Source organism: Alligator mississippiensis, chromosome 5, assembly GCF_030867095.1.
Source record: "Alligator mississippiensis isolate rAllMis1 chromosome 5, rAllMis1, whole genome shotgun sequence".
Classification (NCBI taxonomy): domain Eukaryota; kingdom Metazoa; phylum Chordata; order Crocodylia; family Alligatoridae; genus Alligator; species Alligator mississippiensis.
Genome location: NC_081828.1, coordinates 58,989,058 through 59,061,146, shown reverse-complemented (window position 1 = coordinate 59,061,146; position 72,089 = coordinate 58,989,058).

Here is a 72,089-nt window from a genome sequence, read left to right as displayed (position 1 = left end):
ATGCGACATTGGTCAGGCTGCAGTTGGAGTACTGCATCCGGTACTGGTCGCGCACTTCAAAAGGAATGTGGCCAGCCTGGAGAGGGTTCAGAGGAGGGCCACCCACTTGGTGAGGGGGCAGAAGGACAGGCCCTACGGGGAGAGACTGAAGGACCTGAACCTGTTCAGCCTCAGCAAGAGGTGGCTGCCTACAAGTTCATCAGGGGGGGATCAACAGCAAATAGGCAGAGCTCTTTTCTCCCCAGCACCACCTGGGGTGACGAGAAACAATGGTCATAAGCTGATAGAAAATAGGTTTAGGTTGGAGATCAGAAGGCAATATTTTACACTTAGGGTGGCCAAAATCTGGAAACAACTTCCCAGGGAGGTGGTCCTCGCCCCTACCTTGGGCAAATTCAAGAGGAGGTTGGATGATCACCTGTCTGGGGTCCTGTGAACCCAGCACTCATTCCTGCCTATGGTAGGGTGTCAGGCTAGATGATCTGTTCAGGTCCCTCCTGACCCTAGCTACTATGAAACTCTCTGGCTACACAAATACAGGACAATAAAGAAGTCCTTTTTCAGATATGTGGGAAGTTGAGAAAAAAAAATGAGGACATCATTCTTGCTAAGCCAAATGGGGTAGCTGACAAACAACACCCAGGAAAAAGCCAACCTGCTTAATGATTACTTTGCATTGGTCTTTCACCAGCCTGACAAGATGAGGGATGACAAGGGTGAGAGTGAATATACACCCACCATTGGTGTAGATCTTATGGGGGAACACCTTGATAGGCTGGACACCCACAAATCAGCTGGTCTGGACAGACTGCACCCAAAAGTGAACAAAACTCTGGCTTGTATCTACCGATGCATCTCAAGCAAGACCCAGGAAGTCATCTGCCTGCTGTACTTGGCCTTGGTGAGGTTGCAGCTGGAGTACTGCATTCAATTCTGGGCTCCACAGTTCATAAAGGATGTGCAGAAGCTTGAGAGACTCCACAGGAGAGTCATGCACTTGATCAGAGGGCAAGAGAGCAGGCCTTATGAAAAGAGGCTGAGAGCCATGGGACTCTTTAGCCTGGACAACTGTAGGCTCAGGGTGACTTGGTGGCAGGGCAGTCTATAAGTACATAAGGGGTGTGCATCAGGATCTGGGGGAATGCTTGTTCACCAGAGCACCCAAAGGGAAGACAAGAATCAACAGTCACAAACTTCTGCAAGACAGTTTAAGCTAGACATAAGGAAAAACTTCTTCGGTGTCTGAGCCACTGAGGCCTGGAATAGACTCCCCCCAGAGGTGGTGCAAGCACCTACCCTGGACACTTTCAAGAAACATTTGGATGGCTATCTTCCTGGGATCCTTTGATGCTAGCTGACTTCCTGCCCCTTGGGCAGGGGGCTGAACCCAATGATCTTACGAGGTCTCTTCCAGCTCTAATGTCTATGAAAAATATGAAATCTATTAAATCTTCACTTCTGCCACAGTTAGTGCTCTCTGACTCTAAATTGAAGCAAAGAATTTTAGCTACCTCTACTCTCATCACCTCTTTCTTTGCACCATGGGGAAGTTATGTTTTAAATGTGCAGTACTGTAAAATTGCACTGCTGCTGAAAAAAAAAAAATCAAGGTTAGTTTTCTTTACTTTTTTGGTCTTATTTAACAGTGGAAGGAGAACACATTCTATATATTCTTAAATGACAATCAAAGCTGGTTATGACATATCACAAGGGGAAGTAATTTATTTTTCTTTATATTTCTCATCCACTAAACAAAAAACAGATGAGACTTTAAAAGCTCAACTCTCTCTCTCCCCCCCCCCCCCCCTTTACTTTGACCACAAACAGAATTCATTTCTCAGAAATGTCAACTGGTAGAAATCTTCCTGGCAGAGGGAACATTCAGGCTTTCAGCCTGTAACTGCCCACTCTCCCTTGCTCTGTGCTTAACCAGACTCAGAGCATCCTAGCAGAAGTGGAGTCTTAAAGAATCAGTCCCTGGTTTGGGGAAGCATGGAGCAACGGTAGCTGTTCCTCTCCATCCCCTGGATTAGTCCAGGAGGGGAGGGGAGTGGAACAGCGAGGCAAGGCTTCTGTTTACTCTTCAGACTGGGAATCCCAGTCTAAGGAGTGTGCAGAGAACAAGGAGCAGTTGCTCCTCCATTTGACTTCCAGTGTGGAAGGGGAATAGAGTAGCAGGGTAAGGCCGCCACCTATTTCTCTAACCAGATGGTGCCTGGTCTAGAGAAATGCAAAGCTGCTTTGCTCCTCTGCCAGACCAGACTGGGGGAGCAGGAGGCCTTACAGAGTGTATAAATATTCACTCTTGTGAGAAGCAAGGGAGATCTTCAAGACTGACACCTGAAAGATCTTTCTCGCAGAAGGGTCATTTTTCTCCTGGGAGAAATTGATTTAATGCTTGTACACTAATAGTTTCAGCTAGGTGAGCAGCAATTCTCCCAGTTAGAAACGTAACTTCTGTGCATGGCTTTTGTCATGCATAGCTGTATTTCTCACAGCTTTTGTTTATCCTTGGCTTATGTCAGCTGGCTTCCCCTTTACATCTTCTCTTATTTTCACAACATGGTTCTGATTTGAATTTATATCTTCTGAGTCTCACATTTACAAGCACATTTGTTAGGGCTACGTAATGTACCATCAGCTAAAAATGGCCTCGCCTTGTCTCTTATGTACCTGTAGTTATGTCTCCATAATTTCCTGTTGTACTTCAACTCTCCATATATTCAGAACTGCAGCACAGACAACTTTTGACAGTAATTCTTATTTTTGCTTCTAATTTTCTGATGTAGAACTCACTCATAATTATGATTATAGGTTGCACTTCTGCTGCACATTCCATCCATGATCTCAAATGCATTATATACATTAATTAACCCTCACTACACCCCTTTAAGTAATTAAGAGGTGGCAAAGGAAAATGTTGATCCCATATGTATTTCAGCTTCAAAGTGAGATTTCCTTTATGAGATGCTAAGAGATTGATAAGGACAAGAGCTAGAATCTCCTTCTTCATGGAAACTGATTTGCATGGAAATCACATACTCCAGATTTAAGAAATTAGCTGTTTTTTTAGCAAATCATTCACTATCAGCAGAAAGCTCAGAAATGAAGGTTTTGATATTGAAAAATGTAATGATGAAATACATTTTCTAAATTATAGAATCTGCTTAGTCATTTTTGGTTTGAGTCTGAGAACAGATATGATTTGCCAAGCCTGGGAGGGTTCCGGCTCTGTAACAGACCAACAGATGGAAAATAAAGTAAAAATTATTTTATAAAGGACAATTGTAGATCTGTCCAAGGCAGTCATGTCCTAATTTGAGTAGCAAACTTTATTCCTATCCCTTATTGAGGCAATCCTGATAAAGGAGCCCAAAACATGGAGGACCATTACAGGCACTAGATAAGTATTGCTGCTGTCCTTACCTGATGGTAGTTCCTGCCACTACTGCTTATCTGTATACCACTCCAACTAATACCTGATAGGGCTATATTTCAGTAATCAACAGAACCTAGTCCTGCCTGCCAAAACTTACTGAAAATATAACAATTGATTTATGTGCTCAATCAATTCATCTCAGCTTTTAATAATGAACACAAAAAAAATGAAAATTACAATGAAATGTTTGTGATCAACCTGATTACCAAGAACCATTCAAAAAAATTTGTCATATCATTGCAAATAAAAAAATTAAAAATAATCATAACCCATTCACTGACAACTAACACACAAAAGAAGTAATAAAATGTGTTGAAATCAACAAAGCTAATACATTATTAAATACAGTTTAATACAATTAAAGCTATATTAATAATAAATAATATAAACTATTACATTCCACAGTCTTATTAATTTAAATAATTTTAATGATGTAGGACAGTAGTGTCACAGCCCTGTTCTTCCTTGCCTTTCTGCTCAGTTCTGCTCAGATTGTAATTTAACCCATGGGAAGAGACAACCCTCAATATCACTTCTATCAGCAAGTACAGAAGCAGAGACCTAGCAGGTGGAAAAAGCACCTAATGCACCTTTCTTCTCTAGGGTAGCTATCTAGGTTCCTCAGGAGGATTTAACTGCCTCATGAAAAAGTGTGAAGTAACATTCCTCTGACAAAGTAAGGGAGGAATAACAGTCCAAACCAAACATTACATTTTAGACTTCTCTAGAGGTAGTGCATGCTTACACTACTACTTATGTGCAAAGTTGCAATCTAGTCCTCAAGTCATCCTGATGAAATCTGCAACTTTATTTGTGAATTTAAAATCTAAGTTATTCATGACAGTCTTCCAGCCATTAATGTAAATTAGGGAATAACTATTTAAATTTAAAATAGGCAAGTGCTAGCCTTCTGAATATTAGTTTTAATATATTTTATATGAAAGAATCACAGTACAGGCATTCATTATTGAGGACTTATAAAATATAAAGAAGTACAAAATAATTGTAGGCAAACTTAGGACATTTTTTTTCTAACACAGCCTCTCTCACTGCATTGTGAGAGGAGGGTTGGATCTGGTTCTGATGCACTTTAGCTTTACTTTTTCTTTTCCATCAGGTCATATCTTTTTGTCCCTACAAAACTGAGGCATAAAAGAAGAGCACCAGGATTCCAACTAACTGTCATGCATTAGACAATACTAATTGATGCAAAAAGGAGCTAGCCCAGACTATTGAGTCATGCATTTATTTTTGACATGAGATCAAATTGTAATATCTTTATTGAGTGTAGTTCTATTCTCCATACCATACGTAGACAAAGCATGTTAAGAATGCATTATTATATAGTGCCACTACAGGTCTTGGTCAACTATAAATGGCATATTCAGACATTTCACAGTGTCCTTAAAGGTTTAGATACACTAGTTTGTGCTAGTTTCTTTCATGTGGATATTCATTCAGTGGAGTTATTGTACCAATTTCTTTGTGCAGGGAGGAAGATCAAGCATTTAGACTCAATCCTGGGTAAAGGATCTTGCATAATGGTGCTGCTTAAAATCAAATCTAGAACAGAACTGTAACTAAGATTCTCATTTCCATCCCTGCTTTTCTCTTGCTCTAGGGTAGCAGTGGGGGGAATACACTTCACCTTTCATGTCTGGTCAAATAAGCTTCTACCCATTCCTCATCTACCAAATTGTGCCTATTTGTTTGCAACAGTATCCAGAAACTCAAAAAGATATTCCACACCAGGTCTCCACTTAAGATCTGGTTAGGGTGAGCAATGTGTTGGTGAAGACCTTGCTCAACCATTCAGATGAGTAAAACAAGAATATAAGTTACCACAGCGTGAATATAAAGACTGATAACTTGTGGAGTTTTATTTTTGTTTTAATTTTCCTGCAAATGGTCATAATTTTCCCCCTAAATTAAAGCCAAAGCTTGCAAGAACAGCAGCAAACCAAGCCCAAAGCCACCTATAAACTAAATAGTTTTATTCAGCAGTTCTTAAACATTTATTCATTTTCTGACAGACTTTTAAAACACCATCAGTATAAAGGTTAAAAGCTCAGCTATAACAACCAAATAATAATGGTTAGGATGATCTTTACAAGCAGGCAATAAAAAGGTAGGAAAAAAAAAACCCATTCATGTAGATAATCCACTGTTAAATGGAGTCAGCTCTTATGTTTTAATTGCACATTTCCTTGTCTGTTTAATTTCATATGAGTAAATACAGCTTTTTACAGTCAGAAAATCACTCAGTTATTAATTTATTCTTAGTAGTTTAAGAACAGTTAATGATGATTTGCCAGTTTTATGATGCTGGTGTTTAATGGACAACTATTTGAAAATCAATGCATGATAGTATTGCTAAAGCCCTTTATGCTTCTAGCTCTAGTCTTAGTAAAGAATACCGTGCAGAAATAGTCTCAACTCAACAAAATCTGAAAACATTCAGGAAACAAACAACTATATTAGTTATCATTACAGTCTTGACAAAAGCTTTTTCAGGAAATTAGTTTTACAACAGTATTTGTGCTATTCTCTATGCTACATATAATAAAGGTCATATATGATATTTAGAACTGAGAGAATAATTCTATCTACTTAAAAAGACAAAATGCAAGTATTTAACAATGCTCACAGTAGGAGTCCATTTTAACCATTGATAGAAGAGGCAGTAAGGAAAACATATGAATCTTGTAAAGCTAGTACACCAGTTTTATCTATGTAGACTCAAAATGTTTTTCTACTCTATTGGTGCATCTACATGAGACACTTTATTGTGCATTAGACTAATCTAATGTGCAGGAAAATGCCACCATCTACAAGTATACACAACTTACTGTGCAGTAAATTAGGCTAATGCACCATTTGCTAGTACCAAAAAATACAGGTAATAGATTAATGGTGCATTTGCTAACTGTGAAGTAGTGTATGTGTAGACACTGACTGGGAGCAATTTACTCCCAGTTAACACAGGAGCAAGGGGTCTGCTGCTGCCTGGCCAAGCCCCAGTGTGGGGCAGGAGAAGGGAGGGAAGCTGTGCCAGCTTCAGGGACAGCTGTCTTGCCACCACATGGGGATTGCAACCTGTCCCCAACCAGGACAGGCAGCCAGGACTGCTGTGTCCCAGCCATGTAGAAATTGGGTTGGGACCCAATCTCTACATGGCTGGTAGAGCTGTCCTGGAAGCTGGGACTGCTGTCCTGACCTGATCCCCACATGGCCAATAGAGCTGTCCTGGCTGCCTCAGCCAAGTGGGGACAGCTCTCAATCTCCATGTTGCTAGTAGACAGTGTCCCTGCCAGCAGGGACAGCTCTCTTGCCCATGTAGGGATTGGGACCAGCCCCCATACACCCTTTCAGGCCTGGGGCTGGCACCTGGGGGAGGCTGGGGCTCCCTCTGTCTACTGAAGTGGGGCAGAGCAGAGCAGGAACAGCTCTGGGATGCTCCTATCAAGTACCATTTGCCCCCGATTTGGACATGTATATAGATGTGCAGCCAAAATCACTTTAATGAGCCTGACTATTAATTGTGGTTGTGCACACCTTCAAGTTACATCATAGGTTCATAGATGTAGGGTCAGAAGGGACCTGAGCAGATCATCAAGTCTGACCCCCTACCCTGGAAAGGAATGAATGCTGGGCTCATATGACTCCTGGTAAGTTTAAGCTCATAGGACCTCAGCTAGGTAATTGGCAAGCCTCCTTTTAAAGTCCCCTAAAGTAGGAGCCAGCACCACTTTTCTTGGAAGCTGGTTCCAGATCCTGGCTGCCCTGACTGTGAAGTAGTGCCTCCTGATGTCTAGCCTGAACCTACTCTCAATCAACTTGTGGCCGTCATTCCTTGTTACTCCAGGAGGTGCTTGGGAAACAGGGTCTCATCCATTCCTCTCTGATCCCCCCTGGAAAGTTTATAGACAGCCACTAGATCCCCTTTCAGCCTTCTCTTGTGAAGGCTGAACAGGTTTAGGTCCTGTAGCCCCTCCTCATAGGGTCTGCCCTACTGCCCCTGATCATGCAAGTGGACCTCCTCTGGACCCTCTCGATGCTGGCCACATCCCTTCTGAAGTGCGGCGCCCAGAACTGGATGCAGTACTCCAACTGTGGCCTGACCAGTGTCGCATAGAGGTGGAGGATAATCTCCTTGGACCTGCTCCTGATACATCTGTGGATACATGACAAGGTGCAGTTAGCCTTACTGACCGCGTCCTCACATTGGCAGCCCATGCTCATTTTAGAATCAATAATGACTCCAAGATCTCTTTCTGCCACTGTGCTTTTGAGAAGGGAGCTCCCCAGCTTATAGGTATGGTGCTGGTTCTTTCTGCCCAAGTGCAGTACCCTGCACTTGTCAGTATTGAATCCCATCCTATTCACATTTGCCCACCCCTGTAACCTGTTCAGGTCCAGTTGTATCCTGTTCCTCCCTTCTAGTGTGCCCACCTCGCCCCAATTCTTGGTGTTGTCAGTGAATTTGAACAGGGTACTTTTCACCCCCTCATCCAAGTCACTAATAAAGAAATTGAACAGCGCAGGCCCAAGGACCAAGCTCTGGGGGACTCCACTGCCCACATCCCTCTAGGTTGAATATGACCCATCCACCACCACTCTCTGGGTGTGGCTCCCTATCCAATTTGTGACTCATCTGACAGTGTAGGCATCAATGCCACATTTGCCTAGATTTTTCATGACAACATCAGACAACATAATAATGAAAACAAAGTAATATATTGAGAAAAAAACACTGCTGGAAACTCAGAGCAGAATAAAAGGGTCTTAATTTCCATTAAAAAAAAAAGAAACCATGAATGAAAACAAAATGGAGATATTTCATGAAGTATCTCACAGAACTTTTCCTTGTAGTCAGCTTCTCTTCAACTACAAGAGTTAGGGCGCATAAGTTTTTGCACAAATCTGCTCATTCAAAATCATGGTATATAAGATTTTATTTGCTCCCCTTTTGAGACTTTTTAGATAGAATTTATTGAATTAATGATGCTCAGTATGTTAAAAAAAAATCTCCAAACATAAATTCATCAGTTCAGTTGACATGTGGCATAAGGAGGCTGATAGTAAATGATAATAAATAATAGGGAGCTTGACAGGTTCCCTTAGATGTTTAGTCAGCATTGTATTTAACCTTAATATTGGTGGCTGAATGATTTTGGAAGGCATAAGTTTTCACAGGCAGAGAACCTAATTTAGTTCAGATGCTTTAACAGAATTCTATAAAAAGAAGAGGAGAAAGACCTAATCAGAAACATATGCTTTAGGGTTTGTAGGATCAAAGCCTAAAAAAAGAAATTGTCTGCCATGTAGCACTTGCAGCCTATTCCTGGAAGAGAAGCGACAAATGATACCAACCTGTGAGGGAAAGATAAATAGGACACAGTAGCCAACATGACTGCAAACCCTGTGGACTATGGACCGTTGTTTTGTGGCTGACATAATGGGCTCCTGGGTAAAGCTGGAATGCTCCTATATAAAAGTGCAATGTAAATAAACAAACAGGAGTCATAATATTTGGGGGAATACTAAGACACCTGTCTTCAAAGTATATATTTTATGGTTTGATACCTTCCTGTATGAATAATACACTTTGCCTTCCCGTATTTTTAATCAAGAATTTGCTTTAACACACATTTCCCAGCTGAATGACAAAAATCCAAATAATCCATTGTCAAAATGTGTCAAGACTCATTTGGCATTTGTCTAGTTCAATCAACCATCATTGTTACTTCGCTTTATGAATAAAAAGTGACACCTCTGGACACTGGGTTTTTAAAAATCAACAGAAAAATGCCAATGATACTTAAAAACAAAACAGATGCTTTCACCTCTGTCTTTTCTTTATTATGGCACCAATTTGGAAATGTATTCTTCAACTCCTTGAAAGGTTAGAAATATGCAAATATAAATGTTTTAACAAATACTATTTTTTGTTGACAGAGCAATTTATACAAAGTTAATGAAATCCAACATAAGATTCCAATAGTACAGAATGGCAGCATCTGTGTGGCACTTACATAAAGCTTAAAATGCTTGATCCAAAACTCAGTGAAATCAACGGGAGTTTTTATTTTTTGCCAGAAACCTCAACAGTATCAAATTCAACCCCAGAGTGTATGAAAATTGAAGGTTTTCTTTAATGAAAAAACTGAGAGACTGTTTATGTCTTTGTAGAAGCAAAACAAAATACCTAGCACATAAAACATTATATTTTCAAAAAATATATATTTTTTTATTAAAAGATCATTAGTCCCAGAACTATATTCTCCAGTAACAAATAAAATAGCGTTCTCATATGTTATAGTGATCACCATAGTAGAAAAACAATAAAAAACAAAAAGGCTGGCAACTCAAGATATATCATGTCAGAATTCTTTACACTGATCTTATTTAAGATAACACCAGACTGCTGATATATCCTAAAGCCACCTTTTGTTAGAGATGAACCTTCATCATTTGTAATCTGAAAACTTTCTATTTTATATTGTTTATAGTTTCAGGCACACTCATCCAAACCATTCATGATAAATATGGTTGAGCCTCTTTAGCAATATTTATTAAACTAAAACTAAAATCTATAGTTACCCTCATCTGCATAAAGTCTAGTGTGTGAAAACAAGTAATCCCTTTTTATGCTGGAAAATATATCATGTGGTCAATAGCTGAAAAGAAGCCAGTCTCCTTCACATCATTATTGGTCTGATCTTTTTATTCCTTGCACTCCCAGAACAGGGGTGATTTTTGGTTCCCAATGAATGTAAAATTGTGCCCTAATTACATGTTTTTGTTTTATTAGCGTATTTGTTTTAATTTGCATTCAGCTATGTTGCATCCTTATTTAGCCTTCCTCTATTGATTTAAAATTTTATTTCCTTAATAAAAGTTGGATGATATACATGTACAGTACACAACCAAAAAGGAAGTTTTATGATTGTTAAACAGTTATTTTAAAACATGGTAATACTTCAGAACAAATAGCCTAGCATTAGTGCTAACAGACCTAATGTATTCTTGATTTAAACTTGACATTCAGGTCACCAGAGACAAGGGGTGAATGCTGAAAACTTCATTAGACAGACAAAACTCTTTGGGTAGAGCTGATATCTTTTATTAGACCAATTAAATAGTTGAAAAAAAATATTTGCAACCTTTCGGGCTCCCACAACCTTCATCAGGTGAAGGAGAAATCAAAGAAAAAAATTGTTGCAACTATATAGTTGGTCTAATAAAAGATGTCACCTCTACCAAAAAGAGTTTTGTCTGTCTATGCCCTTAGATCACCACGGCTACAACCAACATCTCTGAAAACTTCATTAAGATTTCTGTAATTTCCTATGGTGAAATATATTTCAAGTTTGTTTTTTAATGTGGTGGAAATATAGAGGTTACTGTTTTTATAAAGCATTAATGTCTGGTCCATTTTAAAATCCCATTTGTTTTGCACTCATGATTCATATGCTTCCTTTATCTGGAAGAAAAGTTATCCAGATCTGGTAGCCTTACTTTGTGAAGATGCCAAATGTCTCAACACATTCATCATTTTAATATGTTTGTTTATTTTTTTTTTTCAAAATCATTGAGCAATTCCAGGATAGAAAACTCTGACTGTGTCTCAGAAATGTATAGCCACTTATACTATTGTTAGTGATGACTCTGATCACACTAATCCTGAGAAGCTGCATTAATTTAGACCAACTATATAGTTGCAACAATTTTTTTTTTAAATTCCAATTAATGTAAATTTTTGTAGAATGTTTCTAGAAAGATATAAAAGGTTTCATAAGTAAAAGACATAGCTAAAAAATGCATTTTGTACATTATTATTGCACTTGTTTATTATTCTAGTTTGATTTTCCCTGAAGATTTATTATTATTATTATTATTGATAAATATTGACATTTTATTTAAACCATTTTCAAGTTCTCTGAATCTGTCATGGTTAAATTCATTGAAAGAGTTTGAGTTTCTTGAAATAAAAGAGATGATAGTAGCTCTAATAATTTTACTCTCTCTCACAACCCATCAACAGGATAGAACTACTTACAATACCAACAAGTAGACTACTGTGTAACGATAGAGATGATTACTCTCAAAGTATTGCTTACCACTATAAATAAAGGAAACTACAGACAATACTGACCATTCTACATGGTTATGCATCTTTAGAGTATCTGAAGTGTTTACAAAATAGTACTAAAGAAATAACATCAAATTAAATCTTTATAAAAGTAAAGACAATTAGCAGTTATACACAAATGTGCATATACACATTTCTATATAACTGCTAATTGTCTTTACTTTTATAAAGATCTAATTTGATGTTATCATATATATATATATATATATATATATATATATATGATATACATACATACATACATATATATATATATATATATAACATCAAATTAGATATTTATATATATACACACACATACATACATACATATACATACATACATATGAAAAGCTGGAAAGCAAAGTAAAAATCATGAGTTTTGCATTTTGGTATATGCAGCTTTCAAATATATGGTCATTCTTGTCCAATTCAAATGGCAAGAATGACTTTATGTTGTTGTAATTTATTTCCCTACCTGGAATCTGTCCAGGATACAAAAGTTAACATTGTAAAATGTCATGCAGCTCTTGTGATCCTGCATTAAATCCAAACATAGATGCCTGGCAACTGTCATTATGTGCCAGATATACATAAATCTTTGTGTCACAGCTATGACAAAAAAGGGAGGGACAAAAAAAATTGTCTGCTTAGCTGAGAATTCTAGGATTAAGTTTCATATTTTCATTTATTTTTATCAAATGCCCAACAACATAACTAAAGCAATACTTTATATTTTCCCACTGGAATTAAACTTTGGTAACTGAAACATATTTATTATATGAAAGCTCCTAGTTCCCCTCCAGAGAGAATGTGCACAATAGGGAATGCTACTCCACAAGGATATTAGAAATGTAAAAGATTATAATGGGAGCACTCATACATTTCTGGTATCATTTTGTAACTAATTAGAATGTATTTTTACAAAAGCACTGCTTTTAAAAGAATTAGTTTTATTACTTATGTGTTTTTAAGCTACAGAACAAATGCAGGGTTAACACTCTAATGGAACTGGATTAATTAAAAATCTGATGGTTCTAACTGAAGCAGACATACAAAAATATTTTGTGAAATGAAATCCAACTCTAGAAGTTAATAAAAGAAAATTATGTAATAATATGTCTACAGAGACTAATAATGTCTTTTGTCACCAACCATGTTGTCACTTATTAGCCGAAACTACAACTCTGTACAACCACAGATGGGGAATGATAATGAAGCTGCTTTTCCAATTAGCCGAACTATACCAGATACAGAAAACTTTATTAAAGAATTATCAGCTTTGTTAATGCAGCCTGTGTAAGCAGTCACAGAATTGTTTTCAATAAGCGAGCCATAGAAACAGACCAGATTTATTTCTGTCATATGTCCTTTTATGGCCTGAATTCAGAAAATGACACTCTCAATTAAATGATAGAATAAATGTGGTGGCAAGTGATCTGTTGATTATTTCAAATTGAACATGTTGTCCATGATGTTTTCATAAACCTGAAGCATTTAGAAGATTGAAAAGTTAGATGTTTATATAAAATTTAATGTTAATTTAAAAACAGAGCAAAGTCATACCATTTCAAAGCTAGTGCTAAATAAAAGAAAAATCACTGCATTGATCTGTTGGCAGTACTCAGTTTTGGCACAATACAATTCCCTTATATGAGGAAGATTTGCACAGTTCTGGTGAAGATAATTAAATTTTAAGAAACGCATAATTTTAAATGACAGGGTACATTTTTTTTCCTTGCTTTTTAAGTTTGCCTTTCCTAGAAACACGCATAAGTGTGATATTGTGGAGATGGGTTAGCTAGCTAGCATGATATTGATGACTATTTTACAGAAGGCAGGGTAGATTTGCCTCTTCTAAACTAAGGGAGCATTCAGGCATTAAAAATGGCTGCCTGATCTAATTCAGTGATTAGATGGGTGTTGGGAGCTTGACCTAAGGTAAATCAGGGTAAGGAAAGAGTTGGCGGGATTTGTGACACTATTGGGATCCAAAGGAATTTGAAGGTGGGGGGAGGGGGGTGGGACCAGGGCTGGCTACTGAGGTCCATTGGGTTGGTTTTGAGGATCAGAGAAGATTTGGTAGGATCTGAGAGCCTCTCCCATCCCACCAACCCCACTGGGCCTTCCCAACCCCCACAATCCCAATGAACAACCCCCAATCCTAAAAACGGCTCCCAGTACCAGTTTCACAGGCATTCACTAGTGCCAAGAGCCCAATCAAAGTAAGTTGGGGTGCAGGGAGGGGCAGGCAGATCATGGGGTTTAACAGCTCTGGGTGGAAGAGATAGGCAGGACTGGGGGTCTAGCAGTCTCATAGAGGGGTGATGGGCTCTGAGGGGTGTTGGCAGGATGGGGGGGGTTCTTCCTTCCCACTGACCAGGGGCTTTTTTTACCCCCCCACCGTGCCCACCCTCAGCTGAACAACCCCTTTTTTGGACCAAACCCACCTCCCTAACCCACCCACCCCAACTTACTTTGATCAAGCTCCTGGCACTAGTGAACAGTAGTAAAACCAGCACTGGGGGTGGTGTGTGAGATTGTCAGGAGGGGTTTGATGGGGTAGGAGGTGAGTTAAGCTTGTCTGTGGGGAGAAGTTGTCCATCTAGGGGAAGGGAGAGGGGTTGAGGGCTAAACATAACTATATAACAGGGCGAGGTAGGAAAAGTTCAGTACCTTCTAGCCCTGGGGCTGCACTCCAAAAGTGTCCAGACATTCAGTTACATCCATCTAACAATGCCCAATCTAGCTTCATGTACTGCTCAGGTGCACTAAGGTTAGATTGGGTTGGCCCTTTTTCGGCCAATATAACCTTTGAGAGAACAATTCAGCACATAGCTTGACCTAACTAGGGATCTAAGTGTAAAGTCCACATATAGGCAAACCAAGTTAAATCAGGCAGCCATTTTTTACCTGATCTAATGTCCCAAATGTCTGTATGCATCATAAATCAGAGAGGTATAGCATGAGCTTTTGTGAGCCTGAGATCACTTAATCAGATACTGTGAAAGGTAAGATACAAAGCAGCGGATCAAATGAGGAGAGTGATTTGAATACAAAAACCAGGGAAGAGAGGGAAACAGAGCTGTGCTTGGAGAGGCAAACAACAAGTAAACCCGTAGGGCCAAAGTGGTCACAAAAGCTAATCTAGGTAATGCAATAACAATCTGTAGTTTTGGTGCTGACCATACTTAAAGCAGTTTGTGGATAATTTCTTGTTCCACAATTTCACATTCAAGTTTGTTTTTAAAGTTCTACTGCCTAAGAGCAGTTTTTCCTAGGTCAGTGATGGATTGTCCAGGGAGATTAAAGCTTTCTGCCACAGGCTTGTGTATCTGTGCTCCAGATCCTTTCAGTCTGCATCCTGATCAAAGCAGTTAGAGTTGTTAACACAGAGCTTGGTTGTAGATGATTGATCTAGTGGTGTGCTTAGGATGAAAGCTGCTGGGTGAAAGCTGCTGGCATGAAGATAGCTGTGGCAGTCAGTGGGTTTCTAATATAATATGTGGTGATGGGGCCATTGCAAACCTTCACTGGGGTGGACCTTACAGCTGCCTACAATACAGTATGGCCCACTGGCCTGCTTCTTAAGCTGTCAAGAGTACTTCCAAGTTGGGTCATTATAGTAATCAAAACACTCCTCTGTAACAGACAATTCAGAGACCACCTTGTGCAGGGGATAAATGCACGGAGAAGACAGGCCAATGGACTCCCACAGGGCTCAGTGCTGGCCTGTTCAACTTATACACAAATAATCTACCAACAATCACATCCCTGAAATTCATCTATGCTGATAGCATCTGCTGCACCACTCAAGCTCCATCTTTTCACACTCTGGACCAGATCCTGAATGAAGATGTGACAAAGCTGGCAGACTACTGCACCACATGGTAGCTCACACCAAGCCCTGCCAAAATTGTATCCAGTGTATTCCTTCTCCACAATGCGAGTGCCAAAAAAAGAACTTAACATCTATATGGGTGGTCAGACACTAAAGCATCCCTGGCCCAACATACTTGGGAGTTTATTTAGACAGAAACCTGACTTTCCAGGAACAGCTAATGAAAACAGCAGTAAAGGTCAAATCCTGAAATAGCTTGCTAGCCAAGCTTGCTAGATCAATGTGGGGACCACAGCCACAATATTCCAGACCTCAGCTCTTACCCTATCATACTTAGCAGCAGAGCATTGTGAATCTGTCTGGCAAAGGTCATTGCATACGCATCTTGTTGACAGTCAGTTGAATGCAACCATGTGTATCATAACTGGAACCCTCTGCTCAACCACCTTCCCTTGGCTTCCTGTCCATGCGTATATTACTTCCCCACACATCCGTTGACTGATGATGACCTGAAAGTTGGTCAAAACCATCTGTGCTGCACGTTACCTACCAATCTATGATGACCTGTTCAATTCACCCAAGGCAAACTTTTCTTCACAACTCCCCTTATGGAGCAACCTCTCTGACCAGGATCTGTCTGCAGAGGCCCTCTGGATCAAGGAATGGGAATCATAGGAAGTCACAAACAAGTTCCTTGTAACAAATCCCACCTGCCAACCTGCTGGCTTTGAACCATCATAGCAAGAGTGGTCCCTGCTAAACAGGTTCAGGACAGGCCAAGGCCCCTCTCCAGCCAACCTTCACTGCTGGGCCCTCAATGCTAACCCATTGTACACTTATAGAGTGATACAAATAATGCTACACATCATCTAGGAGTGTACCCGCTACAAACTCGAGGTGAATTCATAACTTTGAACTCAGCTAATGAGGAGGCTACTGCTTGGCTTCACAGATTTGCATTTTCAAAGTACATAAATAGATTGGGATGTCTAGGAAATGAGTTTGTTTTGTGGAGCATTCCAGAGTCATGGGAAATGTTGGTGTACAGAGATGCGACATCCATAGTAGCTAATATTGTGTTTTCTGGACACTTGTTAATGTTACAGTCAGTCTAGACAGGGGAAAGATGTGTTCAATGTGATGTTAACTAGTTTAAGTAATCCACAGCTTTAGTAGGGTTTACCCAAAACCAACATTATTTGTCTCAGTCAACATAAACTGCCAAAAAAAAAAAAAAAAAAGAGAGAGAGAGAGAGAGAAAAAAAAAAACAAAAACAAGGCCAGTATTTTACTAGTTTACTTATGAGAACAACACTTTTCCTTTGGAGACCAACCCTCCTCTTTTGCAAGATCTCTATATTTATGGATGCATAAGAATTAATTGAGAAAACCAAGCACATCTATATGCACAGCAATAAGCTCCAGTGTAGCACACTGAGCTGGGGCAGAGCAGTGGTAACTGGCAGGGGCCTCCAGGGGTCAGCCTACCAACCAAGGGCTGCTCCCCAATGCTCAACTTGCTGTGGAGGGGATGGCTGGGCAGCATGTACATGTGTGCTTCTGTGGAGTTATTTACCCCACAGCAGGGCAGTACTTGTATTTACAAGTACTTGTAAATTTACAAGTATTTACAAGTACTGTCCTGCTGTGGAGTAAATTAGGTTACTCCAGCCTAATAGGGGCACATATGTGGATGCTGAGACATTTACTGTGCAGCTAATTACTTACTCCACAGTTAGCGTCTTGTGTAGATGTGCCCCCCCAGTCTCAAATTAGGACATAAAGAAATCTCTACAACTTAAGGAAAACAACATTCCAGTTACAAGTGCCAGAAGTGATTATCATTGACTGCTACTGTGCAACTATTTTCAGTTGTGATGCATTTTTTGTCTCTACCAGCTCTTGGTTTCATTGAACACAAATAAAAATGTTTGTGCTACATCCAGCACTTAATGTAGACAAAGGCATCTTTACCTGGGCAAAATTCAAGAAGCTTGGTGTAGAAATTCAAATGAACATTTTGTTTGGTTTAGATCTGAGCTAGGTGACAAAGTTTAAGTGTGCTGTTAATATTTTGCTTTTATTATATGCCTCTTGCAAAAATATGGACAATCATAGCTACAATATCACTCTTATACTTTTAATATCAACACATCCAAAAGTATAACTAAGAGTTCTGTCATGAGCTTTGCAACAAAATCATGAAACCTATCATAAGAAATCATTTGATAGCATTAAATTAAAGGCAACACATTAAAATATATATACGTCAAGAAACTGGAGGGTTTCTAGTTTCAGACACTGTCCCAAATTCATCTAATTTTTGGAGAAGAAAGAATCTGAATGACTTTACTAGTCTTTTTTAAAATGTCTGATTGGACCAAGCTTATATATGAAATTTGGCTCCCATCTTTTGATGAATACAAAATATGGAGTATTGATTGGGGCCATAGCTATAGCACTATTTTTAAAATACTTTGGGCCTTGTTACATTTTACACTGTGAGCTGCTTGAATTCCAATTAGTGTTAGTGCTAGCCTGAGTTTGAATCAGATACACATTCAGCCCAGAAAGCAGCAGGGGGAGGGGCGGGGTAGCTGCCAGGCAGTCAGGTTAACCTTTCCCTGCATGCTCTCCCAGGACATGTAGCACAGACAAATCACAAGTAAGCCTGGGAAGAGCAGTATGCAGGGATCTGAGGTTCTGGGGACTGAGAGGGGGATGGGCAACGGACCTGATCCAGGCCATTGGGCAGGGTGAGTGGGTGGGGTGTTTACACTGATGTGTAGCCTAGCATGGCTATAATGCACTGGTGTAATTTTAAGCTACCTAAAGTGTGCTTAAAACTAGTTTCAGGTGTTAATGTGTGGACAATCCAGGGGTTCAGAGCTCCAGCAGCTACTCAAAATTATTGTGTTACAAAACTCTTATATGTTGATCCTATGTAATACAATACAACTATATTCTACAAACAAACAGCAGAAGATGCACTATAAGGAATTGACAAAATAGGTAAAACAACAGTAACATTTGTACTAGAGGGGATATTGTGATAACAAGTATACCTATTTCTATAGGGTTTTGCTTTTAAAAATAATTCTAAAAATTAATAAGATGGAAAAGCCATCAAAAAGCCATCAAAGTATATGATTAGAAAGTTAAAGAAAATGTGTATACATTAAACTTTATAAAAGGAAATCTGAACTGATAAGGATACTAACATAAATGAGTGCAAGAAGTCCATACCATCCAAAAGTGTTAAAAAAGACCTTTCCTTCAAGCTGCTGAACTGTGTCAAATTCAATAACTGAATATAAAGAGTGATTATTTTCTACTCCTTCCTGAGAAACTCTTTTAATTCAGCTTTAAAAGAGGAGGATGTTTTTTCCCCATTCTATCCATTCATAGACACTAGGGCCAGAAGGGACCTTGGAAGATCATCAAGTCCAGCCCCCTGCCGCAGGGGCAGAAAGTCAGCAGGGATCATAGGATCCCAGCAAGATAAACATCCAAATGTCTCTTGAAGCCATTCAAAGTAGGTGCTTGAACCACCTCCAGCAGCAGTCTATTCCAAACCTGGGGGGCTCAGACAGTAAAGAAGTTCTTCCTTATGTCCAACCTGAAATGGTCGTGGAGGAGTTTGTGACTGTTCGACCTTATCATCCCTTGGGGCGCTCTAGTGAACAAACTTCCCCAAGCTCCTGGTGAGCACCCCTGATAAACTTATAGGTGGCCACCAGATCACCCCTGAGCCTGTGCTTTTCCAGGTTGAAGAGTCCCATTACTATACAGGAACAAGATTACCACACTATAATTAATACTTCTGTGTTATAAAAGTATGTAGAATAGTAGTCTGAAATCATAAACCAAATATCATAAAATCATAAATCTTTCCAGATCATTTCAGAAAAGTCTCTTCCACCTTTACAATTCTTACAAGAAAGCTTGTCTGAGCACAAGTTTTCTAACATCCTATAGTTATGTACTTTGGGTTCTTATTTTGCATTTATATCATGTTTCATATGAAATTTACTTGTGGTTTTTTTTGTTAGTGATCTATATAAAATACATATCTATTTTAGGGGGGGAAAAGAGGAAGAAGAATAAGCACCTAGGGTATCTAGCACCATGTCAATACCTACACAGAATTGGGCCAATAATAAAGGAACACCAGTTGGAATTATGAAATGTTATACGCTATGAGATGTTGTCCAGTACTTGACTTTCCTGGCTACAATGATCTGATTGGCTATTAGCAAGTTTGTTCTTCCTTTTTTAATTCTTCAACCTTTTTCTAATATTGAAATGCTCACACCATGAAGGAATAGATACACAACCACCAAAATGAGAGTCAACATTGTTAAAATAAACAACATCAAACAATTAAATCATTATGAATGTAATCCAAAGAAAAAAATATTTAAGGCTGGAAGTGACCTACATTTTTAAAGGAAGGAAGACAAAAAAAGAAATATTAAAGCTTTCTCTCAGATACTGAACCAATCCAATACTTTCTTCCTTGGGGTTCTCTCTGCAGGAGAACTACACGTAAGTCAGGGCAGACCTGCTGAAATTTAATGGGCTTTATCCTACACACGCTCAGTTGAACAAGCAAAATCCACACAGCAGGAAACTGAAATTTAAAATCTTTAAAAGCCATTTCTTTTTAATCCCTGTTATTAGGAAATTAATTCTAGTTGGGTTTATAGATTATCTACAGGGACAGAAAAATAAAAGTTACAGAAATAAGTATTTCTATTTCACTTCAGTGGTTACTGGGTTATGTGAATCGACCTGGAAAGTGTCTAAGAAGCCTTGGGCTTAAAGTGCAGTAGTTCAGGTGCTGTGAAGGAAATGAGTATATATAGTGTGGATGCACTTAAAAAAAACGAAGCTTTTAAAAATACAGTATTTTGTATGTTATTACTTTTCAGGGGACAAATTCAATTCTGCATCTGCATAATAATTAAAGTTAATGGCATTGCTTCTATTTAGATCAGGGCTCTGTTCAGCCCTTTTTATTTTCACTGCTGTGGAAATATGTATTGCACGTGAGCCTTACTACACTATTCTTTGCTCCTCTTTCAGCACTGTTCAATGACAGGCTAAAAGGTAATAGAAAAAAAATAAGTAATCTTGAACATGGGACAGTCCAGGTTCTTATCAAGCACCATTTACCTGCCTCTTCACAGACCAAGCAGTTGAATAGTTATAAAAGTTTGAAGTTGCATATTCATAATTGCTTGTCACCGGTAGTAATGCAACTAGGGGTGGCGGAGTGGGGCATCAGACCTGGGTCCTGAGTGAGAAGAGGTGTCTGAATGACAGCACATGGGACCCCATGCTGCTGCCACTGCAACAGTGTCCTGAGTACAGGGAGCTCAAGTCACTGCAGCAGCTGCAAAGGCTCCTGTACACAAGTTCTTTCACTCAGTCACTCCATGCCCATCATAACTCCTAGTTAAGCTTCTGGTAGCAGGATTTTTTTTTATGACTTCTTATTGTTGAAAATTAAATAATGTTGGAAGTGAGAGTGAAGTCTTCAACCCTGCTTAAGTCCCTTTACCGTGTACCTTAAAGTCCTGCAGTAGATAGTATAAGTTACAGAAACACTATGGCTGCTCTGAGTTTAGCCTGGAGCAGGCTTACCTGTCTACTAGCCCCACTATTGAAGGAAAAGCAAATTCCCACTTAGCCTCAGGCCTGATATGCCCACATTCAGCACAGCAGAAGGTCACTCCTTGAGTTCTCATGTGTGCATGTTTTTTATGGCATTAACGGATTCAGAAAGACTAAAATTATCCACCTGGTTATTTGTGTAACTAGCCATAGGTTTAGAATCTACTCACAAAAAACTCCTCACATCCCTCAATCAAGCCCAGAATACTGAACAATAAATAGACCATTCTTAAACAGCTAGAGAGCAGAGCAAAGCTAAAAAAAAATATCATTAACCAAGTGTTGCTGTCAACCTAAGGAGTAATCAAATCTTCAGCTGGTGAAAATCAGCTTAAACACACTTATGTTTGCTCAGCCAGGTAGTAAAGTATTTGTCTCTGGCTTTATTTTTATGATAAAATACATATATTTAAAATACATATATTAAAAAAAAGAAGTCCCTGACCACATTCAGATGAGTGTAGATGCCTGTTTCCCTGGGGACAAGTAGTAGCAGCACACTTTATATGCATCTTTTTATTTATATACGTACTTTTTACTTCGTGGATGTACTGGAGATCCATCACATTGGAGCAGACTCGAGTAATCAAGTGTGCTTCATGTGGGAGCTGACTTGCATCATGCTGTAAAATGCATGTCAGAGCAGAGAAAATAGCAGTGTGCTTTTGAATTAAAGCACGTCTGAGGCGTCTCAGTTCAAAAGCACACCACTGCCATTTTCTTTTCACTGACATGCATTTTACCACTTAAACAACTGTAAGTGTTGCAGCACTGGGCACTTTCCAAAGCACCAGGAGCCACGATGCTTCCACGTGTAAAAATGCCCCTACTTGTGCCGCTGCTACTTGTCCCTGGGGAATGCCTGTACTGTGCGTGTTGTGGTGCATGGCATGTTACCCCGGGTGGGATAGGGGAGGTTGAGGCCAGCAACTTTGTTGGCCCCAGCAGGCTTATCTGGGGTCCTGGGAGCTTCAGGGAGCTGCAGCCATGGTGCTCCTATAGCTGCGAGCCTGCCCAGCAGCCAGACTGTAGCTCCAACTGTCCAGGCTCCAGTTTTGGGTGACGTGCTGCTGCCACATGCATTACCTTGCTTTGTTTTTGGTGTGGGATGTTTGCCGCCAGGATCTCCTGGAGTCAACCACCCCCCCTTGCCCCATGAATTGCAAGGTAACAGTGTGGGAACACCTGCATGCATGGAGTATGGCACCATAGACAGGTCTGAGGCAATACAAACCACACATCCATGCTTGTCTGGATGTTGCCTTTGCTGATATTTTTAGTAAGAGTTTGAAAACAATTCTCTCACTGCAGGAAGATGCATGGTGTTGAAAAAAAGAAAAAAAAAAGAAATGTATCATTTGGAATAAACTAATACATGGGGTCTGGTGGATATTTCTAATAATGTGTGAAAGAAAGATCCCAACACCAAAATGGAAGGAAAACATCAGTTGGGTATTTATTCCTCTGCACTGGACAGACAAGAATAGTTAAGCTGTAGCTTTCAGTACTAATTTCCTAACATAGGCTTTTCCCCCCTCCATAGCATTGTAGCAGCATTCCCATAAATACTGAATATTGATTTAATTTCATGACTCTATCTTGATATATTTTCGAGTTAATCTACCTCTACAACAAGCTTCAAGTACAGTGTAAATTCAGCATCTTTGTAAAGTCTTCTCTTCATTCTAGTGTTATAAATTAAAAAGACTATAGTAAATATCAATAGTTTAAATCACTTTATTTAATGCCAAGCCAAACAATTGGCACCCTATTAGGATGAGTGACAGTTGTGTAGAGCTATATATTGATTTTTTTGGACCATGTATAATGCCTATAAAGCACATACATATTTTCAATTCCACCCTTCTTCTCCACTAATTATGAATTACTTACTCTTGAGGGTCCCAGTCTGTCAAGTCATGCAGACTCCTGTGTGTGTGAGAACTCCAGGTCTATGCTGGCTTACAAGTACATACTCAGAAGCCATTTGAAGAGCCAGACCTTATACTGTGAGATATTTGGTGAAAGAACTGTGTCTGCTTCTGTATATGGACACCTGGCAAGTGAATACTGCTAGAATGCTGGTTTACTACCCTTGAATAAAGATGATATGAGTAATCTCAGGAACAATTCAAACTGAAAAAGATTGAGTGACAACTCTATGCCTGGTAAAGGCTCTAATCTTAAGAGAAAGCAACCAGATCAAGTAGGCCTGCAATGCAGAAAGTGCATGTTGTTGGTCTAATAAAAGATATCACCCACACAAATCCTTGCCTCTCACCAGCCATCACAGCTCCAACACTATGCAAACTGTATAAACTGTTCCCCAGTCAATGAATTCTGCAAAAGAGCTGGCTAGCAATTTTAACAGAAATACACTTGTGCAATAAACATTGTAGACATAAGCTTCATAAATCAACTGCAGATCTATTTGTAGAACATGACACATGCAGTAGTTTATGAAAATGCTGTTAAGTCTGTAATTCTCTAGAAAGACTATTTATCATTTAGAAAAACTCAGGTAAGTTGCAGGAAGTCCTTAGCAATGAGGGGGTATCATCAGAGTGCTTTGCTCCCTAGTTGTTTCCATTAGTCATCATTGTCCCTGTTGTTTATAGTCCTGCAAGCTCTTTAGTCCAGTGTGGTAGATTCCCCCCAGTTACAGTTCTTGAGTAGGCCACCAAAAAAAAAAGGCAGGGTTGAACACCTGTCCCAGTTATATTGGCATTGCCTCTCCCTCTCACACTACTTTTAGAATTCACACTACCTTCCTCTTCTGTGTTCAGTCCCAGCAGGCTCAGACACCCTGCCAATCAATCAGCCAGAGTACCTTCTTTCTAGCTTCTCTCCATTTTCCACCCTAAGTTGCTGCTAGTCTTGCTGCTACAGCCCTTCTGAACTACTTACAGGTCTCAGTTCACACTACCGTTTCCATTAGTTTCCCATCAGGCAGTGCCTACCTCCAGGCCAGACTGACCATCTTCAGTTCTGGTATCAGGCTTATATCCCCAAGGTCTCTCTTTTTCAGGCTCTCAGCAGCTTGCTTTAAAGGTGTAATCTTCATTTTTTCACTCTTTCTCCAGTTCTCCGGTAACAGGGCAGGGTCCCCTGTTACAAGTGTCAGATTCAAGGCTTTAATTTTCCTTATTTTCAAAGTGCTTGGTGATATAGGCCCAATGAAGATCCCCCTAATCCTGAGGGACAATGATAGGCTTTAAAAACTCCACTCTTCAAGTATAATTGCTGTCCAACTCTGGTGAGCACTCTGCACAAGGCACACATTGCAGGGCATCCAGGCAAACCCTTTCAAGATCCCTCCTTAACACACAGCCCCAAGCCTAGAGGTCAGATCCAGTCAGTTTATCTGGCCATAGGGTTTCCCGATGGTCTGGAAATTTGGCAGCAGTGGAGAAGTAGTAGGATTAATTGGCTGTCCCCATTTGCCATATTTCTGGACCCTTGAGAAGCCCCATTGGCTGAATAACATGACTCTGTGTGTCAAATCACAGCAAGAAGTAGCTTGATCTGGGTGCATGGAACTTCAGCATTCACACCACCTTCATCCTCTGTGCTCAGATACCCTGCCAATCAATCAGCCAGGATACCCTCTCCCTGGCAGCGCATTCGTAATCTAGGTGCCCATTAATCAAACCTGTGCAGGATCCAGCCCATGGACTAACCCTGTGCTGGCCCATGGCATTAGAAGGTTGGCAGCCACTACTCTAAAGTGATTGGTTTTAGCTTCATGTTATCAAGTGACATCTCTTTTCAGCTTACAATCACACTCTCTGCAGAGATTCTCTCTCATTTCTCTGTTTCATAGATTTCAAAGATTTCATAGACATTAGGGCTGGAAGGGACCTCGGAAGATCATCAAGTCCAGCCCCCCGCCCAAAGGGCAGGAAGTCAGCTGGGGTCACAGGATCCCAGCAAGATAAGCATCCAGTTTGCTCTTGAAGGTGTTCAATGAAGGCGCTTGAACCACCTCCGGTGGCAGGCTGTTCCAGACCTTGGGGGCTTGGACAGTAAAGAAATTCTTCCTTATGTCCAGCCTGAAACGATCTTGTAGTAGTTTGTGACCATTCGACCTCGTCATCCCTTGGGGCGCTTTGGTGAACAAACGTTCCCCCAGATACTGGTGGTCACCCCGATAAAATTGTAGGTAGCCATCAGATCACCCCTGAGTCTGCGCTTTTCCAGGCTAAAGAGCCCCAGGGCTCTCAGCTTGTCATCATAGGGTCTGCTTCCCTGACCTCTGATCATGCGCATGGCTCTTCTCTGGACTCTCTCAAGCTTCTCCACATCCTTTTTGAATTGTGGAGCCCAAAACTGGATGCAGTACTCCAGCTGAGGCCTCACTAAGGCCGAGTACAGGGGGAGAATGACGTCCCGGGATTTGCTTGAGAAGCATCTATGGATGCAAGCCAGCGTTTTGGTCGCTTTACTAGCCGCAGCATCGCATTGCAGGCTCATGTTCATCTTGTGGTCAATGATGACCCCCAAGTCTCTTTCTTGCATAGTGCTAGCCAACATAGCACTGCCAAGCCTATAAGGCTGCTGCGGGTTTTTTTTCCCAAGGTGGAGAACCTTGCATTTATCGGCATTGAACACCATCAGATTCTCATCCGCCCACTTGCTAAGCCTGTCCAGGTCAGCCTGGATCATCCGCCTGTCTTCTGGTGTGGATGCTTTGCCCCAAAGTTTGGTGTCATCGGTGAACTTGGCCAGTCCGCTTCTGACTCCAGTGTCCACATCATTAATGAAGATGTTGAACAGTATGGGTCCAAGGACAGAGCCCTGGGGGACCCCACTGGTCACAGGACACCACGATGAGTGACTTCCATCAATTACTACCTTCTGGGTCCGACCCCGGAGCCAATTTTCCAGCCAGTGGATCGTGGAGGACCCAAGGCGACAATTGGCCAGTTTCTCCAAGAGACGATCATGGGACACCAGATCGAAGGCTTTTTTGAAGTCAAGATATATGACATCAATCTCATCTCCCTTGTCCAGGTGATAGGTCACCTGGTCGTAGAAGGAAATGAGATTGGTCAAGCAAGACCTACCTGCAACAAACCCGTGCTGGCTATCCCTTAAGATGTTGGCATCGGCCAGTCCATTAAGGATGGCCTCCTTAATAAACTTTTCTAAGATCTTCCCTGGGATAGAAGTCAGGCTGATGGGCCTATAGTTAGCCGGATCCACTTTCCTCCCTTTCTTGAAGATAGGCACCACATTGGCTTTCTTCCAGTCTTCGGGCACTACACCAGAGCGCCAAGAGTTTTCAAAGATCCGCGCTAGAGGTTGGGCTATGATGCTCGCCAGCTCCTTGAGTACCCTGGGGTGAAGATTGTCAGGGCCGGCTGACTTGAAGGTATCCAGGTTCTCAAGATGTTCCTTCACGAAGTCAGCATTAATGGAGGGCAGGGGATCACCCTCACCCGGACTTCCCGGCCCAGTAGCGGGCATGGGCGTCCCATGGGGCTAATGAAAGACCGACTCAAAGTACCTATTTAATAGGTTGGGTTTTTCCTGGGCGTCAGTTGTCAGTTGCCCCATCTGGTTCAGCAGGGGTCCAACGTTGCCCCTGCTTTTCCTCTGGCTCCCCACATATCTGAAAAAGGACTTTTTATTGTCCTTGATGCTCAAAGCTAGCTGGAGTTCAGTTGCAGCCTTGGCTTTCCTGGTCTGCTCCCTACAGGACCGGACCAGTGCAGAATAATCCTCCTTGGAGGTGACTCCCATCCTCCATCTTTTGTAGGCCTTTCTTTTTAGCCTCAGGAGGTCTGCTAGGTCACTGGAGAGCCAGGGGGGCTGCTGTGCCCTCTTGCTGCCTTTCCTCCGAGATGGAATAGACTTAGTTTGTGCATTGAGGATCGCTCCCTTGAGGAGCAACCACTCTTCTTGAGCTCCCCTCTCCCTGTGGTCACAGTCCCTTAGGGCCTCACTGACAAGCCTCCTGAGCTTGTCAAAGTCGGCTTTCCTGAAGTCAAGGACTTGCGTGTTGCTGACTGATTTGCCAGCTTTTCGGCGGATGGTGAAGGTGATCAGCTCGTGGTCACTGTCACCCAGCTTCCCATCGATCACTAGGTCACCAACTAGGTCATTCCCAGTAGCCAGCACCAGGTCGAGCAGCGCTTTGCCTCTCATTGGCCCATAGACTTCTTGAGTCAGGTAGAGGTCATCCATGCATGAGAGGAAGCTCTGCGGCCACTCAGATTTTGCTGAGCGATCCTCCCACGAGATGTCTGGGTAATTGAAGTCACCCATGACAACCATGGTCCTGGAGCAAGCTGCCTCAGCCAGTTCCTGGGCAAACTCCTGGTCAAGCTCAGGACTTTGGGTGGGAGGTCTGTAATAGACTCCCACCATTGTGTCCCCTGTGCCGTGTTCCCCACGGATTTTAACCCAGAGGGTCTCCAGCCGTCCACCCTGGTCACCAATATCGGCTTGCAGGGACGCGTAGCTTTCCTTAACATAGAGAGCTACACCCCCGCCCCTTTTCTCTACACGATCCCTCCTGTACAGGGTATAGCCATCTATCCCTGTGGTCCAGTCATGGGTGGAGTCCCACCAGGTCTCCGTTATCCCTATGACATCGTAATTGTTTGCACTGAGCAGGAGGATGAGCTCCTCCTGCTTATTCCCCAAGCTCCTGGCATTAGTGTACAGGCAAGCAAGTGCCCCCTGGGGGGCTCCTTCCTTGCCCACAGATTTTACCAGGGCTGGGGCTGGGGTGGGCTCCCTTGAGTGCCGTGATCTGCTGGCTTTTCAAGGATTGCTCAGCGGGCCAGCAGTGGTGGTAGTCCCCCCGTCCCTGTTATCTAATGATTTTGGAACTTCCTGTTAATTTATGTCATATGTAATTATGATGCAAGCACCTCAGCTTCAGTCAGAATTATTTAAGATCTGGTGTGTGATGAGGGTATTTTGACTGTTTTACTGGCTTGTGTGTGGGGATATCTGTTTGTTGCAGTGAAGCCATGATATGATTAAATTAGCAATTCAATTGTACAAGTTATGAAATCTGACACTCAAAGACCTGATGTGTTCTCTTATACCTAAGTATCAGGGTCAACTCCTCTAAAGTCAATGGAGTCTTACCAGTCCAAGCAAAGTTTAAGTAAGAGAATCAACAAACCCTGTATTTCCAGACAAGAAAAAATTCAATCTGGTAACTACTTCAAGGAGATGGCAGTACTATTGTATCATAACAGGTTGTGATCAAATATGTATTTGGAAGCAAAGTAAACCTAGCAAAAGGGGATGAAAATTAGGTAAGGCATTTTGAATTATTTGAAATATTTAGGCATGTCTAACTCTCTTTTGGTTGCTGTTTCCTATCAAAGGCAATTCATGATCAGCAACAGGGAACACCAAATAAGACCTGAAACAGGATAATAGTTTGCAACTTTCATAGTGGAGAATGTTAAAATGAATACTTTATTGTGAATTACATATACATTTCCCTCCAGATGCTACCTATTATGCTGTCATTCAGACTTGAGAGAACACCACAAAAAAATCATCTGTCAGGCATAAAAGAGAGAGTGGATAAGATCTCAAAAGTCTTACTGGGGGATGCCATGGAACAGCAGTTAGGCTAAATGGCTAAAACAAAACAAAACCCTATCACTGGGTGACAAAAATGAGATTTCTTTCATAGTGATGGCCACATAAAAAAGGACCATTATTTGCTAGCAACAGCAGATACTTACGTTTTGTGCTATACAAGGTCACTGAATGGACTGTGGTAGGTTTGAGCTTGAAAACTGATGAAAGTTGAAGATACAGGTGCTATGAGTATATAAAGGACTTCTGTTCATAGCTTCTGGCTTGGATTAAGTTAATTTAATCAATCAATTATGTACAAGAATGTTAGATAAAAGTCATTTAACCAAGCCAACTGATGGCAATAAGTGTTGTATGGCTGTGGCCAACACCTACCCGGTGCCTCACCAGCATATGCTATTTGGACTCCAGACAGTACTGCTGCCACCAATTTCTACTGTTCTTTTCTTACCCAATACATCTTGGTGTTCTTTTAACTCTTGGGAGCTGGATGTGTGAGTTGGCAGGGATCCTGGCAGGTCCTATGGAAGGGGCTTCTTTGTGGGGCTCCACTTCCCCTCATACCCTACCCTTACCACTTCCTGGATAACACGTTTGGCCCAAATCTTATAACACCCAGCACCTCTGGCAACTCAGTGTTGGCAGACCCAACAAATACTTAGGAGTTTAAATGCATTCACTCGAACCCACCAGAGGCCATTTTCTCTATTTAATCAATCACTCCTGGATTTCTAGGTCCATCAATTAAGACCAGTTCATCTTAAGTCCACCAGGTCAAATGATCTAATTTCCTCCCATACTCTGGGGCCAACTAGTCCAGGTCAGTCCTTTAAGACCCCAATCAGCAAAGCAAGTGAATAATAAAAATCAACTTAAACCAACTCCCATTTCCTGGGTTAATCAGCGCAGCTCAGTCCTTTAAAGATCCTGATCAAATACTTAAATAGGTCATCCAAAAACAAATGAAGTCAACTGCCTTCCAGGTTCCTGGGTCAATCAATTCAGCTCAGCCTCCTTTAAGGATGACTGCCCCTCAAACAATAATAATAATTTTTTAAAAATCCATTCTGCTGGATTCTTTCTCTGGCTCAACTCTTCAGGGCCAGGACCTCCAGGCACTTTCTGTGAGGGGAGCTCTTTCTCCAGCCATTTTCCCTGACACTGGGGAAGAGAAGAGTAAACCCACAAAACAACAGAAGAGGAAAAAACATAAAAGAAACAATGAGGTTATGACCCTGAAAACTCCTGGTTCAATGCTTAGAGTCTCCTTCACTTGAAGCCTCTCCCAGCCATCTTTGAGTGATTCCTGGTGTGGTGTGTTCAGAACTTTGGTAGTGGTCCTTCAACCATTCTGCAAAGAGGATCTGCTTTCCTCTCCCACTGCTAGCTACTAGCCACTATTGGCAGGGGAGAGTGCTGGCATCTTGCCAGTCTGCTGGCCTTGGTCATCCCCCGATTACCCTCTCTAGGGATGGAAATATTCTTCTGTGTGCTTCTTCCACCTATCCACAGGAAACACGTGCTAAGGAAATGCAGCAGCATGCCTCCCACTCTGGCTGGGCTTCCTGCTGTACCTGAGGTAAGTGTCCCTCATTGGGCTTTCCTGGTGCTTTTCTCTGCCCACACTCATTTCCCCTCACACCAACCAAAACCAAAAAATCTTAACATTGACATTGGGACCAAATCATTTCTAAATTTAGTTATAAAATTGTTACTTTTAGGACTGGCTAAAAAAAAGTCTTTATAGGTAATGATGGACGAAACCAAATGTTTATCTGAGCATCTGAACAAACAACTGATCATGAGTTGATCACTTTCTCCATCCATTGCAAAGCTGGCAAATTAGTCAGCAATGCTGAAATCCTCAGCTTTAGGAAAGCTGACTTGCGCAAGCTTAGGAAGTTGGTTGTTGAGGCCCTGAAAGATCATGATCTCACAGGAAAGGAAGTCCAAGATGAGTGATTTCTTCTTAAGGATGCAATTGTAAAAGTACAGGGGAAGTCCATTCTGGCCTCTAGAAAAGGTAGTAAAAGGACTGGGAGGCCCTTTTGGCTCAATAGGGAACTCATGGACCTCCTGAATCTTAAAATAGAAGCCTATAAGAGTTGGAAGATGGGAAAAATGTCTAAAGAGGACTAGCATTCAGGGCTCAAGGTAGATATGATCTCTTTTTGTGCCCACCTGGCTTCAAAACACACATTCCCACACCACCCTAGCATGAGCGCCTGGTGGTGGGCACAATGGGGATTTGTGTGATCCCTGGAGGGACCTCGATCACCCTTGAGAAAGAACCTAAACTCATCTGCCATGATTTTGATTGTATTTGCAATGGAGGAGTCCTCCTCTGTTGGTCCTTTGGGGTCGGTCACTCTTCCCAATGGATGTTCATGGGGCTTCACCTCCCCTACACCCCTTCCTTATGTCAACCTCTGGCAGGCTGCCAGATTTTAAGGTGGCTGTCCCTCCAATGTAGATGACTCTTGATCTCAATGTCCTCTTCAGAATTATTTTTTCAAGTTCGTTTCTGTGATAGACTACGGGCCTACTGTCTGTGCCCATTCTGATTCTGATCAGAATCAGTGGCTGATTGTGGCTGACTTGTCAGGCCTTGGGGTCACTCTGATGATGTGGCATTGTCCAGGTCCTCTTCGAGGTGAACCAGACCACAATGACACTTACTGGAACCAAAGAAACAAAAACAAAAGGCTGGATCCCGACAACAGCACTACAATTATAGGAGTATTCATAGTGACTACAGACAAAACAAAAAGGATTTAGAACAAAAGATAGGAAGGTGGACACAAAAAGGGACAAGGTCCAGGTACACCGTCGCTTCCCTCCTTCTATCTCTGGGCTGTGGCCTGATGACGTCCCCTCAACGCTGATCCACTCTACCCTTCTGTGGATTTATCTTCTGCCCTTCCCTGGGTCAGACTACCTCCACAGCCTGGTACCTGTGAACTCCCAGAATGGGAAGCCTCCATCGTCTCTGGGTCTGTTATGGTTTCATCTTCAATGCTGTCATCCCCCAGATGCTGGTGTGGATTGCACCCAACATGGGGTTCTTCCTCTGCCACTTGGGGTGCCTTGCCCCAAGCGTACTGTATTCTTTTATAAGGGAACCACTTGTTGCCGGCACAGAAAGCCTCCACAGCCTCCGCTGCTGCTGTCTGGTCTTGGTGTTTGCTTACAAGTTGGCACTGCCTGCCACCAGTGTGGAGAGCCTCAACTGCCTCTCCTGCTCTCTCAGCTTCACTCTCAATGATCTCTCTTATCCTCGCTGGCTGGTGATTGCTTCTGACGTCACCAGCTGGTCCCAGCTGTATATAGGCATGACTCGTGAATTTCATGGGCTCTGTTCTTTGTTCCCTCAATGTCTGCTGTGCTGTATTCAATAAGTAATTCCTTTGTTTGGGGTTTTCTTCTTGGGTGTGTGCAACCCCTGTCCCAGGGTCCCTTGAGGGAGGGGTCTCCCTCCCCCCCCTCCTTGGTAGTGCCTCTGGGACAATTTTATTAGACCAACAAGATTGCAAAAAAAAATGCTTTAATTGCAAGCTTTCAGGCATAAACACTCTTCACCCGGCATCAGAGAAAAGATTGTAAAAGTTCTCCTGGGTGGAAATGAAAGTTCATATTTTATACTATTTCACAGAGGAGTCAATAGATGGAAAACTCCTCTGGGCAGGCAGTTCTTAGCTGGTAAGGAGTCTCTAGCTCTCCTGTGAGGCTCTGTGTTGAAGCAAATTACCTTAAACAAAGACAGGAGCAGTATCTCAGGTTTCAGGTAGTCAAAGTTGCTTTCTGCTTGGGAAATTATGAAGATTTCATTTCTGAGGAGCATTACTGGCCTACACCTGTAGGGAGCAGACCAGAAAAGCCAAGGCCAAAACTGAGCTCAAACTGGCTATGGGAATCAAGGACAATAAAGTCCTTCTTCAGATACATGGGAAGTCAAAAGAGAAATAAGGGCAACACTAGGCCCCTCCTGAACCAAATGGGGCAGTTGACATCTGACACCCAGGAAAAAAAAAAAAACAAAAAAACAATTAATCTCCTTAATGATTACTTTGTGTCAGTTTTCCACCAGTCCAAGAGAATCACCCTGCCTGACAGGACACAGGATTATGAGGGTATAGGTGACCGCATACCTACATTTGTTAAAGAATCCATCAACAATAGGCTTACAGAAGGCATCATTCTGAGACAGCCAACATGGCTTCATTATGGGTAGGTCATGCCTGACCAACCTCATCTCCTTCTATGACCAGGTGCCACATCACCTGGACAGGGGAGGAGAGACTGATATCATTTACTTGGATTTCAAAAAAGCCTTTGACTTGGTCTCCCATGATGTCCTCATGGTAAAATTGGGAAACTGTGGCCTTGACAATCTTATGGTCCGATGGCTGGGGAACTGGCTCTGTGGTCAGACCCAGAGAGTGATAGCTGATGGAACCAAGTTAACATGGTGCATGGTGACCAGTGGCATCCCTCAGGGTTCAGTACTCATATCGGTACTCTTTAACATTTTCATAAAAGACCTGGATTTGGGTGTTAGAAGCAGATTAGCTAAATTTGCAGGTAACACCAAATTATGGGGAAGCGTGGTCACACTAGAGGATAGGCTGGGGATTCAGACTGACTTGGACAGGCTCACAAAGTGGGCAGATCAAAACCTGATGATTTTCAAAGAGAAATGAAAGGTGCTCCACCTTGGGAGAAAAAAACCTACAACATTCCTATAGGCTTGGCAGTGCTACGCTTACTAGCACTACAACCAAAAGAGACTTGGGGATCATGATTGACCACAAGATAAATATGAGCCATCAATTCAATGCTGCAGCTTGCAAAGCAAAGAAAACCCTGGCTTGCTTATACCAATGCATCTCAAGCAAGACCCAAGATGTTGTCCTCCCACTTTATTTGGCCTTGGTGAGGCTGCAGTTGGAGTACTGCATCTAATTCTGGGCTCCGGACTTTAGGAAAGACGTGGAGAAGCTTGAGAGGGTCCAGAGTGGAACCACACACATGATCAGAAGTCAAGATAGCAGGCCTTAGGAGGAGAGGCCGAGAGACATGGGGATCTTCAGCTTGGAAAAGCATAGGCTCAGGGGGGAACTTTGTGGCAGCCTATAAGTATTAAGCATATCAGGGGTGTGCATCAGGATCTGGGAGAACATCTGTTCAGCAGGGCACCCCAAGGGAAGAGAAAGTCCAATGGTCACAAACTGCTGGAAGACTGTTTTAGACTAGACATAAGGAAAAACTTCTTTACTGTCTGAGTCTCCAGAGTCTGAAATAGACTTCCCTCAGAAGTGGTACAAGCACCTATTCTGCACACTTTCAAGAAGTGTTTGAATGATTATCTTGCTGGGATCATCTGACCCCAGCTGACTTCCTGGCCTTTGGGCAGGGGCTGGACCCGATGATCTCATGAGGTCCCTTCCAGCCCTAATGCCTATGAAATCTGTGAAACCTATGAACCTTACAGTGTTCATTTCCTTTTTTTGACAAACCAGCAATTGCTTTCCTTTTCTCTTCCTCCTATCAAAATGATCCCAATGCATTTCCACCACAATATCAAACTGCACAGGAAGATCCGTACCATTTCATAATCCATTTGAAAGGATTTGAAAGGTGTTTGTGGCAAAGACTGTATTAGAGATGTTGTATTAGAGATGACTGAAAAACTGATGCAAATATTCAAGAGATAGCAATTTTTTTCTCTTTAAATTCCTCTTCATTAAACACATTTTTGCTTTTTTTGTATCAAATGGTTAATGAATTAAAAGTAAAGATATATCATAACAATGCTTGTGAACAATATATAAGAATGGTACTAGTATTGAAGAAATTGTTGATAACACACATTATGGAATTAAAGACAAATTACATTGAAAATTACATTTTTTTTTTCTTTTCTGTGCCCCCCCCCCCCCCGGCAAGAATTATGTCAAAATTAAAACATATGAATTATACCATTTAAATACTGAGACATAGTTTTCATTACCTGAAAGTTTCCATAATTGAGACAAATAAATACTGGCACATTAGCCATTACTTCATTTGATCAAAAATGATTTTAAAGCATGCCTGATCCAGTATTATGTTACATATAATTTAATGAAGTACAATATTCATAATGAAACAATACTAATTCAGAGGCACTAAAATGAGGATATAATCAAAAGGATTTAGCAAATGGTATTATTCATATTTTAAACATTACATATAAAAATTATATTTTCTACCTTATATATTGGGCATCACAGACTACTCCTAAAAATAACATAATCTCATATCTCCTGTTTTCACTTTTAAGGGTCTGATATATAATTCTTTTTAGTTCCACAATGAATGATTTAAAGGCTTTTGCTTTTTTTTTTTTTTTATGTAAGTCTTTGCTAACTACCTCATTTGTGTGGACACCTTGTTACAGAAAAATAATTTAACAGGAATTTCATTTCAAATTTTTGTTAAAAACGTTATTCTTAAGAAATCAAATGGACTGTGATAATGTAGAAAAAAATCATTACTTATTTAAATATAGTCTAATTTCAGTCTCTTTTTTTGTATTTTGCAATTAATACTCCTAAAGAAAACCTAAAATTTTGTCTCACTTGAAAAGCTATGTTATTTTAATAACTGATATTCTTAAATTAATTAAATTTCTAAATTCAAATGTTTGAAATACCATTTGTATTTTCCAACATATATATTTTTTAAAACTGCATCTCTATCTTTAGTATACAATTAATATGTTATGCCTAAAACATTTAATAAATCAAAATGTTATTCAGGAGCTGCAAGTGAGCAGACCACCCCACTCCCCCCAGCACTGCTAGCAGCACACAGCCCCCACATTTAGTTATATATTTTACCATTAATATCCTGTTACATCGATAAATCCAGAATACAATCAGAACTTCATTTAGGTCTGTGCTTAACTCTAAGCTTATGCTTAATTCTCACATAAATTTAAGCCTATCATTAATCATTGTCCCAAATAAGAACTGAGAACACACTAAAGTGGGTGTTTGTTCAAGGGCCACATGCCTATCTAATTATGAGTATTTATTAATGGATTAATATTACTTCAGATTCCTGCTTCTAATTTTCTTCTATTAGGTAAAACAATATTGCACTTAAATATTTTTTTTTCCTGAATCATTCTTTGCATTCAAAACTACCAGTTATAAATTCTATAGACTTCCCTCAATAAGACTTCTCTGCTTCTTTCCTAAACCTCTCAGCCATCTCATTTCACAGGTAATGACCCTGGCATTATGTGCAGAGAAGTTGTGATTACATGGAATTCTACAAGCATCTGTCACAATCTTTTGGACTATTTAATCTGTCCCTTGAGAAGCTCTAAATAGTAAACATAACTTTATGACAGTCTTTATGGAGCAGGGCTTATTACAGCCAACAAAAACTTTTCAGTTGCATTATATACATCAGGACAATATTTTACTATATTACTCTATACCATACCACAAAAAAGCTTAAGTTCAGTACCAGGTATTTTTTTTTTTTTTTTAACATTACTGTATTTACTCAAATACAAGACAAGGTTTTTCACCCAATTGGCATTGGGGGAAAAAGCCTCATCTTACATTTGCATACAAGAAAACCTCATTAAATACACAGTGGGTGTGTCTACATGTGACACTATGTCACCGTATCAACACACTACAGTGACATAGCATCAACAGGCACAAACCATGATGCCATAGTTATGTTGTCATAGCAATGCTCTCCTACAATATAGTGTGTTGCTATGGCATAGCAGCTAAGAATAATCATGCTCCGCCAGCACGGTGCAGTACGGGCTGTTATTGTGCCATCCTTTATTACTTCCAAGAGGAAGTACTAAATAACAGTGCAGTAACAATGGTGCCATAGGGCATGTGTAGATGTGCCCTGTTTATCATTAAACTGCTGCCAAAACCAGCATGAACACAGTAGTCAAAACCAACTGTGACGCTGATTAAATGCACCCAACAATAAACATGTTTATAAAACACATGGTTCATAATGAGCGAACATGCTGATGCTTCCCTGCCCCTCCCCTTTTTTTGTGCAAAATTGTTCCTATTCCAGGTCAAATTAACCAAATCAATTCCAAATCATCTTGATTTGAGCAAAACTGAATGCTTTGAACACCATATGTGCCAATACAACCAGCAAGTAACCTCTACCCCAGGCTATTCAGCCTGGGGCTTCAGATACTCCCAAATACAATGGCAGGCATCTTACATCCAGGCCCAAGCCTAGAGGCTTGGAGTTTGGATACCCCCGAGTCATTTGCCCTTAACCAACAGCCACAGGAGCAACTTAGGGAGGAGTCCCCCATTTCCATAAAGGAGGCATGTAGCCAAGATCCTAATCAAGGTGATCTTGTAGCCATCTACAAACTCATTTGGGCAGGGAGGACAGTAGGAAATAGGGGATATAATGTTTATTAGTGCTCCCATTGGGGTAACTAAAAACAATGGCTGCAAAGTGAAGGAGAGCAAATTTAGATTGGACACCAGGAAAAAAAAAATCTTTATAGTGAGGGTTGCCAAAATATGGAATACTCTTCCAAGGGAGGTGGTGCTGGCCACATCCTTGGAGGTATTTAAGAGGAGACTGGACAAACACCTGGCTGCAGTTATATGACCCCAGCACTCTTTCCTGTCTAGGGCAGGAGTCTGACTCAATGATCTAATACGTACCTTTCGACCCTAAAATCTATGAAAACTATGAGATCTATGAATCCTCCCAAAGGAAGCTGTCCACCAGGAAGCTAATTACAAGACTCCCATAGGCTATGGCTGTGTGTGTAATTTAATGAAGACTGATTTAAAGTTAAAGGTTATATTTTGCATATGTATTCACACACAAGCATATACTGTATCTCTTCCTCCTAGAATTTTGTTCTGTGCATACTTGCATGATAGGATTTTAAAGACTGTGTTCTTGAAAGGAAAAAAGGGAAAAAGCCCCATTTAGATGCGGGAGAGGCGAGAGACGCGCGGGTGAAATCCCGCTGTGCCCCCGCTCCCTGAAGCCCCCCAGAGACCCTCCAGCAGCCACGGAGCCCCCAGCCAACCCCCAGCACAGCTGGAGGTAAGCAGGGCCCGTGGAGAGAGGGGGCTAACCCCTTATTGTGTGTGTGGGAGGAGGCGGCTGAGTGGAGCCGGGCCGGGTCAAGCCTGGCCCAGGGCCCTACTTGGCTCAGCCCCCCAGGGAGAGAGAGAGAGGTAGGGGTGGTACTCACCTGTCCCCCTCTAGTAGGGCAGGGTCCCCCAAATTCCGGACAGGGCCCCCTCTTGCCCAAGAGCAGCTTCCTCGACAGCAGGCCCACTGCACATGCACGTAGTTTAAAAGGGCCCGCCGACAGGGAAAAAGGCCTAGTTAGACGCAGGAGCAGCGAGAGACGCGCGGGTGAAAGCCCGCTGTGCCCCTGCTCCTCCGAAGCCCCCCAGATACCCTCCAGCAGCTGCGGCGCCCCCAGCTGACCCCCAGCACAGCTGGAGGTAAGCAGGGCCTGTGGAGAGAGGGGGCTAACCCCTTAGTGTGTGTGTGGGAGGAGGCGGCTGAGTGGAGCCGGGCCGGGTCAAGCCCCGCCCAGGCCCCTACTTTGCCCAGTCCCCCAGGGAGCCACGCGACTGGAGCCGCACAAACAGGCTGCACAAACAGGCGCGCTTCTCTGCCGGCATGTGAGTTAGCGCGGAGTTCATGTGGGAGGGCGCGTGGGAGGGCCCCGGACCCTGCCTGTGCACCCTCCAGGGTAGACAGTCCCAGCCGTAGCCAGCCTACCAGAGGCATGCCACGGATGGGCATGCGCCGCACCCCGAGGGTCCCCTCAGGCTCCGTGCCCCCCCGCTCTGGCAATTCAGAGACTGCCACCCAGACGGAGCCCTTGGTTCCAGACTCCACACAGACGGAGCCCTTGGCTCTCGGCTGCGGGGGCTGCCTGTCCCTTTTTCAGGCTCTGGGGCCTGGGAGCATGGTGACCTCCCCTTGTGGGGTCTGCTCCCTTGTGGGGTCTCTGGCGCGCCAGCTGGAGAAGCTCCAGGCCACAGTCCAGAGACTGTGTGCTATCAGGGACTGCGAGCAGGAGATAGACTCCTACTGCCAGGCCCTTCTCCCCCAGGAGGCGGAGGGTAGACCACAGTCTCCCTCCAGGCCAAAGGAGGACTCCGGGACCTCCCGCTCTGTCCAGCCAGGGGCATGGACCACGGTGGTCAAGGGCCCTAAGGCCCGCCGCACCAAGGCTCCTGTCCCACCGGAGCTGAGCAACAGGTATGCACCTCTTGCCACTCCAGCAGAGCCTGCTGAGTTGCCAGCTCCCGCAGGAAACATGGGCCCAACTACAGCTCCTGCCCTTGCTCTCCCCAAGATAAAACGTAAGGTGTTTGTTGTGGGAGACTCCCTTCTGAGGGGGACGGAGGGGGCAATCTGCCGCCCCGACCCCTTAGCCCGGGAAGTCTGCTGCTTCCTGGAGGCCCACATCCAGGACATTGCGGAGAGGATCCCAGAGCTCCTCCAACCCACAGACCACTATCCAATGCTCCTAATTCATGTGGGTACCAATGACACGGCTCGGAGCGCTCCCAGCCAGGTCATAAGACGCTACAGGGATTTGGGAGCGGGACTAAAGGGTCTGGGGGCACAGGTGGTGTTCTCATTGATCCTCCCAGTCTCAGGCTATGGGCCAAGGAGGGAGAGGAGGATCCATGTGGTCAACCAAAGACTGCGGCGCTGGTGTCATTGGGAAGGCTTTGGCTTTCATGACCACAGCCCACTTTTTGGCGAGAGAGGCAGCAAGCTGCTGGGAAGAGATGGCCTTCACCTCTCTCCCCTAGGGAGGAGGCTGTTCTCAGGCAGACTGGCTGACCTGCTCCACCGGGCTTTAAATTAAGCCCGCTGGGGGACGGGGGCACTACCGCCACTGCTGGCCCGCTGAGCAATCCTTGCAAAGCCAGCAGGTCAAGGCACTTAAGGGAGCCCACCCCTGCCCCAGCCCTAGTAAAATCTGTGGGCAAGGAAGGAGCCCCCCCAGGGGGCACTTGCTTGCCTGTACACAAATGCCAGAAGCTTGGGGAATAAGCAGGAGGAACTCATCCTCCTGCTCAATGCAAATAATTATGATGTCATAAGGATAACAGAGACCTGGTGGGACTCCACCCATGCCTGGACCACGGGTATAGATGGCTATACCCTGTACAGGAGGGATCGTGTAGAGAAAAGGGGCGGGGGTGTAGCTCTCTATGTTAAGGAAAGCTACATGTCCCTACTAGCCGATATTGGCGACCAGGGTGGACGACTGGAGACCCTCTGGGTTAAAATCCATGGGGAACACAGCACAGGGAACACAATGGTGGGAGTCTACTACAGACCTCCCACCCAAAGTCCTGAGCTTGACCAGGAGTTTGCCCAGGAAATGGCTGAGGCAGCTTGCTCCAGGACCATGGTTGTCATGGGTGACTTCAATTACCCGGACATCTCGTGGGAGGATCGCTCAGCAAAATCTGAGCGGTCGCAGAGCTTCCTCTCGTGCGTGGATGACCTCTACCTGACTCAAGAAGTCTATGGGCCAATGAGAGGCAAAGCGCTGCTCGACCTGCTACTGGCTACTGGGGATGACCTAGTCGGTGACCTAGTGATCGATGGGAAGCTGGGTGACAGTAACCACGAGCTGATCACCTTCACCATCCGCCGAAAAGCTGGCAAGTCAGTCAGCAACACGGAAGTCCTTGACTTTAGGAAAGCCGACTCTAACAAGCTCAGGAGGCTTGTCAGTGAGGCCCTAAGGGACCATGACCATGGGGAGAGGGGAGCTCAAGAAGAGTGGTTGCTCCTCAAGGGAGCGATCCTCAAAACACAAACTAAGTCTATTCCATCTTGGAGGAAAGGCAGCAAGAGGGCACAGAAACCCCCCTGGCTCTCCAGGGACCTAGCAGACGAGGCTAAAAAGAAAGGCCTACAAAGGATGGAGGATGGGAGTCACCTCCAAGGAGGATTATTCTTCACTGGTCTGGTCCTGTAGGGGGCAGACCAGGAAAGCAAAGGCTGCAACTGAACTCCAACTAGCTTTGAGCATCAAGGACAATAAAAAATCCTTTTTCAGATACGTGGGGAGCCGGAGGAAAAGCAGGGGCAACTTTGGACCCCTGCTGAACCAGATGGGGCAACTGACAACTGACGCCCATAGATTCATAGATTCATAGATGTTAGGGTCGGAAGGGACCTCAATAGATCGAGTCCGACCCCCTGCATAAGCAGGAAAGAGTGCTGGGTCTAGATGATCCCAGCTAGATACTCATCTAACCTCCTCTTGAAGACCCCCAGGGTAGGGGAGAGCACCACCTCCCTTGGGAGCCCGTTCCAGACCTTGGCCACTTGAACTGTGAAGAAGTTCTTCCTAATGTCCAATCTAAAGCTGCTCTCTGCTAGCTTGTGGCCATTGTTTCTTGTGACCCCTGGGGGCGCCTTGGTGAATAAATACTCACCAATTCCCTTCTGTGCCCCCGTGATGAACTTAAAGGCAGCCACAAGGTCGCCTCTCAACCTTCTCTTGTGGAGGCTGAAAAGGTCCAGTTTCTCTAGTCTCTCCTCGTAGGGCTTGGTCTGCAGGCCCTTGACCATACGAGTTGCCCTTCTCTGGACCCTCTCCAGGTTATCTGCATCCTTCTTGAAGTGTGGCACCCAGAACTGCACGCAGTACTCCAACTGCGGTCTGACCAGCGCCCGATAGAGGGGAAGTATCACCTCCTTGGACCTATTTGTCATGCATCCGCTGATGCACGATAAAGTGCCATTGGCTTTTCTGATGGCTTCGTCACACTGCCGGCTCATGTTCATCTTGGAGTCCACTAGGACTCCAAGATCCCTTTCCACCTCTGTGCCACCCAGCAGGTCATTCCCTAGGCTGTAGGTGTGCTGGACATTTTTCCTCCCTAGGTGCAGCACTTTGCATTTCTCCTTGTTGAATTGCATTCTGTTGTTTTCTGCCCACTTGTCCAACCTATCCAGGTCTGCCTGCAGCTGTTCCCTGCCCTCCAGCGTGTCCACTTCTCCCCATAGCTTTGTGTCATCTGCAAACTTGGACAGAGTACATTTGACTCCCTCGTCCAAGTCACTGATGAAGACATTAAAGAGTATCGGTCCAAGGACCGAGCCCTGTGGGACCCCACTGCCCACATCCTTCCAGGTCGAGACCGACCCATCCACCACGACTCTTTGGGTGCGACCCTCCAGCCAATTCGCCACCCACCGGACTGTATAGTCATCCACATCACAGCCTCTTAACTTGTTCACCAGTATGGGGTGGGATACCCTATCGAAGGCCTTCCTGAAGTCTAAGTATACGACATCCACCCCTCCTCCTGTGTCCAGGCGTTTCGTAACCTGGTCATAGAAGGAGACTAGATTGGTCAGGCACGATCTGCCTGCCACAAACCCGTGCTGGTTTCGCCTCAGCATAATTTGCCCTGCCGGGCTCTCACAAATGTGGGCCTTGATAATTTTTTCAAAGACTTTACCAAGGATGGAGGTGAGACTGACTGGCCTATAGTTGCCCGGGTCCTCCTTCCTCCCCTTCTTGAAAATGGGGACTACGTTAGCCCTTTTCCAATCCTCTGGGACTTGGCCCGTGCGCCACGAGGGTTCGAATATTCCTGCCAGTGGCTCTGCAATGATGTTGGCCAGTGCCTTCAGCACCCTCGGATGGAGCTCATCCGGGCCTGCCGACTTAAAGGCATCCAGTTCTTCCAAGTGACTCTGCACCACCTCAGGATCTACGTATGGAAGTCTGGCGCCTTGCTGCTGCCTCTCTACAACCCCAGTGAGAGACTTGTTGTGCCCCTCACTTAGGAACACTGAGGCAAAGAACTCGTTGAGGAGTTCAGCCTTGTCCCCCCTGTCTGTCACCAATTGTTTCTGCCCATTTAGCAGAGGTCCTATTCCTCCTTGGGCCTTCCTTTTACTCCCAATATATCTAAAAAACAATTTCTTGTTGTCTTTTACTTGGGTTGCCATCCTCAGCTCCATGGTAGCTTTGGCCCGCCTAACTGCCTCCCTACAAGCACGAGCAGAGGAGGTATATTCATCTTTAGTGATCTCACCCTGTTTCCACTTTTTATGTGCTCCCCTTTTGGCCCTTAGGCTGTCCTGGATTTCTCTGGTCAGCCATGGAAGCCTCCTGGCCCCTTTCCCTTTTTTGCCTCACTCGGGGATCGTCTTGCTTTGTGCCCGAAGGATCGTTTCCTTAAGGCACAGCCACCCTTCTTGGGCTCCCATCCTTCAAAACTCCTACTCTGCAGTGTGTCCTTGACTAATCGCCCGAGTGCATTGAGGTCAGCTTTCCTAAAGTCTAGCACTTTCACCCTACTAGTTACCTTACCCACTCGATGTCTTATGTTGAATTCTATTATTAGGTGATCACTGTCTCCCAAATGGCTACCGATCTGGAGGTCCCCTATCATGTCATCCCCTGTTGCCAATACCAGATCCAGTATGGCATTCCCCCTAGTGGGACCATGCACCTCCTGTGTCAGGTGGAGGTCCTGTACACAGGTTAGAAACCTGCGTGAGCGATGGGACCTTGCTGTCTGCGTCTCCCAGCAGATGTCCGGGTAGTTTAGGTCCCCCATGACTACCGCCTCTTTAGCTTTTATGGTCTCCGAGAGTTGCCTCAGGAGCCCCGCATCTATTTCTTCCCCTTGGTGTGGGGGTCTGTAGCAGACCCCTACCACCAAATCCCTTTCTCCTTGCCCCCCATGTAGCCTAACCCACAATCCTTCTACTTCCTCAACCTTGGATTCTGTCTTGATGAGGGTTGATGTATATTGCTCACTGACATAAAGTGCAATCCCCCCTCCTTTCTTCCCCGACCTGTCCTTTCTGTACAATCTATAGCCCTCAATATGTACCACCCAGTCATGGGATGAATCCCACCAGGTCTCTGTTAGCCCCACTAAGTCATAGGTGTTTAGTGCAAGCAGGAGCGCTAGTTCATCCTGCTTGTTCCCCATGCTCCTAGCATTAGTATATAGGCACTTGAGCCCTGCGACTGATGCCTTTGCTGCCCCCCCGCTCTGAGTCCCAAGGGGCCCATTGTTTCTTACCTTCTTGTTTCTTACCTGTTCTGTAGTGCTGGTCTCCCCATGGCTTTCAGGTTTCCAATGTTCTCCTTCTTCAGGCTGGGCTGTCCTTGTGGGTGCCACATGGTTTGGTGGTCCACAGCTTCCCCTGCCCTCGTACTCCCCTCCCCCCGACGAGCCTAGTTTAAAGCCCGCTGGAGGAGATCCACTAACCTAGTAGAAAACACACACTTACCTTTGGGGGACAGGTGAAGCCCATACCAGCTGAGCATGTCCCTCATCATGATGTGTGGGTCATTGTCCAGGAAGCCGAAGCCTGCCTCGAGACACCACTGCCGAAGCCGCCAGTTGGTTTCTCGGATGCAGTTCTCCTGCCGTCTTCCTCGTACGGTCACTGGTAGGATGGAAGAGAAAACCACCTGTGCACCGAACTCCTTCAGCACGCCACCCAGGAAAAAGCCAACCTTTTAAATAGGTACTTTGCGTCCGTCTTTCATCAGTCCCATGGGACGCCCATGCCTGCTACGGGACATGGAAGTCCAGGTGAGGGTGATCCCCTGCCCTCCATTGATGCTGACTTCATGAAGGAACGTCTTGAGAAGCTGGATACCTTCAAGTCAGCCGGCCCTGACAATCTTCACCCCAGGGTACTCAAGGAGCTGGCGAGCATCATAGCCCAACCTCTAGCATGGATATTTGAAAACTCTTGGCGCTCTGGTGTAGTGCCTGAAGACTGGAAGAAGGCCAATGTGGTGCCTATCTTCAGGAAAGGGAAGAAAGTGGATCCGGCTAACTATAGGCACATTATCCTGACTTCTATCCCAGGGAAGATCTTAGAAAAGTTTATTAAAGAGGCCATCCTTAATGGACTGGCCAACGCCAACATCTTAAGGAATAGCCAGCACGGGTTTGTTGCAGGTAGGTCTTGCTTGACAAATCTCATTTCCTTCTATGACCAGGTGACCTATCACCTGGACAAGGGAGAAGAGATTGATGTCATATATCTTGACTTCAAAAAAGCCTTCGATCTGGTTTCCCATGATCACCTCTTGCAGAAACTGGCCAATTGTCGCCTTAGGTCCGCCACGATCCAATGGCTGGAAAATTGGCTCCGGGATCGGACCCAGAGGGTAGTAATTAATGGAAGTCACTCATCGTGGTGTCCTGTGACCAGTGGGGTCCCCCAGGGCTCTGTCCTTGGACCCATACTGTTCAACATCTTCATTAATGATGTGGACACTGGAGTCAGAAGTGGACTGGCCAGGTTCGCTGATGACACCAGACTTTGGGGCAAAGCATCCACACCAGAAGACAGGCAGGTGATCCAGGCTGACCAGGACAGGCTCAGCAAGTGGGTGGATGAGAATCTGATGGTGTTCAATGACGATAAATGCAAGGTTCTCCACCTTGGGAAGAAAAACCCACAGCATCCTTATAGGCTCAGCAGTGCTATGTTGGCTAGCACTATGCAAGAAAGAGACTTGGGGGTCATCATTGACCACAAGATGAACATGAGCCTGCAATGCGATGCTGTGGCTAGTAGAGCAACCAAAACACTGGCTTGCATCCATAGATGCTTCTCAAGCAATCCCGAGACGTCATTCTCCCATTGTACTCGGCCTTGGTGACGCTGCAGCTGGAGTACTGCGTCCATTTTTGGGCTCCACAATTAAAAAAGGATGTGGAGAAGCTTGAGTGAGTCCAGAGAAGAGCCATGCGCATGATCAGAGGTCAGGGAAGCAGACCCTACGATGACAGGCTGAGAGCCCTGGGGCTGTTTAGCCTGGAAAAGCACAGGCTCAGGGGCGATCTGATGGCCACCTATAAGTTTATCAGGGGTGACCACCAGTATCTGGGGGAACGTTTGTTCACCAGAGCGCCCCAAGGGATGACGACTAGGTCGAATGGTCATAAACTACTACAAGACCGTTTCAGGCTGGACATAAGGAAGAATTTCTTTACTGTCCGAGCCCCCAAGGTCTGGAACAGCCTGCCACCGGAAGTGGTTCAAGCGCCTACATTGAACACCTTCAAGAGCAAACTGGATGCTTATCTTGCTGGGATCCTATGACCCCAGCTGACTTCCTGCCCTTTGGGCAGGGGGCTGGACTCAATGATCTTCCGAGGTCCCTTCCAGCCCTAATATTTATGAAATCTATGAAATCTATGAAACATTCCATACATTGCTTCAAGACACTATAGTGTTATTTAGTCTATGATTCCTGCCAAAGGAAGGAAATCTAGTTCCCATCTACACCACTCTTCAAATGTTTTCAGTTTTCCTTTAGCTCAGCACTCCAACTTGATGCATCTTTTTCCTAGAGACAGAAATTACATATAAATTGGTATAAGTGATTGGAAACCAGTACAAATCCAAAACACAACAGAAGTTCAGTGCAAATAAACTTCTTTTAAAATGGCTAAAACTGATGTAAAATAAACCTGGATTGATGTAGTATCAGACTTAACTGATTAGGTTAATTCGGGATAGAACTTCTGTCCCAGATCCCCTCCAGGTTCAAGTTAACTCCAAGTCCCCCAACATCCCAAGATGCTTTGCACCTACACCAAAACCCTCCCTCACAGGGTGGGTGGGCTAGCCTTGGTCCAAGGGGTCCAAATAACAGTTTTACTACACAGACAACACACTGCACAGCCCCATGAAGTTATTGGTTCACACACACACAAGTACTCACAATGGCAGCAGGAGAAAGAGACTCAGTGGAAGGGCTGGAGTCCAGATGGGGAAGAGAAGCAGAGTCCAAGTCCTTGGTTGAAGAGGGGGTGGGGGGTGATAGCTACCTATCCAGGCAGGAAAGGGGTTCTTGTCCAGTAGGTGTTGTCCAGAGGGTGGTCACCGGCAGGGCCTCTGGGTGGATAGGTGGTGTGGCATGGTGCTGGTCCAGATGGAAATGGCGTTCCCACTGGGTCTGTTTTCACTGCCCGTTTTTATAGGAGCAGACCTTGTGTGACCCTAGTGACAGGAGGCATGCCCAGGCAAGGGTCAGCCCCTGGTGTACTGAGCATGTGTGCTTCATGCAACGATGTGCAGTTTTGGGTGTCTGTAATGGTGGGGTACAATAGTAGAGTTGCTGGTTCTTCAGGGTCTTTTGTCTTTCAAATGCTGGGTTCTTGTCTCTGTTCCTGGGTGAGGTCCGTGGTTCCTGGATGAATCAGTGCGAGGTGATAGCCTGGTCATTACAGGCCATTCAGTAGAGGCCTGCTACCATTGTATTTCAATCATTCCCAATTGCTCTCATTCATCCAGGAACCAATCTACATGGGAGGGGTATGTGACTCATACAGTTGCGACTCAGGGGATGCCCAGGCAGAGGACACAAGGTGCAAACTTGACATACAAAATGGAAACTTGACATTACTTTGGTTCACTTACAAACACAGGCCTAAACCATACAATATCCATATGAAACAATCAAAAATCAATACGAAAATGATAATACAATATAGAACAGTAAGAATCAATACAAACCTAATAATAATACAATATACAACAGTGTATATCCAAAACCAAAAACTTGCTACCAAAATAAAATTGTATAGCTTATCCTAAGTCTGAGCTCGCTTATGCTTGTCTTTAGGGAATAGAGAGGGAGAGAAAGAAAATTCAGAAATAATTGGGGAAGGGAAGGTAATGCATATCTATCATATATATAAAGAAAAATTGTGGGTTTTGCTACATGCCCACCTAATTTGCACGCATCAGCCCCTTCATTCCCACATCACTGCCATCCCATCCTAATCAGCTCAAGAGTAGCATCTTTTCCAGCTCCCTCCTCATGTGCAATGAGCAGAGTGAATCCTAAATAAGCCATCTTGCAGCTGCCAAATTTCACACCTGTCTCAGTTCTAAGTACAAAATGACCATCATACAATAATTGCCTCCATATAGATGCACAACTGGAGTTTCTGGCACCTCCCCCTTTTGCCACTTGGTGATTGTTGTAGGGCTTGCTATTGAAGGAAGATGTCTGTGCACTGTTGCAGCTGAAAATTGTGTCTAAGGTGCTTGCTGAAGCCTGTGAAGATTATACCAGGTGTTTCTTATCATTTGTTCATGTATTATAAGCTGTTTGTTGCCGCTAAGAGCCTAATTAAAGTTAAAGAGTAATGAGGCCTTGTATGTCGTGAAGCCTAGTAAATTTAACTTACTACTACAATCTTTGCTAAGCCTTGTGGCATGGTTAAAATTAACTTTATCAGAAGAATGCAAAGGCTTGTGTCACTTGCTATTGATCAGTCCTAAGGAAAGTTTGCAGTGGGGGAATCTGTATGGCTGTAAGTTATCAGCATAGCTCAGAAGATATAAATTAGCTAGCACATCCAGAAACCATTTGGAAGGGAGATGCAGCTCTGTGAAAGAAACTACTAATTTGGAGTTAGCTGCTGACCCGGTTTCATTGGTCCCGTGGATCTCGAGGAGCCTGAGGACTGAATACCAGGGTCCTTCCCGGTACCCCTAGGACACTGCTGATTGGGGACGCCTGACTTCACTGAGCTTTGCAGAGGAGAAACTTGTTGTACATCAGCCATCAGAGGGGACTGCTGATAAATTGCCGACATGAATTATTATTGTCTGTCATTGTAGCCTTATTATTTATGTGTAGTTGTGCATTTGTTAAGTCAAAAAACCTTTCTTACCTTTTTACTCCTGACCATACTCTCAATCCTGAACCCTCCACTGGTGGCTGGGACAGTGTACACCTTTTTTTATGTGGGATGTCATTGCTCATAAGTAACCACATTATACTTTGTCAAAAACAAAACAATTAAACAAACATACAAAATACCTTAATCCAATGGCAAAGAAAACCTTAATGAATAGTAGTTTCTATTCTGCTGAAGCCTTCACTTACTTTATCCATCCATTATATCCACTGTGAAGTATTCTTTCTTCATGTACCTGCTCTACTCCTGACAATGTTTATTTTTATTTTTGGACTGCTATTAGTCTGGACTCCTTGCTCTCAACCTTGATGTCATGGGGGGGGAGAGTACAGGACTCCAGAGGCATTGCCTTCAAGGACTTTGGTAGCATACACATCTCTTCACTATGTCATGGTTGGGTTGCTTAGCAGATATCTATAAAAAGAAAATTTCACACTAATTCATTATTTAGGCCTTAATGCTACAAATAGATGTGTGTGGGTAAAAAAACTTCCATGTACACAGATCCAAAATTAAGTGAATGTGACACATTATACCCTGCCTGACATCTGAATCTCCAGGTACCTCTCCACTATTTACCAGCTACATTCTCCCCTCCCCCACCCCCTCAACCTGTCTCGCACCCATTGACTCCTCATTTTATACTGTCACTGACTGGCTTTCTTGCATGCATATCAGCCTCTGGCTTCTTTACTATTCATTCCATTCAGGCAAAGCACACACCAACTGCAGATGTTTCCTCAACCTCATGAAGGGTGTTTGTGCCCGAAAGCTTGCAAAGTAGATTTTTTTTCCAACTATTTGAGTTTGTCTAATAAGAGATATCAGATTAACCCAAAGAACCTTGTCTGTTTATGTCCTTAAACCAACAGGGCTACAACCTATACCCTTATGGCCAGATATTGTCATTTTTCAATCATCAGCAATCGTTTTGGTCTTTTTGGATGAATGCATAGTCATATGTACACATTTATATGTAAACACTATATTTTTGAAGGTGACACAATAACTATACACTGTAAGTTTAACATCCTATATTAGGACAGTTATTATGTATGTGATAGTAGTTGTCGTCTTCATGCACACTTTTCCCTTTATGAACTAAAATCCTTTTTCTTTTCTATCCTTTTGGCATTACAATGAAGTTTTTTCTGGATGTTTCTGTCTGTCTGAGTTACTTAAAATTTCATTGTATTATTAATGATTCACTAGGATGCCTAGAGCCTTAGATATATTTCTATTATTTAAAATCTAATTATATAAATCAAGACTGATTTTCTCCCCCTGTATCTCTCTGCACCATAATTTTTGTATACTGGTATTCCTTCCAACACCCCTCACTTCAAAAAAAATTCCAGACTCATCCTCCTAATAGCATCAAATGATGTAATCCAATATTTGCCTACAAAAGAAACACAAAGGGAAATATTAGAAATTGTTCTTACTATGAAGAGTTTGTGAAAGAGTAGAGGCCATGGTGTTTGTCTCCTGCATTATTTCCCCTCAAGAAGTAGATTCCATCTAAATAAGGTTGGGAAGAGGGAGAAGGTTCAAAAGGCACCTCCCTTCACCAACATCACCAGAAAACCATCATTTTTATGGTTAAAATCAAACATAGATTAAAAGTGAAACTTAAAGGTAGCTTAACAAAAACTTGCTTCAGAACGGTTGCCTAACTATAGCACTAGCACACAACATGTGGTAGAACTATGCATTCCTTGCATGGGCTAATATAACTTTTGCATCTGTCTGACATTCATCTTTCATATGAGAAACAGTTTCTCAGTAAAAGCATGAAAGGTGCCTATCATATAGCAACAGCAGTTTGTGGTGCATATTTCCTACTAGACTTCTGAATTTTAGCAGGATATGCATCAGTATTCTTGGCCATGCTTTATGCTACATTGCAAAGATATGAACTCTCTTCACTACAGCTTAATGACCACATTTAATGAAAATTCTGAATTTATATTAGAATGTATATTAGAGGAGTGGAGGAGTGGTTCTAGGACAGCTTGATTCAAATCCTGGCTCTGCTTCAGTGTTGTTGGCCAAGTCTCTTAATTTTCCAATGCCTTGGTTCCCCATCTGTTAAATAATACTGTATCCCTTTGCCCATCCTTCCCTATATCATATATTTAGGCTATAATCTGTTTGGGTCAGGTTTAATCTCTTGCCATGGATATGTACAGTGGTTACCATGAGGCCACAGGAACAAAGGAGTTATGTGAACTCTGTGACAACATTTTTTTTAAAGAATTCTCCTATTAAACCTACATTTATAATACCATTTCTGCACTACAGACACAGAGACCTCATCTCATTTGAGTTACAGAAGCAGAGAGAATGGAAATAAATTCTGTGTATGCTACTATAATTTAAATATGATTAGATTTTTAGTTAATTTTAACAAACAAAAATATTGCTTCTGGGTAAATGTTATAAACTGCATCAGCCCAGAATGGGTTTATTTATTTATTTATTTTTGTATGTGGTTGAGGTACCAACCTCAGAAAACAGGAGTTTGTAATGGGAATACTGAAATAACTTTAACTATAATAGTCCAAATGGCACACCACAATAAACTAGGTCATAAAAATTCAAATGCTCCAAAAGCTTATAAACTTGAATTAAATGGAGCAAATCCTTCCTTAAGTATCATCTCTTTACTTGCTCAGATTATTCAGCATATTTTGCAAATGAGAAATGTAAGACAACATAAAAAGTCATGGCTTTCAGACACTAAATCTTTTCCTTTCTTTAAAGCAGAATTATAGTACAAAATGGAACTCAGAAATCTGAAAGCAATAACAGGGTATCAGGGCTATCCATAAAGAAATGCTTGTAACAGGATCTTTTTAATGGCTTTAAACTGTGAATTCTAACCAAGAATCCCCTTTAGCATGACACAACGTAATGAGTATGTTCAGTGAGGTCCAGATTCTGATACCTCTGTTCCTATTAAGTAGGACTGTGTTCCTCAAATATTTGCCCTGGGATAGCTTCTCATCTTGTGTAAATTGTCATAGCCTCCTAAAGTCAATACAAATGTAGTAATTTATAGCGGCTAATGATTTGCCCCAGAAATAACAAATGAGACTATTTGTGCAGTAAGAATATCAGAATTTGATTTCCATTAAGATTGTCTCCTGGGTCATTGAATTCAGTCCCCTGCTAGCACATCACATAATCTGTTTCATGAACTGATCAAACTCTATCTTAATATTTCTGGAAGTTTGTTCCAGAACCTCAGTTCTCTGATGATTAGAAATGGCCATCTGATTTCCAAACTAAATTTAATTAATGTGCCTGGTTTATATTCAATTGTTCTTATTCCTGTACTTTCTAATGTACATAGTCTGTGCCCTTTAACCAAATGGAGAATCATCATCTATGGTATATCTCCTATCATATAATTATAGGGAACGATACCATCACTTTTCAGCCTTCACATTGCTAGGTTCAATAAGTCAAACCTTTATATTTTCCTGTTACAAAACATATTTTCCATTCCAGGATAATCTTGCTCCTTTTCCTGTTTGACTTTATCTTTCTTGAACATAAACAAAAAGAAGTGGGTAACTGTGTAAGTTTGAAGTCAGGCAGAAGGCAGAATGACACTTTAAAACTAATTGGTTCAGAAAAGCAAAAGCTTATGTAAGCAACGTCATAATATCTGACAAAGTAAGCTGGTGCCCACTAAGTCTTATGCGTTTTTGAACCAATTAATCTCTAAGCATCCTGACAGACATGCAACTAAATGTGCCATTGTATCTCATGAATGATTCCCAACAATTGTCACTTCCTTTCATAATACATGTGCATGATAGACATGATTGTATGATGGGGGATCAGAGCCCTATCACACCATAACACCAGTGTTTGGGGAGCCCAGGATCATGATCCCAGGCTCCTGCTGCACCAACAATTAGGAAAACATATCAGCTGCTGATCCCAGCATCTGTGGTAAGTGGAGTCAAAGGCTATTCTGTGTCATGGAGGCTGGAAATTCATATCAGCTGAGTGCAGATCAGCATCAGAGCCCTTGAGCTTGATGCACTCCAGTGGCTTTGAGCAGCAGCTCATCAGAGCTCCCAGACTCCAGAGAGTAGCAGAGTCAAGGTCTCCAATGCGCCCATTCCTGGGAGTCGGATCTGATCAGGGTCCCAGACTCAAGGCTACATCATAGACCTTGACTTCAGTGCATTGCCAAGGCTGGGAGCCATGATCAGCCTGGCTACACGTGACATTTAAGGCATGGTATGAACCGGCTACAAAGTTATTACACATTTTTTTTTTTATCACTCCATTAGCGAGTGGCCAGGTTACTACTTAAGCAGTGATTTAGGGTGTATGTAGATGAAACGGGGGCCCTAAATTTAAGTGGTGGGTTTTTAAAAAACACTGCTTCAATTTAGGGTCGATTAAACCCGTGTCATGCACACACTCCGCTGATTTATCTGCCTCTAGCGGCAGGGAGGAGAGGGTAAGTTTCTGGTGGGTGGAGCGGTCCCTGGGCTGTAGGGGGACTGGGGCGAGGGGCTGGTGCTTCCCTCAGCAGTGCCGGCTCCCACTCCCCAGGCAGCACCCACCCACAGGTGCCTGGCTCAGGTGGTCCCAGGATGCACCACAGCTGCAGAGGGAAGCACCGGGCTCTGTGCCACCTCTAACTTCCACCCTGGGTTAAACCCTGGCTATGCTGTCCTCCAAACCCTGGCTTTCACTGCCCCTCACCTCTGCTCCACTGCCTCTCACTCCTGACTTCTGCTCTTTTATCTTCTGGCTAGCTGCTTTCCTGGTTCCCGCCTCCTCCTGGCTTGCTTTCTTGGCCAGCTTTCGCTCCCCGGTCCCACCTCTCCAGATGCCCCTCTGCTTTCTCTCTCCACCACTCCCTGAGTTCCTGGCCTCTGCCCCAGCTTACTTTCTGGGCTCCTGGTTCCCTCTGCCTCCTGGCTGCCTTCTTTTACCTGCTCTGCTACTCAGCTCCTTAGCTCCCAGCTGCCCCAGCTTCTTGTCTATCTGCCACCACTCAGCTAGTCCCCATTCTCACAACCTCTGGCCCCAGCTTCCCTGGCCTTCTCCATCCATTCCCGGCCATCCTCCACCTCCCAGTTGGCTCCTGGCTTCCCCTGGCACCCACAGCTTCCCTGGCTCCCTGGCTTGCTACCTGACCAGCTCCTGGGTTTCCCCAGCACCCACAGCTTCCCTGGCTCCACCCACAGCCTCTCCTTCTCCCTAGCTTACCTGGCTTCCTGACTTCTGACGTGGTCCTCTGCCTACCACCTCCAGTCCCTGGCCAGCTGCTTACCTGGCCCTAGCCTTCTCCCTGGCTTCCCCGGCTCCCTGGTTTCCATTCTGGCCCTGGTTTCTCTGGTCTTGACTCCACTGCTCCTCCACTCTGGTGGCTATCCCCAAGTAACCTCAAGTAACCTCAGGGCCCAAAGTGACCCCAAGCAACCCCAAACACCAAGTTACTCCAAACACTCACTAGTGTTAACACACAGCCACAGAAGTGTGTGTGTGTGTGTGCGTGCGTGTGTGTGTGTGTGTGTGTGTAATTTTGTATCATGCCCTCCTGTCTAACAGCACAATATTGAGATTCCAAGTTTTGATTTGATGCATGTCAAGTCAACATTTTTTAATGCTTTCCTGATTTATTTTATCAGTCTAGTACTTCTGTTCCAGTTTGGCTGATTTCATACTCCAGTGTCATGACTTCAGACTTTGATATAACACCTACATTTTTAAGTATAGTCATTAAGGAATATTTGATCATATCTAGAGTAGCTGAGTGTTGGTGATATGCAAATCAGTTTTAATTAGAACTATAGCAAGCCAAAGATAAGCCATGAACTAAAAGATTTAAGTTAGATGCTAGTATTCACTTCCATCTAAACTACCTTGCCTCATTTTTTAGATTTTTATCACAGAAGCAAACATTGTAAGAAATGGATATCTAAATTGCAGCTCCTTAACTTATGGTTTGCTGTGGTGGATACATTTTTTTGCAGAGAAAATTAATAACTTTATTTGAGCAGAGAGAGAAGTGGGAATAATTACTGAGGATTCAGATATAAGCAATTAAGTTGCCCATTCAAAACTTTTATTGTTTTACTTCACTGTTGTGTCTAGAGGATATAATGAATATATATATAAGTATAATTTCAGGTGATTTTTACACTTTTTTTTGTTTTTGTTTTTATGTTAGATATTTGTCTCTTCTACCTTTGTAACTTGTGTTAGGAAATGAAATTACTGGTTAATCTGCTGAATTTACATAGGTCTAAACCTTAAAATGAGACTGTTAAACTGATACATAGGTAACATACATAAAGGAACTACATATTTTAGAGAAATATCTACAAATATATACAATATAAATATGATTAGGTACTTGATTTAAAGTTGAGAGAGAGAGAGAGAGATAGGAAAAATAAGAGAACTCAAAATCTCTTAGCAGTCAATGAAATAAGGAAGTTGTAAGATTACTGGGTGAGAAACATCACTGCATAAGCCCAACACATCAGAATTTCCTTCCCTTTTTTCAAAGATCAAGTATATTTGGGCTGCAGGAGAAAACAATGTCATGGGGTTTGAACTGTCAACTGTTCTGGGAACCCCATTCAGTGTTTGCATCTATTTTCAGGTTATGATATCTATTTTCTGAATCATTTCCGCTGCTCTCTATAATGGCTATACTCATTTTGAAAAACTGTAGATGGCACTGAAATGTACTTCCTTTTTTTTTATTGGATACAGAACTCTGTGTAGTCTGGATCTCCCTGTTAACCTATAAACTCTAGAAACAAGCTGTTATACTTAGAACAGAAAGAACTTAGTAGAAAGAAATTCAAAGGTTTTTGTATCCAGAACAGAGATTCAAAGTGATTTCATGAATACATTTTAGCTCCCAAATCTTCATTCTAATTGGGCCATGACACTTCCATCTTTTCTATGTGAAGTCTAGTTTTCCATGGACTTCAAGTTTAAAAAAAATCTTATTTAGCCCTGAAACATCACTTTCTTTCAATCCAAGAAACACCTAGTAGGATATTAACTGCTAGTAAAAATTTAGGCAGGCATTTTCCAGGAGCTCACAAGTAAGCCTATCAATTACAACACTGTATCACACAACCACTATAATGTTGTAATCTTTTCTATAACTTTTTATTAACAGCATGATATTCTATTTAAATGATTTGTTTCTGTCAGATTAATAGCTCCTGCAGTGTACCATCAGGGCTCTAGAGTATTAGTAGCACTCTAGAGATAGCCACTGTAGCGTTCAGATGTTGTCTTTGTTACTTTTTTAGCCCTAAATGGGTTTTTGTATTTGCTCATTTAGGTCTTATCCAAATCCAACTGAATTCAGTGGGAGGATTTTTGCTGACTACTTCTTGACTCTTTAGTCACTGAATGAAGTGACATCTCTTAAAAAAAAAAGTGGGGGAGGGGAGTAACAGCCAGCAATAATTCAAGAATATGCATTATAATGTACTGGTTTAATTGGAATTGTATGTATGTATGTATGTATAAATAAAACTAATGGATAAACACTTCTTTAAGGATAAATGTAAACCTCAATTGGTCTCCATTACAGAACACATAGAGGTCACTGACTAAATCACATGTAACATATTAGACCAATTAAGAATCTGAGCTACCCGAGTAAAAGGTTTGATCTGGGGCTGAACAAAAATTCAGGCTGGTGGGTATTTTTGATACAACTGCACATGAGTGAGAAAAAGAGAGAAGTAGCAGAAACACCACAGAAGCACACAGATAATTCAAGAAGGGTGAAGAAGCCAACAGACTGCCAACATAGCACTCGTAACTTAACCCTGAGAAAAAAGACAGAGAGAAAGCATTTTGCATGGCAAGAAACAAGCTGTAGGTGTGATTTAAAAAAAAAAAAAGTCTGACTCCATTATCAACTCTTCAAATGGAAACAACCTGCAAGATTCAATGAATTAACTAAACACTTGGCATAAAAGGGGAAATATTTTCCCCTCCTTTTTCAACTATTTCTTCACCCCATAGAAATTTTTTTTTTCTTATCAAGATCAGTGTATTTATTTACTAATGCCTTTTAAAGAAGAATATCTATATTTCTGATAATGGATTCAAGACCAGAGCATGGCCACACAAACAATTTACGATAGATGTAAAGGTAGGCAAGTTTTACAAAGCATTGTGTGTTCTGTGGCTACCGTTCCTTCTTTCATCCAAAGCAAAAGTACCATGCAGAGGTGTCGAGTGTGTGGGGGCCAAAGGGCCCTGCCCTATCTTGGGAAGAGGGCATTAACCTGAAATGCATAAAAATTTCCACATATCCATCATCTTAGCTTCCCCCGACAAAAATAAAAACTAGTGCCTATGATATGATGGATTAGAATTATTTAACCCTGGATAAGAACATTTGAACAGACAGTTAATCAAGACCACATGACACAAAGAACAAAGGGACAGTAGCCCCTTTTCTTTTTTAGTTTTTTATGAACACAGAACTTGTCTACTATCTAGAAACTAAAACAGATGTAAAGGAGCCTCGTTTGCTTTATGCACAAGATGAGTAATTAGGATATTGGAACATAGCTTTACAAGTTTTGCAGAATTGGCAGGGTGTTAGAAGCACTGCCAATTTAGCTGTAAGAACAATGAACATTGTTTAGATAATTAAAAAGAAAAAAAGAAACCTTCTAAGAAACTGTACTTATGTTTAATTTAGCTTCGGTGTAGAAGGAAAGTTTTTTAGTATACCGGCTAGAAAAAAAGTATGCATTGATGAATATTTTGATGTTTATTTGGTGTTTGCAAGTTGATGCTGTTGTGGGGATTTATTATTGATGAATTATTATTTCCCAAACTTCAGGGACGGTGATATCAGCAGTCTTTACACTAAGTAGGGAAGTATGTGTGCATATGAGCATGTCTGCTCTTGTGCATAAGGGCCAGTCATAATCTTAGCATATACAATTTGTTTGCCTAGATTCAGTAGGCAACATAAGAATTGTAGCCTTAATACTGTAAAATATTATTTGCAGAACTTGATAGTTGTACGCTATACCGAAAAAAAAAATCTTATGTAAATTAGATAATGGCATTGAAAGCAAAACAGCCAATGTTACCAGTTTTACTAAATATATTCAGGCTGCTCTTGTACAAGTTCTATCAGGCTGGGACAAGGCATTTCACCATGAAGAACCATCACAAAATAATATGCCTTGGAGGAAAAAAGAAAAGCAACATGTACTAAATGGTAATTTTAACAATTTGCCTGGCCAACATCCATCAACTACTGTGCAGAAGGCAGGAATTGGCATATAATTGATAGCTCTGAATTTTCCTTCACTTGTTAATTACAAGCTTTGTGTTTCTTAATTGTGTTTATTATTACTACATGCAACCTGAACTTAAACAACTTCAGCATCTATCTGATGCTCTATCAAAAAAAAATAAATAAAGTTTCTGAGCTGAAGAGTACACAGAAAGGATTCAAATGAATATCCACCCAACATTCACCTTTCAGCTTTAAACCCTCCATCAGGCTAATGCATCCTTTCACTGGAATTATTCACTATTGTAACAGGATGCCTGTTACATCTTCAATGGATATACGCTAATTATTAATCCAATTCAAGCTTTGGCTCCAAGACACATCTTTAATTGTTGAAATGTATGTTGTTATCCTCAAGCTATGAAAATACTTTGATACATTTATATCTCCAGAAAAGGGTTGTACTATGTTTGTCCATCTGCTTAGTAAGGACCAAGTGAGCATCAAAGATTCCGGGTACCATATTTATTGAGATATTGGGTATTGAAACTAGGGGCAAGTTTTGGTCAGAACAAAATTAAAATGACCCATTTTCAATCAGAGATTGTAAATTCAGATCCATTTTTAAACTAAATCTTTTGTTTTGGCCAAAACCAGAAATATTTGGAATTGGATATGCATTCACAGAGCTTCAAAAGACAATCAATTCTACTTTCCATTGTCACTTTGTCTAATCATACGAAGAGTGACAAGAGGATATATAGGTCAGCCAAGGAAATCAGATGATAAAACTTAGCAGTGATTGAGGAATCTCTTAAAAGGGCAATAAAACATTGCAAATATTCCACTGAACCTTGTGAATTCTCCTTTTTAAGAGCTTCAGCTGAAAAATTCTATGAAAAAGCTTTCTTCAAGAATGCACGTCTTAGCTGAAATTTAAATGCTTCACAAAGCTTTGTTCATTTCAGACAAAGATGAAATTCTGTTAGTATCAAAATGTCTGATCTTGGTACTGGGGGACCTTTCATTCTGCTTTTTAAGCTATATTAGATATCATATTTTATATTATTAAAATCAAAATGCAAATAAACCAATTTCATTTTGTTGAAAGATAATTTCCTTTCAGAGAGACAAATTATTTTTTTTTCTGGTTCTATTATGAATCATATTGAACAGAAACATACAAGTCTCTGAATCCTCAATGAGATAAAAATTCTGGGTTATTTTTTAACAAGAATTTGCACTCCTAAGCTCGAAATCATAAACAACCCCAAACTTTGCAGTTGGTCCAATAGATGACATCACCTAAAAATATAATTCTTCCTATAATTCTTAGATTATCATGGCTACAACATCACTCTAACACTAAAATAGATTGATCAATCAATCAATGTACAATTTATTCTCAGTTTCTATTTTTGGGTATTTGTGTTACAAAGAGAATTTGAAGTATGCACACTGAAAACATTTTTATGGAAAAATATTCTTGTAAATATTAGAAGTCAGAAATCAGCAGAATAGGGCCAAAAGAACCCCATAGCCTACTATAGAGTTGGGTTCTGTTTCTCATGCAACAGCAGAGCACTGAAGGCCTAAAATAAATCTGCAAATTAGTTTGTAATGCAGCCCTCTTTCTTGTCTTTTTACCATATTACTTTCACAATCAATGTCCAATGGAAAGGAAATAAAAAGTATGAAGAAAAGGCTGGAAGACAAAAGGAAAAGAACATAATTGAGAAGGGTAGCGGTCCTAACAAGAGACTGAAATATATTGAACAGCAGTACATTTAGATCCCGTGCTACAGAAGTCAATGGGAGTAGGACAAAACCCTTACATATTATACTGATGTCTTGTATTATTTGCTAATTTTTATGGTAGCTAGGTAGAGGAAGAGAGAGAGTAATCCAAAACTGTTACTATTGATAAAGGATTACTATTTTTGCAGATTGTCATGCCTATACGTAGAAAGAGATATTCAGTATATTTTCATTTTTCATCTAACTTTAAAACTTTGGGTTCAATTTAGGTAGAAAGGCCATGGGTTTAGGACAATTCAAATTGTTCTAATCAACTTCCAAAGGGCCTTATCACAGGCTCAGTTACAACTGCTGCAAATCACAATGGGCACATGTGAAACTGCTTGAACTTAGAAGTCTTTTTGCATTCTAACTGCACTTGGTAAATGTTAAGTTGAACACATTGTAGCAGCTTTTAAAAAAATGAACCCACCTGAACAGAATGGGAAGGGCTGCCTAGCAGAGAGACAGAGTTTGTCCCAGAGGCGACATTGTAGGCTCTGAGGGCAAGTGAAGTTGTTTTGGAAGCAGCCCTGTTGGAAGTGGGAGGGGTGAGGTAACCCCAGCAAAGTTTTCAAAGAGAGCCATTAGCAAAAGCCCTGGAAGGGCCCTGAGCTGGGATTGGCTGAGAGGCTTGGATAAAAGAGGGAGGAGTTTTTCCTGTGGGGGAGAACAAGAGAGAGAGAGGGGGGCTGAGGGACAGGCTGGATTCAGAGTCTCAGCACAGTGGTCCCTCTGAGAGCCCTGCAGGAGCAGCAGTGGAGAAGCTACAAGGGGAGTGACGCAGTATCTACTGTGATACAGTATCCAGTTCTTCTCTCTGGCCTGGGAGGCTGCCGTGGCAGGATCAGGCAGGGACTGCTGGTGTGGAGAATCCAAGCCTGGAGAGACCTGACTGCAGCCAGTGTGGCTGGGTGAGCACAGCAGAGCAGGTGGGGGGGGGACTGCTGGAGTCTGCCCTAGTTTCCCTGATGGGTGAGGGGCCCCAGGGGCAGGCAAAGCCCAGGGATGGGCTGCATTTGCTGGGGCTGTGAGGTTGTGTGGGACAGGAGGGTTGCTACAGCCTGCAGCCCAGACACTGGTCCCAGCAGAACCAGGGAAGGGGGTCAAAGGCAGGGGAAGGCTGTCTTGCAGAAACTGCAGAGGAGCCACTGCTTGCTACCCAGAGACCCCAGGAGCCCAGAGACGGACACCAGCGTCAGGGAGCATCCACAGACCATGTGCAGGGACATAGACAATCCCACTCCCTGAGATACCTCGCCAGGGGCACTGCACACAGGATCCCTAGTACACCGTGTGCAAGTGAGAGACTGTAAATAAGTTCTTGAGGGTTTATTAGTTGGTATATCCATGTGCCTATTTAATGATTATTTGTTATGTTGTAAATAATTAAATCTTGTAAATAGTTGGAGAATTGTCTGTGAGGGTGCTTGATTGTAAGGGGAGGCTCTCCACTCGGGGGCACTGCAGCAGCTTCCCAGGGGGGCTGGGCAGGGCTGCTGTCTACTGGGTACCCCAGGATCCCACTATTCAGGTGAGGGCACGTGTAGTGTCATGCCCAGGGTTACAACATGATACCATGTAAACCTTATATTTTCCAGCATAGGAAAAACATTGCCTGGTTGCCTTATCATGGCCAATTTATGGTAACCCATTGTTTTATAATTTCCATTTCGTCTATCATATTTCTGGGAGAAGTAGCTTGGCATTTTCTTGAAAAGGGCTCTCACAATGAGAAAAGATAGCTCTTCTACTATTTATTTCACTTATTTTAAAACCCTTCTGACTGAAAATCTTTCTTAAAAAGTTGTTTTAAAATTCTTAGCATTTTGTTTCACATCATTCAAGACACTTGTTCTTAGATATGTTCCTTAGATTCCCAAGGGTTAGATCAGGGGTAGACAATCCCCAATATGGGTGCCAGAGCATGACATATGATGGCATTTTGCTTGTTGTGCGTGCCTTGGCAGATGGCAGGGAAGGGGCCCAGGCTGCGCTGCCACAACAAGCATCAGGCCCTTCATGGCTCCCCTGCTATCTGCCCATCTCATGCCAACAACTTTTAAGTTGAGGCTGTAGATATTTTTGGCATTCTACCCAAAAAAGTTCCCAAACTCTGGCTTAGATAAATTATTTCAATCTTGCCAAATGAAAGTAGGGTTACTTTGGTAATACTACTCATATCTTCCCTTCCTTTAACTTGGTGTAGGCATCACCTTCAACATTCCCTGCCATGAGTTAAATTTATTTACATTTCAAAGGAATTATCCTAGGCCAGGGGTTTTCCACCTTTTTAAAATAAGTGTACTCTTGGAAGTCCCCTTTTTAGGAGGTGTACCCTGCAGGGGGTGGGGGTGGCAAGTGGTGGGACCCTGGGTGGGTGGAGGAGAAGAGAGTGGCTGGACATGGAGTGGGGGCATGGTGAGTGGCAAAGCAGCAGCAGTGCAGTGTCTATGCAGCCCTGCTTTCATCCCGCCGCACCCCGGCTCTGCTCCTGTGAGGCAGTGGTGTGGAGTGGGAATGCTCCATCCCTGCCTGCCACTGCATACCCTCTAGGACCTTTTAAAGTACCCCCAGGGGTATGTATACCCCCAGTTAACAACCCCTGTCCTGGGCAGTTGAGAGAGTAATCCCTGGATATAATGTTATATAAGCATTAACTACATACAATAAGTGTAGAAGAATGCCACAAAGCTCCTTATCAGATCACAATATAAAAAGATACCATTTGACTTTTAAAGAAACTGCCAAGAAAACTATTTGATCCAGCAGCTTATGGAGTACAAAGATAAAAGAAGAAAACTGATAACAAACATAAGCTTTTTAAGTAGCAATATTTGGTTATCAGCAACTTTTAAGATATAAAAGAACTGTATTAGATTTAAATATTTGGAGAAACACAATAAATATAAGTTTCAAACAGTAAGATTTCACAATAGAGAAACAGAGGTTAAACATCAAATCTTTCATTGAGACTTGGGATATGACAGAACTTTAAACAGACTAGGGTCTAAATCTTTCTGGCTAAAACATTTTAAAGGGACTTTAGTTTCTAATTCTCTATGTGTGACACAAGGTACAAGTCTTGACAGATTGTATATCTTTTTTTTTTTTGTTAGCCTAACAAATGGTGTCATTTTGTCCAAACATTATCTCTATAGGAAAAAAGTATATATTTACAAACTGGGACATTTGATTCCAGCAGGGAACTCTTTAGCACATATGGTGCTGTAGACAAGAGTGCACATAAACCTGCATGTTCTCTCTCCATGGTCCTTGCTGCAGTAAATCTATTTTATTTTTTGTGGAGTTCCAGCTAGCCAAAGTTGATGTCTATTTTTAAAGGAACAGAGGAACCATAGAAAAGGAAAACAAGAAAGGAAGGAATGTTACATTATACACAAATACTGAAAGTGAAGTTTCCCTAGTGGTTCTTGAAATACAGTAGAAAGGAGCTTGAGGGTTGAAGAAAGCTAGGTGGTATGTTATAGGAAATGGGGGTTTGACCACTACCTTTTGTAGTATAGCAACAGTGGGCAAGAAAGCTACAAGTAGCCCAGACAGAGAAAAGGAATTCCAGGTGCAAAACTTAGTGAATGTTTTCAGGAAAGTTGGGGAAGGATTCAAGTAGGAAATACTGAATTAACTGATTAACAAAGGGGAGTCAAAAGCTGTCAAAACTGGAATACTAAATTTGGGGTTGCTAAGGCTTATACTTTATGATAAATTTTAATGATTATTTTGCTTGAAGATGGGGATGAGTCCAACCCACAAAATGTGGAGTTCTTGAATGGCTGTTAAGAAAAATAAGAACTTATGCCATGATGCCCCATGCCATGTGGCAGATGGCTAAAATTTCAGGGTTTTAATATTGTAGTGCTTATTTAGTGCTCCTTGCTTATTATTCAGTATAAGTGTGGCTAACTAGTGTGCTGGAAAGCAAAATCAATCTCTCAGAGCCTAGCAGGATAGTAGCTTTGTAACAAGACAGTTCTCACACTTTCCGAAAATAGGGATGAGTGTTTTTGGGGGGGGCATAGAGAGTGTCTAATAAACCCTGAGAAGAGAAGCGGCCCCATCTCCCATGCATTCAAAGAAGAGCCCAGCTGAAGGAATTAACCTGTCCTGATCCCAGAAGTCCCAATTAGGGATGGAAAGATTCCAGCTATATGATCACATCTTACCAGACACCCAGTGCATGAAACACATGTGGACATTACCTCTACTGGCTGTACAAGATATGTAGGACCAAACCACCAATGAATGAGCACCGGCTAGGTACACCATGAATGGACTAAAGGTATAACATTTCAGGGGACAAATAGTGTGTGTGTTCCTTGCTTGGCAACTTCCTTCAGGCAAGACCACTGCAAATCGAAGCAAGAGACCTATAGAAGATGACCACGTGCTGGCCAGACGTCTGTCTTCCTGTGTGCATCCCTGGGGCACAATGTATGGTGAGAGTTTTTGCTCGCTTACTAAATGTCATAGGTTGCTACTATGTATCAATGAAGGTCTCCAAGTTATAAACCAGATGTATTGTGATTGGTCATTTTAGGGATATTGTACTCTGCCCACAATCAAGTATTGGCTGCTGATTCTTAAAATCAGGCCAACAGTGGTAGCATCAACAATTGTGCAGGAGTGTGTGATCTTCCTCTTCTCCTTCAAATGAGCAAAAAACTCACAAGCAAGAAACAAAATAGGGACTAGATACATTACAAAAAAAGAGGACAGACATACCCAAGGAACTTGAGAGATGTTTAAAATTTCCTAATTAAAAGCAAGGTAATTTATTGAGTACGTGATTCCAATTTTCACTGCTGCAGACCTAACCCTAAAGAAATGGCTTGGAATAACCAAGAGGAGCTAAATTGATTAGAGAAAGGATAAACAATTAACCACCACTTATTCAGAACAAGTACACAGGTTTGAGATTAGAGACATCCAGGAAAGAGGATAAGGACTGAATGAACAAAAACAGTCAAACTCCAGTGTACCTTTTGTAGAAAGCCACAGGAAAGACAGAAAATAAAAAATCTTAGCTTACTGGAAACACTGCAGGATGTGTCAGAAACAGAACTACAGTAAAAGCTGTGTTAACCAACATTTAAGTAACTGGAACACTCTATTAACCACAATTTTTGGCCAGTCAACCAGACATGGGTGGGGGGAAGTTCACACAGCAGGGAAAGTTCAGCACCACCCCGTGCTGCCGCTGCTCTGCATGCCTCCCACGCTTTGTGTGTGGCCACCACCCCCCCCCCCCCCGTGTCCAGCTGAAAATCCCTGGCCCTCAGGTAAATGGAATTTTTATATAACTGGCAGCCCCCCAGGGGTTTATCATAGGGAGGCTACCAGTTAATGTCCTTGTTAATTATTTGGAAAATGGGGTTGAGTGCACAGTTGGAGGATTGAACTGGAACTCATATTGGCTTTCCTAATCTAGAAAAAGAGTCTAAATTTAGTTTAATGAGACTCAGTAAGTACAAGTACAAAGTCCTGCATTTATGCTGGAACAATCAAATTAATAAATACAAAACCAGAAACGCCTAGCTAGGCTACAGAGAAGCCTAGGCTGTAGAGAAATACCTGCATGTTAGCATTGGCTGCAAAATAAATATTAATAAACAGCATATTTTTGTTGTAAAAAAAAAACACAATAAAACATAGTGGGTGCATCAACCCGATACTCTGATTGTGCAGTAGCTGAAAAACACTGTGCAGTAGCATGTCACAGCATAGATGGTGCTAATATACTACTGTACAGCTTATTTATTTATTCTATGTAGTTTCAGCACATTATTTCATCTTAAAGGCAATGTCATCATCAGTTTGAAGAGCTTGAAGGCCATCAAGTAGCAGTGCAAATGGACACAAGACAAAAATGGGGGACATGGTTTGAAGGCCCCATTGGCATAGATTTGAAGCACAGTGATCCTGTCCAGTTCAACAATAGTTGAAGAACACCCAATAACAATGTGGCCAGTTAAACTCTGGTTGACTGACTGTAGGATCAAATTATGTGGTGATTGATTAGTGTGACCATCCTTTATGCCATTAAGGAGAAGTCAAAGAGAGTTGAAAGAGTGGACCATATTGGACATCTTGAGGGAAGCCAAGCTATTGGTGGGTGGAATTTGTCCCAGTGCACTGGCAGCATAGGATTGTCCTGGAGTCTGGTTAGTAAATTTATCTCAGCATTTGTGCATCAGAGATGAGAGGACCAATGTTACTGAGTACTAGAAACCATGGGAGTGGAGTGGGGTGCAAGGTGCCTGACACAAGATGCATTGTATCATGCAGTTGGGTGCTCACTAGTTTGCTGTGCAATGAATGAGCCCATACAGGACAATGCAAGAGCAGATGAACATAGCAGGAAGGAATTGGAACCCCATGTGCAGCCTTCAAGCATGCCACGTATGTTATTCCTTGTTTTGATTTTTAAAACAGTTTTCTGGAGATCATAGAAAACTAGGGTTGGAATGGACCTTAGGAGGTCATCTACTTCAGCCCCCTGCTCAAAGCATGACCAGCCCCAACTAGATCAGCCCAGGCAACTTTGTGTAGTTGGGTCTTGAAAACCTCCAAGGATGAAGAGTCCACAACCTCTCTGGGTAACCTGTTCCAGTGTTTTACTACCTTCCTAGTCAGAAAATTCTTCCTAATATCTAGCCTAAATTTCCCTTGCTGCTACTTGAGATCTTTGCTCCTTATTCTGTCATCTGCCACCACTGAGAACAGTCTGGATCCATCCTCTTTTGGATCCTACCTTCAGGTAGTTGAAGGCTATTATTAAATCCCCTCTCAGTCTTCTCTTCTCTAGACTAAATAAGTGAAGTTCCCTCAACCTGTCCTCATAAGTCATGTGTCCAAGCCTCTTCAAAAACTTTGTTGCCCTCCACTGGACTCTCTCCAATTTGTCTACAGTCTTTCTGTAGTGGGAGTCCAAAACTAAACACAGTACTCCAGATGTGGCCTCACTAGTGCTGAATACAGGGGAATAATCTCTTCCCTTGACTTACTGGCAACACACCTATGAATGCATCCCAGTATGCCATTAGCCTTCCTGGCAACAAGAGCACACTGCTGTCTCATATTCAGTTTATTGTCCACTGTAACCCCCAGGTCCTTTGCTGCAGGGCTACTAACCAGCCAATCAGCCCCCAGCCTGTACTGGTGCCTTGGATTGTTCCATCCTAAGTGCAGCACTTTGCACTTGTCTTTGTTGAACCTTATGCAATTCCTTTTGGCCCAGTCCTCTAATTTGTCTAGGTCACTGTGAATCCTAGCCTCCAGAGTATCTACTACTTCCCCCAGCTTGGTGTCATCTGCAAACTTGCTAAGGGTGCACTTTAAGCTATCTTCCAGGTCATTGAACAAAACCAGTCTGAGGAAGAGAAGAGTCTAGGAAAGTTAGCTGTAATTTCAGGAAGCTCTGAGTTTACTATGGACAGAAGACACACCACCAGCCCATTTAATTAATCCTCTTGTGAGGGGAGGGAGAGGGGTTGGCATCCCACCTCCAGGCTGCTGACATCTGACACCTAAGTGACAACCTCAGAGTGAAGACAGTGTCCTTGCCAGATGTATCCTGACTCTGATGGCAGCTCTAGGATGTGGTAATATATAGCACTTGTTTGTTTGCATTGTTTCTTTTCTGTTATCACTATGTATCAATAAATTTGCCACTTATGAAATGGAAAGGTTGTGGTTGGTCCGAGGGTGGGTCCCCCTGGGAACAAGGCACCTGGGTCCTAAATTCAGAGCCAACACACCAGTCTCCCCACATCCACAGAGCCAGTCACCTCATCATAGAAGGCAATCAGGTTTTCAAGCATGAATTGCCCCTGGTGAACCTGTGCTGACTGTTCTCACCTTCTTCTCCTCCAAGTGCTTAGAAATTGATTCCTTGAGGATCTTCTCCATGATTTTTCCAGGGACTGAGGTGAGGCTGACTGGTCTGTAATTCTCTGGATCCTCCTTTTTCCTTTTCTTAAATATGGGCACTACGGTTGTCCTTTTCCAGTCATCTGGGACCTTGCCTGATCACCGTGAGTTTTCAAAGATGATGGCCAGGGCCTCTGCAATTACATCAGCCAACTCCCTCAGCACCCTTGGGTACATCCCATCTGGCCCCATGAACTTGTACACAGCTAGCTTTTCTAAATAGTTCCTAACCTGTTCTTTCACTGCTTTTGGCTGCTCACCTTCTCCCCAAACTGTGCTGCCCAGTGCAGTAGTCTGGGAACTGACCTTGCCTGTGAAAACTGGGGCAAAAAAAAGCATTGAACACAACAGCCTTTTCTGCATCCTCTGTCACAAGATGCCTTTCCCATTTGATAAGGGACCCACACTTTTCCTGATCCTCCTCTTGCTACTAACATACTTGTAGAAGCTGCTCTTGTTACCCTCCACATCCCTTGCTAGCTGCAACTCTAACGGTACTTTGGCCTCCCCAACTTCATCCCTGAATGCCTGAGCAATACTCTTATACTCCTCCCTAGTTGGTTGTCCAAGTTCCCACTTCTTACAGACTTCCTTTTTGTGATTTAGTTTACTAAAAATTTCCCTGCTAAGCCAAACTGGTCTTCTGCCATACTTGCTTGTCTTCCTACATATTGGGATGGTTTGTTCCTGCACTCTCAGTAAGGCTTCTTTAAATTACAGCCAACTCTCCTGGACTCTTTTCTCCCTCAGACTCGTCCCCAGGGATCCAGCATGAGCAAGTCGAAGTCTGATTTTTAGAAGTTCATGCCCCTTTCTCTTCTGCTCTCCACCCTTCCTTTCTTCAGGATCCTGATCTCTATTATCTTGTGGTCACTGCTGCTCATGTTGCTATCCATTGCTACATTCCCCACCAATTCTTTCCTGTTTGTGAGCAGCAGGTCAAGAAAAGCATGTTCCCTAGTTGGCCATTCCAGTATTTGCACCAGGAAGTTGTCCCCAGTACTCTCCAAAATCTTCCTTGATTGCCTGTGCACTGTCATATTGCCCTCCTAGTAGATTTCAGGGTGATTGGAGTCCACAATGAGAACCAGGGCCTATGACTGGGAAGCTTCTGCTAGCTGCTTGAAGAAAGCCTCATCTACCACTTCCTCCTGGTCTGGTGGTCTATAGCAGACCCCCCACCATGACATAACCTTTGTTGCTCTCCCCTCTGACCCTAACCCAGAGACTCTCAACAGGCCTAGCTCTAGTTTCATACTGGAGCTCTGAGTAATCATATGGCTCTTTTACATAAAGTGCATGTTCTCCTTCTCTTCCCCTTGCCTATCCTTCCTGAACAGTTTGTACCCATCCATGATGTATTCCAGTTATGCAAGTTATCCCACCAAGTCTCTGTTATTTCAATCATGTCATTGTTCTGTGACTGTGCAAGAACTTCCAGTTCTTCCTGCTTGTTGCCAGGCTCTGTGCCTTTGTGTACAGGCACCTGAGGTAACTAGTCAATAGCCCTCATTTCTCAGGAAGTATAAGAGCACCTCCACTGTTGCCCCCTCTTGCTTGCTTTTCCTCCAGGTCTCCCACTTCCTCACTTACCTCAGGGCATTGGTCTCCATCCCCCAGTGATGTGATTTATAAGTTGCCCTCAACAGGACTTTAACTCCAAGATAAACTGGGTGGGTTTCAAATTTGAGAGGGTGACCATTTAAAGTGATAGTGAGCTCAAGATTAGTGCTACTGCACAGTAATGCCACCTACAAGTAGTATGCCGGCACTACTGAGCAGTAACTTTAGTTACTGTGCATTTATTTAGTACTTGCTAATACAGTAGCATCTTGTGTAGATATACTCACTGGGTTGTATAAACAGGGGTGTCACCTGCAAGTCAAGGAAAACAATTTTTTCACTTAGTGCTAGTGCAAGACTTCACCTGGAGCATATTCTGTTTTAGGCAATGCACTTTTAGTGCATCTTTCAAGAAGGATATGCACAAATTAGAAAGAATCCACAGGATATATGATTTACAAGGAAAGGTTGGAAGAACCATGATTATTTAGTGAAGTATAAGTGAAGTCTGAATGGGGTTCTGATAATCATCTTCAAATACCTGAAAGAGGATTATAAAGAGAGAACAGGATAAGAGCTTAATGATCTTAAAATGCAAGAAGGGAAATTTATATTGGATATTAGTAAAAAGGTTTGTAACTATGAGGCTGGTTAAGCACTGGTCCAGATTACTTAGAAAAATTGTGAAGCCAATATCACTGGGAGCTTTGAAGAGCAGATTAAATAAACACTTGAGAAACAAGGTTGATGCAGAAATGATCCAGCTTTGAGCAGGGGAATTGGACTGGATGACCTCCTAAGGTCTCTTCCAGCGTGTTTTGTTTTGTTCCATTTTGTTTTTTCCTCTATTAGCCTAACCCAGAAATACTTCTTTTTAAAAACAAAAACAAACAAACAAACCCCAGCAATGCATATTGTGGCTGAAAATGCTGACACTTCTAGGGAGGAGGAATATAGGTGTGATATGATGCTAGCAGATCGTATAGCTCTTCTTAGAGATGTTTTGCAACTACTTAATTGTCATAGTTGCTATCATTGGCTACTGGATTGACCGTTTTCTTGATTCCAGATATATTATGGATATTGTTGATTGTACTAATAAGTGATACTTAGGAATACCATCCACTGTTGGCAACAGGACATTGTAAGCCATAGATTTGATCAGAGTGCAATACTTTTCCTAGTTACATACAGGAAAATTCTAATGGAATATAAGCATGTATCTCAAAGACGGAGAGATTAAGTTGAATTTAGATATAAGCAATACTGGTAGTCAATCTTCTATCAGAAAAAGCATATTTTGTAAAATCTTTTAGGGAAAAAAATGAAGTAAAAAGAAATAAAATAAAAAGGGAAAATATATATTACAATGCTCTAGGAAAGGTAAATTCTAGTATAAAGATATGCTGAACCTTGCAAAAGAAATTAGAAAGAAATAATAATTAGCTTTTGCAAAATGTAAACAAAAAAATCAGGAGAAAGTAAGGAAAGAAGTAGGACTACTATGCATATCAGTTGTGGTTGAATATAAAGATTGTTTAGATATGACCCCCAAGCTAAATTAACATTTTATGAGAGGTTTTCACTACAGATGAAGGTTTAAGGATGGAATGGTAGGCTGTCTACTGAGAATTAAGGTATGGGAATGCAATAGCAGAACTCAGAGACACACATATTTAGGCAGGACCAGACAATCAACACCCCAAACTTCTGAAATGATTGGCATGTGAAAACATAGATCCATTAGTAAGAATTTTCAATACATTTACGAATTCAGAGGTGGCACAGTCAACTCTCACTTAGCACTCTTAATTGATTTCTGAAAAACTGAGCGTTAAGCAAAACTGAAAGCATTTGACAATGCAAGATGGTGACTGGAAGTGTTTTTAATGACCCATGATGGCAACTGCAAGCGTTTGTCATGGGACGGGGTTCTCAGGGATGGATGTGATACCTCTAGGTCCCTTTGACCATGCCAATCCTGCCCAATGGGCACCCTCTTTCAAGCCTGCCACATCTTGTTGGTAATTATTATGAATAGGGAGGCTGCCCTCAAGTTTATGTTGGCCATGGTCCTGATGGACCCCACTGAATCGTGTGGGCTCTCAGACCACTTTCGGGTCCTACTCCCAAATGGATGCCTCTCGTGACACCCTCAGCCTTATGGGCTAGACATGTGGCTCCAGACCACCCCTTTACCATGCTCCAAGCCCTGCAGATGGCATTCACTCATTGTCCCTCCAAGGCCTTAATTTAGCTCGGCCTTTGGTCATCACTGGGCTCTCCGCAGCCTTGTCTCTCTTGGTGCCCCTTGGCTCTGGGCTCTCCGCAGCCCCCTTTGTCACTGCGCCCCTGGTGCTGGCATCTGTTCACTCCAAATCCTGAGCCCACCCTGGCACTGGGGTCTCCACACTGTAATGGGTCCCCATTGAGGCCTCCTCCTTCCCCATAGCCTCAGCCCAAACCACTGGTGTTATAAGACAGCAACCAAAATATGAGCCCCTGGGCTATAACACAAAAAGTTCAGGGTGTGCTCTGCCCCTTTAAAAGAGTCAAACTTCTTCCCTGGCACTAAGTGCCTAATAGGCAAGGGTTAAGCGGGGGTTGCCTGGACTTATGACTGAAGAGCAAAGATAGTCACTACATTTAAGAAAAAAAAAACAAAATAAAACAAAATAACCCCTGTGATTCAGGCAACTAGAAACACGTTGGTCTGACCCAAGTAACATACAAGAACATAGAACAAAGTTTGAAGGGAAGAATATAATTAAGTACAGAAGTAAATGCAACATTGGTTCACCAAAAGTAAGGTGGGAGTCTAACTTGATCACCTTTTTGTGTGTGTAGTTTTTTTGTTTGTTTGTTTGTTTTTATAACTGGCTTCTTTTAGTCAAGGAAAGTAGATCTAGTTTATCTGAACTTCAGTAAAGTATCTGATATGGTACATGTTATAAAAGAGAATATTAGATAACTGAAGACAAATGGGGATTGGTAAAAGAATTTTAAAGATGGGTAAAGAACAGGCTGAAGGGAAATATTTTGTAATAAAAGAGGAT